General features: G+C 38.1%; 3 protein-coding genes and 1 non-coding gene across 5 annotated transcripts in view; all 4 read left to right on the top strand.

Moving 5' to 3' along the window:
- Nucleotides 1–2390, top strand: part of LOC139732923 (sigma non-opioid intracellular receptor 1-like) — a 4179-nt gene extending 1789 nt beyond the window's left edge. The window contains exons 2-4 of the mRNA XM_071643760.1: nucleotides 1–159; nucleotides 1253–1345; nucleotides 2173–2390. The exon at nucleotides 1–159 is cut by the window's left edge and continues 42 nt beyond it. Of these exons, the coding sequence (XP_071499861.1) occupies nucleotides 1–159; nucleotides 1253–1345; nucleotides 2173–2390 (470 nt within the window). The remainder of the gene's footprint in view (nucleotides 160–1252; nucleotides 1346–2172) is intronic.
- Nucleotides 2391–16134: 13744 nt separating this feature from the next.
- On the top strand, nucleotides 16135–16275 carry LOC139732928 (U4 spliceosomal RNA). The gene has a single exon (XR_011711052.1). It is a non-coding gene; the product is annotated as a U4 spliceosomal RNA (small nuclear RNA).
- A 2040-nt stretch (nucleotides 16276–18315) lies between these two features.
- On the top strand, nucleotides 18316–63040 carry LOC139732907 (vesicle-associated membrane protein 3-like). 2 transcript variants are annotated; one of them, XM_071643744.1, is made up of 6 exons: nucleotides 18316–18398; nucleotides 51573–51645; nucleotides 52488–52566; nucleotides 53823–53954; nucleotides 56650–56671; nucleotides 60966–63040. In XM_071643744.1, coding segments are annotated over exons 1-5 (306 nt in total). In that variant the 5' UTR covers nucleotides 18316–18396; the 3' UTR covers nucleotides 56670–56671; nucleotides 60966–63040. The 2 variants fall into 2 exon arrangements, with proteins under 2 accessions (XP_071499845.1, XP_071499844.1); XM_071643743.1 differs by lacking the exon at nucleotides 56650–56671.
- A 6205-nt stretch (nucleotides 63041–69245) lies between these two features.
- Nucleotides 69246–72089, top strand: part of LOC139732902 (transmembrane protein 222-like) — a 6647-nt gene continuing 3803 nt past the window's right edge. Inside the window, exons 1-2 of the mRNA XM_071643739.1 lie at nucleotides 69246–69459; nucleotides 70944–71028. Of these exons, the coding sequence (XP_071499840.1) occupies nucleotides 69275–69459; nucleotides 70944–71028 (270 nt within the window). The 5' untranslated portion in view covers nucleotides 69246–69274. The remainder of the gene's footprint in view (nucleotides 69460–70943; nucleotides 71029–72089) is intronic.

Below are 72089 nucleotides of genomic sequence, written 5' to 3'. Positions count from 1 at the left end.
TGAGGTCCAGGTATCCAGGTCACATTCTCCCCAAGGAACGGGAGGAGTGGATCTTTGTCAATGCCGGTGGCTGGATGGGGGCGATGTGCTTACTTCACGCCTCACTCACAGAGTACATCCTCTTCTTTGGTACAGCAGTGGACACTGGTGGACATTCTGGTAGATATCTTCTTGACGTTTTCAGAAATGATGTAGCAGGGGCGGATCCAGGAATTCTGTAAAGAGGGGGCGCCTTTACAAAATTAGAGGGAGCCATTTTTTTTCTTTTTCTTATTTTAAAAACCAAACATACAAGTTGTATTAAAAGGGGGGGGGGGTGGCACCCGTGTGCAGTGTCATACAGTACTTTTGTAAATAATCTGCCATATATTTAGTGAGGGTAATCTTTTGAACAGCAGGACTTCCTATACAATTTTGCAAGTTTTTCGCAATCAGGGAGTACGGCAATGGATGGAGAAGATGCATGCACATTGCATTCATGTTGGGATCAGAGCATGTTTTAGAATTTGCAAAGCACAACAGATTCTTGAAATTCATTAAAACTAAAACCCGCAAGATAATAATGGTGTATACAATATGTAATCAGAAGAAAAAAAAGACCTGATGAGATATGAGAGTGTGGTGTGTAAGAAAATTTAAGAGCAGACTACATGTACCACTCCATGTCAATATTAACTGCATCTGAGTAATCAAAACTTTGAACCAGGTGGTATAAATTTCAGCAAATTTATGAAGAGTATGGAATTTGACAGTTGTGCATTATCACCAAATGGTGATACTGGATGCAACAATAGTGATTATGTGAAACACTGGTTTGTAGTATACATGTAAGAGTCATGGTTTAAGTGTAGAATTTAGGAAAGTTTCAACAACTTTCCTGTGAAAGCCCACTAGATATCATGCCCAGTGCACGTCAAGTCTACCAAGCACAGCAATTTATCTTAGACAGAATGCTGAACTGCAGTTTGCATATATTGTAAGTGTTTATATTATGCTAGTTCTCTTTTTCATAGACAGGGAGACTGTGATTATACTGATATTCTAATAGAGCTGTTGTTATCACTTTAGGAGTCTTTAACTGAGAGGAACCTTTTAAGAGACTGAAAGAGGAGTAACATTTGTCATCGATTATACAATATGTATTGTCACATGTAAAACCAGGATGGCTATGAGTTACAGTAGAAAGAAGATACATTCTTTTAGATAATGAACTGACTTGTAATTGGATTTTTGTCACTTGTTATATTCATAGGTAGATACTGGGCAAATGTTTCAGACACCATCATGACAGGTTCATTCCGTCAGTGGAAGGAGGGAACCACGGAGAGCCAGATGTATGGACCAGGTGAGCTACTTACACTGGTTTCATGAAATTTGCTCCTGCAACAGTTGCTCCCATGAAATACATGTATACCCATGCTACTCGTATGAAGCCAAACACAAAACCTACCTACAAACATAGCCCTAACCCTAATCCTAATCCTCACATCAAACTAAACCCAAATCCCTGTCACAACCCTAACCCTAACCTGCTTGGAGAAAATAAGACTGGAGCAATTGTTGCTGGAGCAAATGCCATGTCACCACTTACTGTATACGCCATATATTTCGCGAAACGGGAATTCCCGACGATTTCGCGAACATGGTTAAATTCGCGATCATGGAGTCCTGTACTGTACAGAGAAATGTACATGCGTATGTAACATTTGCATCGGGATCAGAGTCAATATTTTCGTGTGTGTATGCAAATAGCACCCGACTCGCAGAATTCTCGAAAATAAAAACTTCCATAAATATTCGGCGTATACAGTACATTATACATAAGTGGGAAACAGAAAGGCACCATAAGCGAACATCTTTGTGTCTGTTGTGCTCATATCTGAGGAGATACAAAGAGTTGTGCAGTCACGAGCCTCAATCCGTATCCATTCATGTCTGTGATTTCATTGTAAGGACAAATTTCGGGAAATGCCAGGAAAGAAATGCTGTCAAATTTTATTTCCCTTTTCAGAGGCATTTAGAGTTTTTTCTGTAAATTGATTGTAGTATTAAAAATGTAAGAAGCAAATGTTTTCAATTCTTTTGAGTAATATTCCATTTCTAGTGCCATTGTTCGTGTATTCCTGTGATATTCCTCCCATACACGTACCCCTTTATTCCTTCGTGTTGCAGGAGACACTCTACTCCATGCTTGGGGTGAGGCCACATCAGTGCAGTGGACAGCTGGTACTTGGATGGTGGAATACGGGCGGGGATTCATCCCCTCCACCGTCCCCTTTGCAGTCTCGGACACCATCTTCAGCACTCAGGACTTCTACACCCTCTATCGCGTCCTCAGGATATACGGCATTGCTCTGATGCAAGAATTATCTGCTGCTTTAGTGGTTTGACGATGCCTCCTCCCCACAAGAGTTTTACCCTTGGCCCATATTCATTTGCCAGAGTTAATTGCATAGTCAACTTTGCATAAGTATTATAAAATATGCTATATTTGTACTGGAGGGAAAAAATGGATTGGAGGAGAAATAGGAATGACATAGAAGGGCAATATATGACCTCTATGATGTAATCAACACACCCTTTCTACATCTTTTGTATATGTTGTTCCTAGAATCAACTTGAACTCAGGCAAAGTTGCGACCTGTGGTGTAGCTTCAATTTATGCAGAGTTGACTATGCTTAGGGTTCTAGGAGGAAAGTCTTGGCTAAACTCTAATTGATTTTTTTTTCATATCTGATTTGAAGCATTTGTAGTTTTCACGTTAACATTACATCTTTGCTATGTGGGAGAAACATGAAACGTATTATTAACCACGTCATATTGTAATCAGGTCACTTCATGTGTGATGAGATGGAATCTGCCTTTGCTATCTGAATATCATTGCATTTCCAGTGGCGGATCCAGGGGGAGCGCACCGGGTGCCTGCCACCTTTATTGTTTGTTAAAACAAAAGAAATAAAAAGAAAATATGGGGGAGGGGTGCGTGCGCCCCCCTTTAATTTTGTAAAGACGCCTCCTCTTCACGGAATTCCTGGATCCGCCCCTCATTTCAGTACCATGTGTAATACAAACTGCCAGTTGTGTACATAAAAGGTGTTCAGTGTGATATGAACAACAGATAGAACTGTATCCAACGACTGTGAGGTGGGACACAAGCCCCAATCAACAAATTGAGGTCTGCTTGGGAAACTGGGGGCACAGTTTTGAATATGAGATCATGCACTGCACCTCTTTGAACTTCAAGAATGATATTCTGAAATCCTAAGTTTCTTCCGAAGTCTGTTCCTAACTTTTTTCCTAATTTTAGGAAGAAACATATGAAGATATGCAAATGAGGATGAGATATGCAAATTACTGACTCAGGAAGAAGTTGGTATTCTAGAATGTACTTTAAGAAAAGAATTTTAGGAATATATTTAGGAAAGCTCCACCCTTGTCCTAAGCACATTGTTACGATACAGCAAGCTACAAACATTGTGATTGGCGCATGTCATTCACTGCGGGCAACATGTACATCGTACTTTAATGCGCAAAATGGGCATGAGAAAGGGGAAATGCCACACACATGGTATTTAACCCTATGTCATAAGAAATGCGATTGTCATACATAGCTTGGTTCCTTATGATATGGCATTTCGTATTGGCCTTTGTGAAAGGAGGTGGGCGGGGATAAGGATGGCCTAATTTGTCTTGCATCGAGAAGTTCCTAGGAAGAAATTTCAATTTCAGAAAACCAATTCTGTCTGTCCTAGGCACTTCCTAATTTTCTGGCTTAGGAAGAAACGTCAGAAAATTTTCAGAATATCGCCCCAAATCTGTTCCTGGAATGCACCCATAATGATATGCTTTTCTGGTAGAAAGGTGCAAAATTTTCCCTACCTCTTCAGTAGCCCTGGTTCCAGTTGATGGTATTGAAAATTGGTGCTGCTAGAAAATTAATCAGTGCCTTTAATGTGCATCTTGCTGTGAGATCAGGCTTTGAAATTCTTCACGTCACATTCAAGAGCAGCTGCAAAACTCTCAGTATTCATTATATTCTCAATACCTCTGCAATATCAAAATTGAATGAAATGTGTCACTTTTTTGTTTTTGTGGGTTTTTTATTTCAATATCATGAATACAATTGTATTTTTATTGATGAAACATGTGCGGCAGTAAAACAGACTGAATGTGTGTTTTGTGTTATAATGGAAAGATACGATTTGATCAGATAGACTAGATATTTAGTCTTGATTACCTCATTTGGTGTTTTAGCTAGGAAATTGATTTGGAAGTTGTATGGGGGCTGTGATTTTCATGTGAGATATATGACATGACAGAAATTTTGTGACTGATATTTCTCCATAGTTTTGTGCAAAGTCTTTACCTGTTGAAAGCTACTATAGACTATATCATTGCATGTCAAATTGTCCTAGAGGTCTGGGGATATCCTAGGGATATAGCAAGAACTATTTTTTTTTTAATAACAAGAGTTATAATAGGCAGTCTCAATTTGTATGCATGTGTTTTTATATTTGATTGGAACACATGTAACATGCCTGCAGTGAATAAGCTTTGAGTTACTACAAATGCTATTTACAGAAAACTGCTTAGAAGTATTGTACATGTAGATAACCAAATAGACTAAAATGATTGTATAGCATGGTGCATTAACGTAAACAGTAACCATTAGAAATGGCCACTAACAAAACATTTGTACATACACTTCAAAATGCCGTGATATTGTGGCTTGGCCTGTGTGACATGTATTGGGTTAACATCAGTCATTTAATCTACCCCAGTATTTTGTGGTTGAGGATCACGTTGTGTATGGTTTTCTGTTAGCTGGTTACCATTTCACTGCTTGTATTTCTTGTCATTTTCGGATCATTTCTATTTCTGGAGATTAATGATGCCACATGACTTCATGTGATATCCAACATCCAAGTTGTCAGGGTCCGAGTCGGTCGATGGCGATGGTGGTTGAGTTGTTATGCCTCTTCTTGAGATTTTGTTTGGGGAATTAGGTCTGTGGTGAGACTGTGGGGTGTGTTGCTGACCAACAGGCAGAGATTCTTTTAAAAAGTCTCACGAAAGTTAGATAGTTCAGGGGAAGACGCCTAGTTTTCACTTTACCCTTTTCTGGTACTACAGCATCTCATACAGTTGTATGCTCTCATCTCATCTTTCTGGGTTTGGACAACACAGAACGCATCTTCCCAATACCCATATATTTTTCAAGGGCCACTTGGTGGAGCTAAATTTGCCACCAGAAGTCTGTTGCGTGGGGACAGTATTGAGCTGTGAACTTTGTGATCATAGAGCTGTTTGTTCCACTTTGTTTGCATCTGTCTCCTGTTCTCACCATTTTGCAATGTACTCCTAGTTGTTTTTAGGGGCATTTTTGTTGTTCGTTGTTCTCCAACCCAAAGACAAGGTCAACAGGGAGGCAGGGTGTTCGTCTATACAGAAGCAAAAAGGGTTACTATCCTGTGGCAGAATGTTGACTGCAGTTGTAAGCATGGACAACTTATTTTACATGTTATTTCCAGTGGGACTTCCCTGTCTCTGTTGTTATCCGCAGCATCAAAAAAAAAAAAAAAATATATATATATATATATATATTATGTTCATTCTTTCGATATTTCAATTTCCGTTGGGATGGCATGGTGTCATTTGTGAATGGGCAATTGCACTACGCTGGCAGAACTGCGCAAAGAATATGTATTCGGATTCCTGTCCCTGTTCACAATGGATTTTTTTTTTTTTTTTTTTAGAAGTCTGAATTAAAGGACATAATCATTGCATAATGTGTCAGACATGGTTTTCCCCGCTCTCGTTGGTCATTGGATAGGCCTGGGCAAGTCTGGTAAAACAATAAACAATTATCAAAAATACTCGTAGTATCCTAGGTGCTTCTCTCAAGATAAAGGAAATCTGGTGACACAAGTTTGAATGGTTGTACCATGGTAATTGAGTTCAGTGGTGCCTGCCTGTTCCAGGTCGGCTTCTTGTCTTTTGGGGCAAGTACACATGCAGGTGGTATACTTTTCTACATCTCGCTGCACGTACATGTATGGCCAAGAGAATCGGTCTCTGAAGAGCCGCAGAGCTCAGCCTCCTGGTTCCCTATTTCATCATGCAGTTAACATAGTACCAGGCTGTGATAGACCCTTGGTAGCCGTAGAAGCATTCAGTGTCAAGTTTTCAGAGCTTTCCAGGGTAGAACTGTGGAGATGTATCCATAGGAATATCACATTGATGATGCCCTTCACAAGCTCCCTCCCTGCCAGCGTGAGCCTTCACTTGTCCAGCATATAACTACCTCATGAGACTTGTATAGGTGATTCTGTCCCTCTGCCCTGATTCCCTAATTTGGCCCAAGATCTTGAAGTCCCTCTTCGTTAGAGTAGTCAGGACAGATAGTGGGACTTTGTCTTACCTTTACTTCATCACCTGAGGAGATGCTTCTAGTGTCTGGGCAATTCCAAGGAACTGCACCTTAACTACCTGGGTCCCGTTGCATAAATCTTTTTTAGCAACCTTAAAAAATTCAGGTTAGTATTTGCCCAACCTGAATTTTTTAAGGTTGCTAACCTAAGAAGGTAAAATCTGTTGCATAAAAACTCTGGTTGGGAGCTTCCAACCGGAAAAAAATCCGGTTGGAGTTTTATGCAACGGGCTCCAGTAGGTGGAGCCCTTGGTTATGGTTGCTAGGGTCTGATGCCATTTTAAGGTGTTGGTAGCTTATGCGTGATTTGGGCTGCTCTGTGGCTACAGAATCAAGTCCATGATAATGCTATGTCGCATCGTAAATAGGGTCTTTAACCTGTTTATCAAAGGCTAGTCCCGAGAATACTCAAGCAGGTGTCTATGGGAAATGCATGTTGTAGCAAGATCAGCCTGCCCTCAGTGGGTTAAAGCGATCTGTTTGCCCCATGTGACATCCTGGCAGTGTCGCCAAATGTTACACCCATCCCTGAGTGGCTTGGATTTTCTAAGAAACTATAGACTGAAGAACAGATCAGGAGAGATGGTACATGTATGCAGATTGTGTGGCGAAGTCTTGTATGACATTGCCGTCACTCTGCCTACAAGTCTTTCCTTCCAAGACTCTTCCACTTTCGTGTTAGTGGTGAGAGAATAACTTTAACCCTTGTTAGCTATCCTTCTGAAGTGGTGTGTGCATCCCCCCCCCCACCCCCACCTCCACACACACAAAGTAATATGCACTGTATTATATATACACTGTATTTATTACTCAGTTTAAAAAGGGGGTGGGGAGTAAGGAGCGTAATTTCCGTAGGGTCTCCCATTTGTAGCCCTGTTCCTGTTTCCTATTAATACAGGTAGCTCTTGACTACATGCATACCTGCTTCATTTCCTGTAGGCGTATGCAACATTCAATATAAACTGAAATTGTAATTATCAGTATTATACTGGTACAGCTGTAGTTTACTGTTAGTACACAAATTTGATTATATGTGTCAACTGTAAAGTACTTTTAACGTACAGTAATTATTTTCATAAGAATTCGTAGATGAGCTTGTGGCCAGTTGTCAAACTATTCGTTTTCTATGGTATACCAATGTGCAATTTCCCCTTCACCGTAATGCATTCTTTTAGTTCCACATGTGTTACTAGTGTGTATATATTCAGCTGGAAACTATATCTTGGAGTTATGAACAACCAGACACTTTTATTCATGTAACCTGTAACAGCATTTTACACATTGAGGAAAGAATTGTTTGTTCCCTTCATTTTGAAAAAAAAAAAAAAAAAAGTTAAAAGGCGATTTGAAGTTGAAGAAATTTGTGAGGGAGCATAAACCCACCTATTTCAGGTATTTTCCTCAAAAATGGTGATGGATTGGCTATCACTCTATTATATGTGGAGTATTTAAAAAACAACAACAAAGTGTTCAGGGTCATTTGGCCTACTGTAAAAGCTCAGGGACTGTTTAGTCAGTACACACTTGATTTAGTAAGGGCTGTCTGCTGGTAGTGAAGGTAAGAATACAAACCCCATGATGCGTGATTTTTGTCTTTCTTTTAGAAAAAATGATTTTTTTACTGGAAAAACTACCACTATGTCATAACCAGCATACATTAATACACTGACAGTGTACAGCTGTAATATCATGTTGTATTTTGTATGAGTGGAATATGTCACATTGAATTCTGCAAAGAGGAAGATGCTAATTTCTGAAGACACTTATTTTATCCATACAGAGAGATTATGATTGCATCAGTGGTGTAGGAAAACCCCGCTACAGTATGTCCAACACCAAAAAGTAAAAGATAAAAATAGATAAATAAGATACAAAATGAATAGATATATAAATACATAAATAAATAAGATAAAAAATGAATAAATATATAAATACATAAATATATAAATAAATAAATTACTTAATTATTTAATAGATAGGAAAATAAATGGATAATTAAGAATTAAATTGGATTTCCACATTTATAACTTTCAATATGATTAAACTGTCTGATAGAACATCAGGGTCTAGAAAAAGTAAGACTTCTTCCTTACAGTTTGCAGAAAACCTCATTCAATTAGGTTAAGTGGTGACAGAGAAATTTAGATTGCTGTCAAGCACAACATTGGTTTGTTTCTTCCAAGTTAAACACTTGGATGCTCTTGGAGCTGCATATTATGTGTGAACACAATGGACAGAACTTGGAGGGAAGGGATTCTTGACATGCTCTACAAAGATCCTCATTTCTCCTTGACCACAGAAATAAATGGGCTGGGGTTTTCTGTAGGATGTGGATAATAACTTAAAATTTCATATTCTGAAATTGTATTTGGATTGACTCACGACTGTATTTTCAAAGTTATTATATGCAGAGGGTCCCATTGTAATTTTTTGGGGGGATGTACGGTATAGCAATTTTTCCTTGGTATAACTGATATGTGTACCTCGTTTTATACGTACGAAAAAATAGAGGCCACCTAGATACAGTGCTGTATAATTAGGACTAGCAAATTTGCCTCATTAAAAGCGGTACTCATTGTAAGTGTGCTTGTTATAACAGATTTCTTTATCACTGTTGTGCACCCTTTTAAGGGAGAGTGTGTGTGTGCACATGGCACTTTCAGACTCTAATTATGCATTTAATGTATTTATATGTCTTTAGGGAAATGCAGTGCAATTTTCTATGTGATGTACCAGGATGCTGTGTTTCATACTAACAGGAACCAAGTGATTATAGAAAAAATAAAATTGAAGAAATTATTCTCTTTTAATGTTGCAGTGCGTGTACTTCTTCAGACTTTGGAATGGGATGAGATGTGTGAAATGTTGAAGAAAAATACAGCTGTGTGTGCTCAGTGGCATTAGTCTCAACCATTTATTTGATGTGACAAACCAAATTGAAATTTCTCGTCAACAATTGAGCAAGGACAACTCTTTTAATTGAAAGTCACATGCTGCATTTTACTACACGTACCCTACAATGATTATGTAAATGGAATTCCCACATGATGACACATTTACGGTGTTTGATTTCATTTTCATGTCCAAAAGGAAAACTTGGTGGAGATTTGTGTGTTGATCAGTGGAAGATTTGTTATGTATGAATATATACATAAGAATTAAAAAGATATTACAAATGTATCATATTGTATGTGTATATAATATTTTAATATATACATGATTATGCACATATATGTGTGAATACATCATACATAAATTATGTACAATGTAATATAATGTAAATATATAATATAGTATGATATATATATATATATACACTCTCTTTTGTCATATCAAAATTTTATTACAGCTGAACTAGTTAGCTTCAATAAAAGATTATGTAGATATATATATCATATAATTTATGAAATATGTATATATGCAGGGCTCCACACTAACTTTTTTGTTTGGTGGCCCAATGGGGCCACCAAAATCCTCAATTTCAAATTTGTGGTGGCCCCAGAGAAACAATTGGTGGTCCAAAAGAAAAACCCAATAAAAAAACATTAAAAGTTCTGTTTTTTTAATGAGTCAGATATTTAAGTTTTATCATAGTAAGACTTGGAAGTTGGACATATCTACTCATGAATAAACCTCAACAAACTCGCAACACTTACTCTCAGGCACTCATTCAGTCCTTTTCATCCATGCTTTAAACAAATTTGACTGCTAAAAAGTTACAAATTTATTGACATACAAGTACTTTTCAAAAATATTTGGTGGCCAGAGGCGGGCCACCAAATTTGCCCTTTTTTGAAATTTGGTGGCCCGACTTTCATTTTTGGTGGTCCCGGGCCACCGGGCCACCGTTAGTGTCGAGCCCTGATATATGACTGTATGTAACCAGCTCATATGATGAGACCTTTACTGTACATGTACATGTTATTTGATTTCATGTCCAAAAAAGAAAAATGGGTGGAGATTTGTGTGTTAATCAGTGGAAGACTTGTTATGTATGAATATACATAAAAATCAAAAAGATAATACATTTGTATATATATGTATACATATATATATATATATATATATATATATATATCATATGATTATCTACATCTAATTTGATATAATGTTATATTATATAGTATAATAATTATGAAATGATTTATAAGTGAATTATAATCGTCATACAGATGACTCCAGTCAGTGTCCATTATTACAAAGTCATCTTCGGGATTGGACCGGCAGTTTTCTTATATTATATCAAAATTATGTTACCGCTGGACTAGTGAGCTTCAGTAAAAGATCATGTAGATATTATATCATATAAATTTATGAAATATATATAAGTATATAATATATAACTATATGAACCAGTTTTGGGAGACATGGTTAAAATTACTTTACAAAGAAGATGCACGACGTTAGGGAGACAATTTGTGTCTGCCTAAGGCTGATTCACTTAAAACATATTCCATGTACAGTCAACCTCGCGTAAGTCGACATAATCGGGACTGAGCAAAACACGTCGACTTACGCGAATGTCGACTTACGCGTAAGTCGACATTTTGTCGACTTATAAATGAAAACTAATTTGCCCTGTACAGAGTAAGATTTTTTTCACGATGCGGATCGCTACCCAAATCTTACTCCTTTTGCCGCCAAAACATGCCTACTGACATCAGCAACAATAATGTTTTAGTTCATGCATAAATCTCGCGCGGGTTAGTAACGACAACGCACAATTCCCAAATCTCTAGAGAGATTTTGAGAGAACGGGATCGGAAACCTAGGCCCGTTTCTAGACACTTTACGTTTTAAACTTAATTTGAAATATCAAACGCAAATTCCCCCAAATTGCATTAAACTTTGCGAATTAAATTCAAGTGCGTTGCTCCGAAGATGTGCGTGTGATTTCGCATGATTCTGTCGAGATAATTTTTCAGTGCCAACTGAGTTGAACTATGTGTCGCCATATTTGCTCTGTTTAAATTTGTATTGCCATACTCTGAAATGAATTGTTCTCGCGCTCCGATTCGCAACATTACCGCTCTGTACGGCGCGGGCCCGTCTGAAATAAAAAGAAGAAAAGTTTGTTTGAAAACGACATCTTTCGGACTACTATAACCTTCGTAAAAACAAACCTCTTTCCTAGGTCGGACTAATTTAAGTTTGGACTGAGATTTAAACCTTCGGCATAGCGAACTTTAACAATAATTCGTTGTCATTTTTTCATTGACATTTTGTGAAGCAGCATGCGTTTCGGCAGTTTGAAACGTGTGAATTTTGCGATGTCTTTCCCCTGCAAGTGCAGACTAAGTTCGGTTACGGCGAAAGTTCCGTTACGAAATAAAAAATAATGCGAGCCTTTTCTACCATAACGCACTTCCGAAAATGTTTATGCGCTTAAACGCAGTTTCTGGTTTCGGACAAAACCTGCAAGTCTTTTCTGCAACGCTCTTGCTTTTTAAATACAGCGTTGCTTGTGATTTGACGGACTTGCGTTTGATTTTTAGAGTTGCGTTTAAACGCAATCGAGTTTAAATTTCATACAATTTTCAAGTTTTGTATGATTATCAAACGCAAGTCTTTTCAGCGTTCCGTGTGATTTGATGGACTTGCATGTGATTTTCAGAATTGCGTTTGATTTTTAATTTTGCTTACGAAATGAAAAATAATGCAAGTCTTTTAAACAATAACACACGTCCGCAGATGTTTAGAGATGCGTTTAAACGCAGTTTCTTATAGTTTCGTACAAAAACCGCAAGTCTTTTCTGCAACGCTCTTGCGTTTGAATACAGGGTTATGTGTGATTTGATGGACTTGCATTTGATTTTTAGAGTTGCGTTTAAACGTAATTGAGTTTTAAAAATTTCCCTCAATTTTCTAGTTTCGTATGATTATCAAACGCAAGTCTTTTCAGCGTTCCGTGTGATTTGATGGACTTGCATTTGATTTCTCACATTGCTTACGAAATAAAAAAAATGCAAGTCTTTTAAACAATAATACAACTCCGTAGATGTTTAGAGATGCGTTTAAACGCAGTTTCTTATAGTTCCGTACAAAAACCGCAAGTCTTCTCTGCACCGCTCTTGCGTTTAGATACAGCGTTACGTGTGATTTGATGGACTTGCATTTGTTTTTTAGAGTTGCGTTTAAACGCAAGTGAGTTTCAGGTTCGTGTATTATTTTCTAGTTTCATATGATTATCAGACGCAAGTCTTTTCAGCAACGCACTTGCGCTTAAATGCAAAAGTTGCGTGTGATTTGGTACACCTGCATTTGATTTTTTTTTTTTAGTTGCATTATTAATTTTCTAGAAAGGGCCCAGGTTTTAATACCGCTTCGGAATAATTAATGTCAGAATATTCGGATTTACAAAAACATTTCATGTTCGGATAATGAATACCTACTGGGACATAGTTAAGTGTACAAAAATTTTGCGTTTTGAGAAAACCGAGAGGGAGAAAAGGGGTAAAGTGAACTGCCTTGGGTACTAAATACTCCAGTGTAAATGAGTGTATGCCCTTTCTATTCTGGCATACAAGACAATGGACGCTGGCGCGATCGCTACCGCGCCGTACACTAGCGAATTACCGAGTAGAAATGCGGCGAATCGGAGCGGGAAAACAATTCTTTTTCAGAGAATGGCGATAAGACTTTGAGCGAAAAATTATGTCGACTTAGACGAGGGAATTAACACGGGTCGTATTTTAGCTCAGTTGGCACTGAAAAATCAGGTCGACTTACGCGAGTTGTCGACTTATAAATGTCGACTAAGACGAGGAAATTTTCAAGGTATAACAAAGGCAAAAATCGGGACTTTTTTATTGTGTCGACTTAAGCGAGTTGTCGACTTATGCGATGTCGACTTAGGCGAGGTCTACTGTATAACATGCATAATGCATGCAGATACAATGTATTTTAAGATCAATTAAGATAGATCACCACATTCATAATCATGTAACAGGAAAATTATTGAAAAAATGAAACCATCTAGATTTGTCTACTTTCAGTTAAAAAAATAAACAGCGCGTATTACAGAAGATTTTAGTTTGTTTCAGTTGTGATAGGGGTTGGTGGGACTGGGACATTTTTATGTCACATTATACGATCCAAAATGACAGTTAATTTCTTGAGGGAAAGAAAACCCCCAATATGTCGTCATGCAGCATTGAGTGAATTCGGAAGTATATTGTGGGGGCGTTGTGGCATAGTGGATAAGACTCCCGACTTCCGATCGGAGGACCCGAGTTCGAATCCCGCCCAGTGCTTACGTCCTTGGACAAGATGTTTTACCCACCGATATCCCTCTCGACCCAGGTGTATAAATGGGTACCCGGCAACGCTAGGGTAATGATAATAGCAGGGCCCTCTGGTAGAGCAGTGGCAACACTGAAGAGGCTACATACCCTGGGTAAATAAGACATATTATTATTGTATTGTGGGAGAACATATCTCTGAAGTTTGAAGAGAATGGGACAACCCGTTCAAAGCTATGTATTCTATCACAACTATACCTGAAATAAAGCTATGTGGTCCTCCATTATTTACACATACACTTCATGAAAATACATGATGCAAAATAATTTATGTAACAGGATTAATCAAATGATGGTCATGTGTCATGACGCAATCAAAATGTCAGTAGGCCTGCCATAACCGAATCGTTAATCGTTATATTACGAAGGTTCGTTAATCAGAAAATGAAAAGAAGATGCTGACTAACGAACCTTAAGTCGGGGTTACGAATCTCATTTCGTTTTCGGATTGACCAGCCTACGGGATAACAAACCTTTCCTCATTTCGAAATAACAGACCTCTCGGAATAACTGACCTTATTTCATTTTAGGAATTACGAACTTTCGGAACGAAACCGTAGATTTCATTTTCGAATGAACGATCCTTTAGGATAACGAACCTTCGGAATAACAAATTGAAACCATTAGACAGTGGTAAAATCTTCGGGCAATATTCTTGAAGAGAATGCGTACGTAGTCAAATAAAGGGCATCAGACAACCTATTGGGCTCTTTACTGCGTGATGATAGTATACATGTATACTTTATCTCAGCAATAGCAAATTGAAAATTGAAATATTTTCGTTCGTTCTTTCACTTCGTTTGTTTCTTTGATTGTTTACTCTTGTTTCTTGACTTGTATAATTTCGGGGGGGGGGGGCAGGGCGAAGAAGAGACTGTGCAGATAATGATTCGTAACCATCAAAGAGCAGGTGGAATATTTTGTGATGAATGAGCCAATAAACATAATTAAAGTAAATTAAAGCGAGACAAGACATGTACCATGTGTGCTATTGAAACTGTGGTGGTGAGACAGAAGAGTTAAAGGTCTTCCTTTGGGAGCAGTGATTTTAAAGATGTTCAAGATGTCACATTATGCCAATCTGTTTTAGGTTAGTTGTATAACAAAACATCCTAACATATTTCTTATAAAAAAAGAATTGCAATAAAGCCTAAAACATAAGGAGATATCTTTATTTTTCTCATTAAACCATGACTGTATAGACGGTTTAGACACAATCTTATCATATCTATTGTTCACATATTTAACATTTAACAATATCTAACATTGATTGTACTGACTAACTATATTTACACTAATTGTTTCTATCCCTCACTCACATTTATTTTGAACCACAAAAGCTGGTTTTTGTTTTGTCTGCGAATTGTAAATTGTGCCTTTAAGATCTTATACGACACAAGTTGAGCATCAAAAGATGATCAACTGCAAGGCATGGAGTATACTCTACCGTATGCCCCCCCCCCCCCCCCCAAAAAAAAAAAGATACAACGGGACCCTCCGAGATAATATCTTCAAAAATAGTGAATCAATCCAAATACAAATTCAATCCACATCTTACAGAAAACCCAATTCGATTTGCTTCAGTGGTCAAAGAGAAATGAGGAATTTTGAAGAGGATGTCAAGAATCTCTCCCCTCCAAGTTCTGTCTATAATTGTATTCACACACAAAAGCATCGAAGTGCTAAACTTGGAAGAATCAGACTCATAACATGCTTTCCAATTGACAGTCCACATTTCTCTGCGACCGATAAACCAAATTGAATGGGGTTTTCTGCAAAATAGAGCTAAGACGTTATATTTTAAGACCCTGAAGTAGCATTTAGACAGTTTAATCATTTGGGGTGCATCAACGCAAAAGTTTGATTGTATTTTTTTTTTTCGGGGGGGGGGGGGGACATACTGTACTGCAGGGAAGAGTCTCTTAGTTGAAACAGGGTATACCCTGCAGGACTCGCTTTATGTAGAGTGATGAAGAGACTCTCAAGGTACCATGCAGGTATAGAGTCTAAAGGGAATAAATAGACTGCGAGCTGGTAAGAGCACCTTCATAAAGTGAATTGCAATGGAAAACGCAGCGCCCTCATACGGTGCTCTCGAGATATGAATTATCATGAAAATAAATATTCATTGCCAAGTTCATCGATTCTTGATTTCGTTTGTATCATGATAATCGGAAGAACGGTCCCGACCAGCTTTTGACATTTCCTGTAGTTTTCTCGATGATGACATAGAAAAAAACCCCGCAATATTTTAAGAATATGTATAGTAATAATAATAAATATAAGAAAAAACAAATGCTTGTGGAAATGATGTAAAAATTATGCTTGCTGACATAAGATCTAACCAATGCCATATGCTTATAATGGAACATATATAAATATGAACATCCACACAAATGATCATCTTTGCGCAGAGGCAGTATCGTAGCCGATGAGGTTAATCCGAGGCGCGATTATTGCTAGTTGAAAACTTATCCCAATACCCCGCTCAGTCCGCGTGAAATACCAACGACTGCAGCAATTTTTCCAGATCTCCAAGGAGGTCGACATAATTAAACAAAGAAAGATTCAATCTGAGCACCTGAGGCATGCATGCATTCGATTTTAGCTCTTCCTGAATGGCTTATAGTTCCTGTTGTGTGTGTTTGTGTGTGTGTGTGTTTGTGTGTGTGTGTAATAATAATAATAATAATAATAATTATAATAATAATAATATTGAAAATAATAATAATAATGATAATAATATTGATAATAATAATAATGATAATAATAATAATAAAATAATAATAATATTGATAATAATAATAATGATACTAATAATATTGATAATGATAATAATAACAATCATCATCATCATAATCATTAAAATGAAAACATTGAAAGGGCTTAACATTTTCTGGTGCCACTTCGAGGTTAATCAAATGGAAAAAAAAAGTTTTCACACTTTTGAATTTGTATGCCATTTCCCAACTAAAATCTGCTGACAAGCTTCATTCCTCTTTCAACATCGGCTGCTGACAAGCAAAGATGAACGACGAAAAAAAAATCCAATAATGTTTTCTGGGGAAAAAATTGGGGCATATTTTACAGTGGTAAGACCCTAATCTGGAAAAAAAAGGGGGGCACCCCAGGTGCTGTAGACCTGTGCGTGTGTGTGTGTGTGTGTGTGTGTATTACGTGTGTAAGGTGTGTGTAAGGTGTGTGTAAGGCTGTGTGGAACGTGTGTGAGAGTGCTACAATAATTTGTGCATGTGTCAAAAACGGAGAGACATGTTACTCCTGTAACAAACTTTTCCAGATCCTGAAGTTCTCACATTTCTGATATATTACATTATACTGAAAGTCACGAATCTCCGTCATGTGATGTTTCTACCAAATTATCTCAATCAACATTTAACTCTCAGCCTCTTATTAAGAAGGCAACCACTACAGTATACAGAATCTCAGGGGCGGAATACGGAATTCCGTAAAGGGGAGGCACCTTTACAAAATTAAAGGGAGGGCGCGCCCCCCCCCCATTTTTTTCTTTTCATTTTATTTTGTTTTAACAAAAAAAAATAAGAAATGAAAGAGGGCACGCCCCTCTGGATCCGACACTAAATCTGGCAAAGATCAAACATGAAAACATTCTCATTACAGGCCTATAACTACTCGCTGTCTATACGTCGTATATAACAGCAAGTATATTTTTTCCCCAAACGGGACTTCCAGACAATTTCGCGAGTGCTTAAATTTGCAACCCACGATGTACAGGACTGAGCGGAAAATTGATATTCATGCGTGCACGTCACATTCATTTTGGCGATCAAATTTGATAAAATTTGTATTTTTATTCAAAATTAGCCTGTTTTAAAATTCGTGAATTGTTTGGCCCAACTAGCAAAAATTAATGACCGTATCATTGAATACCCTGCGAAAATAAAAACCTCGTGAAATAATTATACTTTATAATATAATAGCAAAGTGAATAGGTCTACTGTTATCTGTAAGCCAACAAATTGTCATAATCAAGAGGAAATCCCCCTTAAAAATCATTTTGTGCGAATAGAAGCAGAAAAAAAAAAACACTAGACGCGGAACCCATTACAATTAGTACAGTTTCAGCAAATTCTGATCACTGAGCATGTTCTGATTTTTTAAAGGTTACATAATCCATAAAAGCAGTAACTCTCTGGTGTATGTTGTTTTCGTTAACGTATAATCAATGACATCACGTTATAATTTTTTTTCAATATCGATGACAAGTCCCAATTTAAAATATTCAATTAGGGCTTATCAAAATCATGAAACAAACGAACACAAAACAGGTCCGTGCAACGTACGTTGTTTCAGAAAGGCAGAGATGATCGCTGCTATTTTAAGACAAATCATCACTGAATTATTTTTGTCATTTTGTAATACTAAAAAAAGGAAAAACAAAACATACTCGGTCTGAATTCGTGCCTTGTAAATCATCATCAGGCGAGCGTGTTCATTAGTCATCTATGGTAGTCTCGTTAACGAACCCTCTCGTACTGCAGCTCGCAGCAGTGCTGTCATTCAAGTCAAAGGTCACACTCGGGCAAACCCGGATGAGTGACGTCATTCTCGACACTCGCCATCTTTTGAGCCTGCTCTGTACATATTTCGTTTGTGTATAATAACACTCGTAAAAACACAGCAAAATGTAAGTATCTCAGACTTTTTACTGATAGATTCTTGTATGTGAACGTGAACTGCAAATGTGTTAGTCATTTTAGCATTCAACGATGCGAACAGGAATGCCGAAAAGGACAAAAACATGTCCGATCTTCTCAGTATTGAGTGATTGACGGGCACCAAAGAATTCGAGAATCGCATGTCATTGAATGACGGCGCTGTGCATGCATTGCATGTCCATACATCCCGCTACTAACTGAGGCGAGGGGTCCGGTATCATAAGCTGCATTGCATGCATGCGATAAGGCTGTGTCAGAAGTCTGTGGTGTGTGTGCCGGCTGGTGCTGGATCGGATTTGCTCAAATCAAAATGAATTGAGTGTTATCCGTCTGGATGAGAAATGCACAATTGCAATAATGTCATGATGCGTGACACTTGTGCACAGCGATCTCGCGACGTACCGACGTATAAATTTACTATATAGACCCCCTACCCTAGTAAAATTTATGAGATGTGTTCTGCATGACAGGAGTCGAGAGTGTTTAGTTAGTCACTTTAATTTAGATATTTTGCTATTTAGATTTTATTCGACTCTTCTGACCCCATTCCGGGGTATGAGAGTACAACACATAAATACAAGATATGGTTATAACAATATCAAAGAATACATGTAGGGTGTCTGATCGCGCACCGAGTTGTGTCGCCCGAAATCTCTCCCCATAGGTTTAGCGTGGCGCTGCGTGTATTATGAATGGCGAGCGCGCGCATCAAAAAGTGGTCACGGTTTTCCGCTAAAAAATCACCTTTCCAGCAATTTCTTAGGTTGATCCCAATCAACAATCTCGACAAGTTAGGTATCATCTGAAAGGGCAGAGTTTGCTCCATACTACCCTCAGTCAGCATTTCAAAATTCGAAGTATTTCTGGGGAAAATCGGCAAAAGAAACATAAACTTAGCTGTTATTCCGAGACGGATTCGTTATTTGCAATGCTGACTGAGTGTTAAGAGGTTTCGGCTATCCGGAATCCATTGGTACGGTTAGTTTTTTGCTAGCTCCACGGGATCATATTATAAAAGTGTGCTGAATGTACCCATATCACTCACTCCCTAGCTCAGCGAACGGAGGAGGCGTGGCTTGCATATTCATCACTTCAGCGCGACAACGCGTAAAGCGGACTGATGCATATGCATTTTACGCGAAACAAGCCACAATGACGCTTCCAGCGCGAAGATTAGGCCCGCACGTGCTTCGCGTAATGCATACAGAGCCGGCCCGCCCGATACGTGTGACGTACTTGACATGCATAACATAGCACACGTAGCACTCAAAAGCGTAAGGTAACGGAGGTTAAATAGTCGCGAAATAAAACATTGAAAAATGAAAGAAAATAATAAATTCATTAATTATTAAAGCATTTCACATTATCATGAATACTTGCTCATTCCTCATGACTGCAATTAGCCGATCAACAGTAAATTAGCTTGCCAAGAATTACGTTTTCAAAGTCTTGTTTTCTCAAGTCTTCGTTTCCGCCTGGGATCCCATATTTTTTTTAAATCAAATGTCAAATTTTGATATTTGTCAAAATAATATTTTTACAAAGTAGATAATTTCATGCATATCTTAGATTTGTCATTTTGCTCTCCCTTATCGGCATACGCGTGACTTTGCGCACACAAGGGTTGATTTTATTTTGTTTTAGGCTATTTTTGAAAGCATTTATAATACGCTAATGCGAACGTTTTTCAACCGCAACTAATGACTAATTGAAAGAAAAAAAATCAGGGTATTTGTTTTGATTAACGTTTGTAATCTGTGTAATCTTATTCCTTCAAGAGAGAATCTGTCCACAATTGCTTCTTGCGCAAATGTGTCGCTCAATCGCATGAACAGCTCAATGCAGACAAATTTCCGTTGCATTTGCTTTCTTAGTGTGTCGGGAAATCGGAAACCTGATAAAATAGATTAAAAAAAAACTTACCTCTCCACTTCTGTTACATCGAAGTCAAGTTTCACGGTTCCAAACGATGGTTACTATCTGTTCGAAATATACATTTTACTGCTCCCAGCGGAAGAATGACTGTCGCATATTCTAGAAAGTCGGAGGCACTACGTTTTCATGACACACGTGGACGGAGTTGCGATATTATGTAGCACTGATCAAAACATAAACAAATAATGACAAAACACAATAAATCCCTACAAACACACACACACACACACACACACACACACACAAACTCACGCCAACTGATACGCATAAATACGCATAATACCAAATACGCATAAAGGAACGATTATTCTCCGTTTAGATCCGTTCATAATCATCTGCTTCGAACACGTCGCGACGTAAAACAAGAGACAACAAATCAAACTAAAGACGCAATAATTATTTCTTTCATAACTATCTGTTCCGTTTTTTGTTTTTTGGTTTTGTTTTTTGCTTTTATTCTGATTAATTTCCAGTCATAATGATATTTGATATTCTCATTTTTAGACACTAATCGTTTGTCCGGCGATAACGGTAGTCGATAACAGCGTTCCGTTTCCGTAAATGTTGATTCCAAATCTCACAAATTATACCCAAGAGCAAACGAAAATTGAACGTCATACTCGATCAGCAACAATGCGATGATGGACATATTACTGTTCTCACATTATTTCTTTCCCAAAATGTATCACTGTACAATATTTTGAAACAAGAGTACACCAATTAATGTGTGTGATAGGGCCTATACGAGGATGTGAATATTTCATTATCTGTTTCTCGTCAAAATTATGAAGAATTGATCGTTTTGCCTGTATTTCTATTGAAGTTTTATAACTCAACGAGTGACATACAAATACAGGGATGAGATAACAAAGAAGCCTTAGCATTTTGAATTGTACATCCATTCAACATTTAATACGGAGACAAGTTATTCATAGCGTGAAACTTCACAGCGTGGATGTAATTGGTTGAGTGCTTGAAGCAAATGCAAATCCACAAAAATATAAATGTATAAGCTTAGTTACATGACTGGCTGATTATTCACGTGTATTTCACTAAACATGAAACACTCGTTAAAAATGTTGATCATGGAATAAAAAAAAAATGTCCGTTTTATAAAAAGGTCTGCGTGTTCCGTTCTGCAGAGATGTGATGAAAACCAAGAGCCTGGAACCTTGATGAAATCAAAAGCATACCTGGAAGAAAAAACAAGACAATGAAGGAGTGAGGAAAGCTACAAATAGGCGATGAAGTTTGGATGAAAAAAGATGGAAAAACAAAATAAGATAAAAACATATCTTGTAATGAATGAAAGGGGGAATACATGTATGAAAAAGCATTACCACTATACCAGAGCAGTACAGTTTTCACGGGAAAAATAATAGACCACTAGAATCAATAAAATATACTTTTAAACGGAAAGAGGAAAATGTAGAGAAGTGTTCAAAATGACCACAAAAAAAAAAAAAGCTGCGCAAAGTTCGTGCTTGCGCTTCCAAATTTCAACGCAATAATAGCTAAAATCCTGAGTCGTATACTCGTACTGCTGTACAGGTACACGTGTGCGCGTCGAAACGTACACAGAGCAATGTAGAAGCCGGCCACGTGTATGAAAGTGGAATCAAAACGCATATCGGTAAGGTAGACACCGCCGACTCTGAATTCTTGATTTTACAATTTAGGTCAAACTATACTTCAATATCGATCATACTCACTTTACACACCCTTTCCGATCTGATCAGCGCTGATTTCAGGCTCTTCGTAAGTGTTTAATGCCGGCAGTATGCGTTCGACCGGGCGCGATCTGCAGGCCCATCCCTAGGCGGCCCCGGCCCCGGTGATGCAGGCCAGGCCGATGGATGGTTACATGGCGAGATAGCTCATACAGCTTCCGTGTTTATGTCCAGTATACAGTACACACTGCAGAGCGTAACGTGCGCCGTACGTTAGAGTGGGCGGGACTTAACGAGTGCGTATCCAAGCCGGGAATCGCTATGGAAGGTTGCGTATTAATGGCCTCTGTGCGCTCATCAATTGATCGCACGCGAGCCGGGCTGTGCGGGCAAATCTTACGTGCTCGCACTCGCGCTGTGAACCACTTTTTTCACGCGATTCTGGCCAAAATAGTCTAATCTGGCATCAACTTTCGAAGCTTATATCTCGTGATTAAAACATCTGTGAGCCTTGATATTTGGCACATTTCGTATTTAGACATATCTCTTATCAAATATGTAAGCAAAATCTCTTAAAGACATCTCAAAGCAATATTGTAAATTACCTTCAGACACCCTAATACATGTTTGTGATATATTAATAGTGGCTTCCCTCTGTCTTTTTTTGTCAAGAATCAAAATGGCAATCCACAGGCACAGCCAACACAGGGCCAGGGTGTGGGGACCATAAACAGTTTTGACCTCAACATGACTCTATTGATGTTTTGGGTGTTCGTTACTGCGACAGCCCCAACGTGCAGCATTGGGGCTGTGCCGTTTTTGCATTCAGATCGAGGAGTTGTATAAAACGGTGCCGTTTCGGCACTATATTTCCTTAATTTTTCAACAAAGTGCATTGGCAGCATGCGTAATGCGTACTAATGAATCTAGCAGCAAGTCTCTCCACTGTTGCACTAGGGCAGGCCGCTAGTTATTACTCCTAAAAAATGTAGAAAATTTTGCAGTTTCTAGATAAATGGGTGAGAAAAACCAAGTCGAAAAGGTAATGTATATTTCATTTTTTATTGTCACTGTGTTTATGATAGAAATTTAGCGATGCTTTATTTGTGAAGTCGCCGTGAATGTGGCAATGGAGTTATTCGTGATTTTTGCTCCCGCTCAGCTGTGAGGTAGCTGCCAGGACCGCACCGCAAGGCGCGGTCTCCAGGGCTACTAGGGTGTTCGCACCTGTTTGTCAAACGATCTCCAAACATGCACAAACTCACCCTTGTTGTTCAGTAACCTAGGCTAAAATACATGCATCTACATGTAGGCAAGCATCTGGGTCTCCAAAGTCGAATAGAAATTAACTTTTAACGCTTTTACTTTAGTACTGTTGAGTGTTGTGGAATCACACATCCACAATGAAAACTCACTGTCCATGATGACTGTAACGTAATGCTAGCTGTACTTCATTGTGGCACTGGCCTGGTAAATGACCTCTGGAAATAACCGTAAAACCTGTAAGGCTGTATCTGTATCAGCTGTATCTGTAGCAAACGACCGAGCATGAGCACCAACTGATCCGATGCAGAGTGGTCCATGAGGGGTTTTAGCATGTCGCTGCGACATGCTAAAATTCTTGTGCAACATCCTAAAAAGCCAGCAACATGCTACAATTTGTATGCAACATCCTCAAGAATTTGCAACAAGCTCAAAGTAAAAGTATGTGTATTCAAAAATGTGCAAAACATGTGCATAACATCAGAAACATCAAACTATCAGGTACTTTAGATATTTGTGTGCAAAACATGAGAGAGAACATTGAATGTAAGCAGCACAAAGAGAGATAAGCAGCAAAATATTGCGTACTACGTACTCATCGTGTGCGCTCCGCGCATATTCAATTTCTGCAATATTCTCAGATTCTGAGCTTGCAACATGCTAAAATTTCAAGTTGTGGACCACCCTGGATCGGTTTGGAAAAACTGGCCCCTTTTACTGTATGTTGATACGCTATATATTTCGCGGGGGTTTTATTTTCGCGAATTTCGCGAGTCGGGAGCTATTCGCGAAATTAACAACACGCGAAAATATTACCTTCCAAAATGAATCCCTTGCCTTGATTATACGAACATTTCAGTACTAGTATACCATGTCATGGCTTACCGAACAGACCATACAGTGTACTGGCTATGCTTGTTTACGTACATATAGCACGCACACGTCCACGTCTACTTACGAACACTGTACTAGAGAGCCAATCCATTATCGCAAGGGGACCACTCGTCAGAAGTCTAACGCAATGGACTTAACCACTTCAAAAATGTTGAATTCTAAATTACTAGTTCGCAGAGTTTGGCAAGTCTTTTTTATGCAGTGTATAACTAGTATCATTCTTATTTGCTAGTAAGTTGAAAATTCACACTTTCTTTGCCACTTCATATTTTCTCTGGTTCCCCCAATCGCGAATTTAACCACTCGCGAAAATGTGTGACAGCGGCAATTCGCGAAAATTTATGTACGCGAAAATTATAGCGTATACAGTATATGGGATGGGACTCCCATAAGGGGTGTATGGGAAGCTCCATAACGGGTGTATGGAACGCTATTATTCCCCGTTATTCCCCACAGGGGCGCTCCTACTAGAGTACCTACAGCACACAAGTGTTGGAAAATTGTTGGAAAATCTTGATCCCTTGATACTGCAGCACAGTACAAATATGCTCAGCGCATGCACATATTAAAGTTCGATCATTTGGTCTGCTGTGATCTGAAAGTAGCCACACAGTGACTTTTTCTATGGTGTCGATGAAAAAAAAATTTCTCTTTTCCTTGGCCAAGTCGTGCGTCTCCCTTGCTTTCTTTTATACCAATGCAAGTTTCTCTTCTTTCTTTCCATTATCTTTTATTGTACTCTCTATTTTGTAAACCTTTTATTTCATTTTTTCCAGTTTTTTTTCACAATCTTCTTTCATTCATTTGAACATGTATCTATCTTTTCATTTCTGAAGCCCAACAAGCACTGTAAAGTGGACCTGTGCACTATACAAGTAGCCACTATCATTATTATTATTATCATCATCATGCATACACACACACACGCACACACACACACACAATGCGAACAACCCCAATCCTCAATCGTTCCCGCGACTCGATGAGAGACAAGCTGACAAGCTGAGAGACAAGCTGAGAGAAAGCGAAAATAATAATTATCATCTTTTCAAAGATACCATAGAAAAACTTGCTCTGATCGCTATGAGATAGCTACACGTACATTTTCAGATCGAACGCGGCGCTCGCTGCCGTGAATGTGTGTACACTGTACTGCGTTGTCTGCTCCTCTGCAACGCAGTCATCGCAGAGCGAATTGGCTGCGATCGACAAAATTTGACAAGTGTAAAAGTGTCAAAACAGTGAAAGTTCCTTGTCTACTGGCTTTGAATCTCACTCAGATGCAAATATTTGAGGCTGTTGGACATTCAGAGTGAGTTTGTGCATGTTTGGAGAGCATTTTACAAACAGGTGCGAAAGTACACTAGCGCTCACTCCAGAATTACAATGTGTATACTGTACGAGCTGAAATTTTCGCGTACAGATATTTTCGCGAATTGCTACTTTGGAGGACATTTTCGCATGTTGTTAATTTTGCGGTTGCGAGGGTCTAACTGAACAAGTTACGTATTCGTGTGTTGTTATTTTCGCGGTTCAAAGGCAATTCGCGAAATTTGCGAAAATACAATTGTAAAATCACCACAAAACTTTCAGCTCATACAGTATTTCTCACTTGTTTCAGCCTCTATGATGTTGATACGTTGCAGCAACTGTAGGCGAGTGTAACGTCATTTACCATTAAATCGCCATTTTTTAAAAAAGGTTATTTATTCAAACTTAAACACTAGATATTTCATCCTTTGATGATCTCGTCATGTGAAAATTAAAATTCTCACCTTTCTCTTTCATGCAGTTTGTGATGAAAACAACGCATAAATTTATGGGGTAAAACTAACCTCTTGGCGCTCCTTCACACAGTCATGCTGTCGGAGCGCCCTGAGTCAAAAGACTGTTATCTCGGTACGGTGAAAAAGAAACACAAATATTTATGCCTCTATAAGTTACATATTTCACCACAAAAAGGCTTACTTTTATAACCCCCTGTATACGTTTCTTACCTATTACAATTTTAATATACAGTATGTTAACTTGTTTGTTTCCACACTGATCGCATGTGATCTTGAAAAGACATTTTTCTGCAGGTTTTTCTCCATACCTCCTGTTCATTCTTTGATTTTCAATGCAACCTTTGCGTGGCACTTTGCGCATTGGCAATATGGATGCATGAGAGTCGTGATGATTTTAACCTTTGAACAAGGCCCTTTCGCTGCGCACTATGTAGTGGCGAGCAAAAGAGTTCGAGGTGACACTGGGCATATTGGCGCTGCATTGGAAAGATGATCGAAAGTGACGAGTGTGATCCAACATAGGATGTTTAAAATTCCATTTTCGATAAGGAAAAACTTGGTATAAAACATATATCAAAGATTCTATATTCTGCAAAAACCCCAAATCGACAAAAATAATGGTCAAAATCTTTGTACCCGGCCAAGGAGGGAATTTGCTCTTGTGACTTTTGCCTGAAACCATTGTCGCGGGTCACAATGGGAAGATACAGCTGTAATACATTGTTGTACAAAGTACAATGTAGCTCATGCGCTATGCTGTGTGGTGTGACCAAATTGGTGACTCAGTGCGAGTGTTGTGATATGATGAGCTACATGTTGTTTGTGTGAATGATGGATTTACTGACAGAATTATTTTGTGTTTCATTGCTTTACTGTATTTCACAGCCCTTTTAGCTTTTGTGAATTCCATAACCCACAAAAATTTCTTCACAATTTCATATCTGCATATTTTGAAGAGGTTAACAGGCTTTGTCAGTGATGTGTGTGTGTGTGTGTGTGTGTGTGTGTGTGTTTGTGTTGTGTTTCTTTTTGTGAATTGTGGGCATCACACCAAAATGCGCATCAAGATAGTACCGATCATGTATTTTATACAATGTAAAAAGGTCTCTTACGTGTAGATGGGAAATTGCTTTTGATGTATAAATATTACTGTCTGAAAAGGGTACATTAGTGTAATATTTGTTTTTTATTCTCTCACTGTGGTTTTATTCGGTGATTGCTCTTATAAGGTACTTGCAGAATTGAATTAAGTCCCATTTAATGAAATGTAATACTTGCCAAATACAATGTACAGTATGTTGTGCCATCCTGAGCGGGGTAAAAATTAAATGTACAAGGGAAATATCCGTTGGGCACACATAACCATACACATTGCACATACCGGTGATACTCACGTACAAATGTATGCATGTACAACATGTACAGTGATGGAGATGTACATTGTACAACTTTTACATTGTATCCTTGTCTTTGATAGTACTGTGCTATCATTCCAGCTTGATTGCTCTCCAAATGTAAATAAGGAGTTTGATTAACCCCACCTTGAATGATAAAAGGCTGTGCACCGCACTTTAATTCTGTCATTAAGAGTAGTTATCATATGACTTGGCAAGGTGTACAATGTGCCACTGGTGTTTGTTTTGTGTTGTCTGCTAATTATCAAACCAGCACAGCTTACTATTAAAGGCCCTTGAAGTTCGCAGAAATTTTTGATAATGAGAGCATAGTCCGAGAGCCAGGCTATGAAAAATTTAGATTGAGCGATGAGTATTGCCGTGGATTTTTATTTGTTTGGCTTTTAAAAGAATACCTTGATATTTTTTTTTTTCCAATGTAGACACTTTATACATTGAGCATATCATGAAATATCCTTCATTATACACATGGTCAGTGATGATTCCTGTTCTTAACCACACCTACAGTTACCGTGTACTGTACACATCTTACTGTAGCTTTAAGTTTTTCTAGCAAATTTGAAAAGTGAAGCCATCTGTGTAGTACAAGTTTTCATAGTACTACCTCCATTACCTAAAGACCATGCACAAGTATACAATGGACTTGAAATGCAAGGCAGCATGAGTACTAACAAGCAGAAAGCTGTGGCTGTTTATTGTTCAGGAATACAATGTCTCTCTGTGTGTGTACAGTCGTATGGAATCAGTACCCCCACTGACTGTAATCGAATTTGGAGTTAGGCGCACCTGGTAAACTAGGGACGGCGAGCGACGCGGTGCGACGCTTCTGCAAATTTCTTTCAATTTCCGACGTCAAAGGACACCCAGCGACGGTTAGCGACGGCGTACAGTCACTAGTTTAGACTGCGTGTCGGCGGGCGCCGCCGAGCGTCGCAAAGCGTCGGCTAACTCCCAAGTATACTTGTAAAAGACGAGCCCTCACAAGTGGACCGTTGCATGTACGAAAAGGAGCTTACCTGGTGGCCGTCTCGCTGCGTCCGCGAAATAAGCTCCTTCCCTCTACCCTACCGATGCGTCCCGATGCGTCTCGAGGCGTCCCTCGTTGAATGGCGACTATTGTTTCGTAATGAATAGAAAACTAAAGTGCTACTACTAGTGCTAAGCGGAGAAGCCATCGGCAATCCAGGATTTGGGGCCACGCACTGTTTTGACATGAAAATTACACTTACTGATACATGTGCAAAATAATTAATGTATTTTAGGTTACAGAAATGAATTGTGACATGATTCAACTCCTCAGCAATGCAACTGCGAACCAAATTCGGCAATTAGTATTAAGGAGGAAATGCCATAAATATACTATTGCTTGATGCTTTAAAAAATCGCGAGTTTACCGTTTAATTCGCGCTACTCGCTCGCTACTCATACGAATCTCCGATACGCGTGCGTGTACGTAGTGCAGCGTCCGAGTATACTTGGGCACACAATCTGCGCCCTGGGCTTGAGATGAAATTTTATGAAGCACAGCTGTGACTTGTGAGAGCTAAAACATCAAATGCAAGTCCCCGCACCGTACGTAAATTTTCATTTAAACGCAAGGAAGTTCATTGCTAAAAGGAAGCGTGATTCCGTATAGGCAAATATCGAACGCAACCTTCGCTAATCAAATGGAATAGAAAGTGCTACATATTACTAGCAGACGAAGCGGAGAAGCCATCAGCAATAGAACAGGGTTTGGGGCTACGCACTGTTTTGACCTGAAAATTACACTTACTGATTTTCTAGGTTACAGAAATGAATTCTGACATGATTCAGCTCCTCAGCAGTGCAGTTTCGAACCAAATTCGGCATTAAGTATGAAGGTAGAATTGCTGCCCGATGCTTACAAAAATCGCGAATTTACTGTTTCGCGCTACTCGTTCGCTACAACTCCCGATATCGTTCCGAAAATCCCCGATACGCATTAAGTATTGTGTTATAATATAGCGTGTGGTATAGTGCACATAATCTAAGCACTGAGCTTGGGAAATTTCAGTAGTTGTGAGAGGTAAAGCATCAACACATGCAAGTTCCCGCCCGAGAGCGACAAGCAAGTTCATTGCTAAGCGGACGCTCGATTTCGTAGGGAAAATATCGAACGCAACCTTGACTAATCCAATGCCAATTTGCGTTTGTTTCTAATTCAACGCACAGTTTCAGGCAAAACTGTATTACTTATTTGCAGTTGCAAGTCAAATCTCTCACAGGGCCAGCGAGCCCTGGTCCCAACAACTTTTGTTATTAGGGAGTTTTCGATTGGGTGAACGAGAAGGACGTGCCGCCGAGCGCAACCGTACGTCAAGGCGTCACGTCTGTACGTTGACCCGCTGCTAAAACACGTTTCGATTTCGGGCGCCGGCGTCATACGTCTCGTGGCGTGTGCAGGAGGCAACCAGGCCCTGTGCCTTGCGTGCATATAAGCGGAATTTGTGACTCGTTTCTGTACTTGTAATATTTATTTTGTCTTTGACTAGATGCGTATCCTGGGAGGAATTATGTTGATTTTAAAACATGATGCATGGTAAGACTACTAGGCAAATGCACTGCTGCACTAGCTAGGCCAAAAGCACCAAAATCTGTTTGCGAACAGCATTACGTGTAAATGCATGTGTGGGACTACGGTAGGCAGTTGCAAAGTGCGAAACAGTGAAAACGGGCAAATAAAGTAGGCACCAGAGGCTGTAGTTTGTATGTCAGCGCTGCTGCTGTGACATATCAAGATCATAAGCTTTCATGCACTTAGAATATAAATATTCTCTCGAAAGAAAAAGGAAAACAGGTGAACTGAGCACGGATTTCCCGAGAGTCATCGTGCTCTTTCGCACGATACCCGAGAGGAGTGTGACGTCATAGCAAGGGTGGGTTGAGCGCGGCGCAACCGATTTGGGTGGACGGTGATAACCGGGGTTAACGCGTTCGAAATTTGTGCGATGAGCCGAGGGTCGACACTCGCGCATGCGCAGTACGAAAAAACTACGTCATAACAGGGTGACGCCTGGCTCAACGTGCAAATCGAAAAGTCCCTACTGTCAAGGCACGACGGACATCCACTCGTTGGTATTCCAGAATGCGTTCGGAATACACTTTGTACCTTTTATCTCAGTGGCATGCACTCGAGAATGCGCCCATTCTATACCCATTCCGGCCGTCGCCTGGGAATGCTCAGCTTAACAGGGCCTAGAAATAAGCCGGGCATTCCGGAATGAAACTGAGAATGCATCAACAATAAGGGTGACTTTGTCTAATCTCTCTATTGTCTGTTAAAACCTAACGGTAACACTACCAACAGGATTAATTTACCAGGGTTCACAACCTTTGTCTTCTAGCATGCATTCCATCAGCCCCACGCTTTCACCAATGAGGTGCATTTTGTATACGTACATGACGCTACTAGCTCACCGTTTTGCTTCCTTCGCTAGCTCTCAACGATCGAACATGTGGCTGGATCTCTAGCTGGCCTGGTATTGCGAAGGAACCAAGGTAGTCTTTATACAGGCATGCTAGATTTCGAATTTTCTATCAAAGGACATTTAATTCAGTTTTCGCCGAGAAGGAATAAATCAATCCTTTTGCATGGCTACGTGAACATTTATGATATCAGGGAGGTGAGGTCTGTTCGCTATATGCTTTTTTTCTAGGCGAAAAGAAAGACAAAACAGTATCATATGACGTTTACAGGAACTCAAAAGGGGCTTTTACTCAAGACTAGTGCTAGAGACATGTCCCTGGCTCACTCCCACTCCCAGGCCAGACTGTCTAATTGATATCTACACGTGGTTTACAACAAGGGTGGGGTGTGAAGGAATGCATACGCGCATTCCTTTGCTGGCAGGCAACACTAACTTATTGATTGATCCACTCTGCTTTCATGGAAATTTCCACAAGCTTTGCCTGGCTGGGGCATAGGTATCATTCCCATTTATTCAGCTAGCACATGTTCCTTTGTTTGTTTGTTTTAGTTTTAGTTTAGTTTAGTTTTTGTTTTTGTATTGTACCGAACTTCTTCTTTGTCGGGTGGGCTGGGGAGAGGAAAGATCAAAGTGAGCTGAGAGGGAATGAGACAGGGAGAGGGGAATCAAAAGGAGGAATCGTCTGCTGAGCATGTTGTCTCCTATACTTTTGCACAGTTCCATAAATTGTCCTCAAATGCCGATCATGTGAAATTAACCGGATTTGGATCAAACAGAATTGAACTGATATGAATAATAATATGAAAATCAGTGCTGATGCTACAATACAAACGCATTCTACGTCACTACGAATGATTACAAGTTACTGATCTTATACTGCAGGACCTATAATGTATTACAAAGCGTTTTTAAAGCGACAGGGCTGTTATGAAATTACAGACCAGCGTGGCTAACGAGCTACCCTCACAACCATGAAGCAAACGGGCAAATTACAGATAGGAAAATTATTCGACATGTATTCTAGCATGTTCCGGAGCTGCATGTTATTGCTATTTACTTTCGAACGTAAAAGCAAACATGTGACATTTATTTTATCGTCGTACGGAGTTGAATATTATCGTTATTAATTTCCGAAAGTTAAAGGAAATATTCCACATTTATTTTAGCATCTTCCGGGGCCGAATGTTATTGCTATTTGCTTTCGAACATAAAAGCAAACATCCGGCATTTATTTTACCATCGTCCGGAGTGGAATATCATTATTATTCATTTCCCAACGTCAAAGCAAACGTGCGATATTTATTTCAGCATCTTCCACAGCCGAATGATACCCTTATTCATTTCCCAACGCAAAACCAAATACTCGACATTAATTTTAGCACCGTACGGAGCTGAATCTTACTGTGATTCATTTCCAAAAAGTATAAGAAAACATCCGACATTTATTTTAGTATCATTCAAAGTCAAATATTACCGTTATTTATATCCCAAAATTAAAAACAAATATCCGACATCTATTTTAGCATCTTTCGGCGGTAAATGTTATTGCTACAGATTCGAACATAAAAGCAAACATCAGATATTTATTTCATCGTCGTACGGAGTTGAATTTTATTGTTATTCATTTCCGAACGTCAAAGGGATCATTCGACATTTATTTTAGCATCTTCCGGAGCTGACTGTTATTGCTATTTACTTTCGAACGTAAAAGCAAACATGCGACATTTATTTCAGCATCTACCAGAGCCGAATGTTATCTTTATTCATTTCCGAACGCAAAATCAGATATCTGACATAAATTTTAGCACCTTAGGAAGCTAAATCTTACTGTAGTCATTTCCAGAAGTATAAGCAAACACCCGATATTAATTTTAGTATCATAAAGTCGAATATTACCGTTATTCATTTCTCGAAAATAAAAACAAAATATCCGACATTTATTTTAGCATCTTATGGAGTCGATTGTTAGCGCTGTTCATTTCCAAAAGTATAAAGGCAAACATCCGACTTTTCTTGGTGGCCCGATCGGTCCACCAAAATCTTCATACAGTTTGTATATGAAATTCTGGTGCCCGACGTGCGTTTTTTGATGGCCCCGGGCCACCGCTAGTATCGAGACCTGACGGTATACCTGGTAGGTACCTCCTAGCAACAGGGTTGGCGTCTCAATCTGGCAAGAAAAAATACGAATGTATCGAACTGCGGTACGAAACGCAATTTTAGGCGACGAGTATTATATCGTAAAAAAAACAAATTAACCAACATACCAATACAGAAAATCGAATAAAAACAAAATCTCTGTGTTAGAAATCAGTTTCCAGAGACACTTTCACTCATTTTTTTTTTCACACTGAAACACAACGTGTATAATGGCGCGACTTTTCTTTCTCACAACGCAACAGGGCGGCGTGTAGTTCTTTTGAAGGTCAAAGACAATAGTAGAGGTGCACGAGGCCGCTATCATTCTTCGTGAATGAATGGTTTCAGTATAACGCGTCTGCATTCTCGGACGCATTCCGGACGCCTTGAATAGAGGATTTTATAATCCCCATTCTCGGAATACGACGGAATGCCTCTATTCACAAGGCTGAGGGGAGTAACAATAGGGCATTCTCAGTGCAGGCAGAATGCGTGGACCGGGAATGAAGTAGAGAATGCCTGCATGCCGGACGCATTCTGGATTACCAGCGACTGGATGTCCGTCGCCACAGCATACACACATCACATTTTATTTTGCTTTCTGCTTAACTGCGTCATCATGCGTCCCGAGGAGTCCCTCTCTGATATGGCGACTGCTGTTTTTTAATGAATAGAAAGCGCTAAACTGTACTGGCAAACAAAGAAGAGAAGATTAATCATTATCTTACAATGTCTTAATGAAGCGTAAAGTTACTCTAAATACTACGGATTTGGAAGTAAAACGTGATTCGTTTTCTTCTCTTAAATGCGTTCTTTGAGACCTTCAGCAAATTGTGATAGTCCCTTACGTGCTACTAAGTAGGTTATAGCTCGTTATTCCGAAGGTTCGTTATTCCCGAATTTCATTTTCGGATTAACGAATCTCCGGAATAACGCCACAAATGTTCGGATTAACGAACGTCTAGATATAGGGAATTTGCGTATTTCGGATCAACGAACCTTCGGAATAACGAACCTTCAGAATAGCGAACCTTCTGAATTTTGAATTGATTTGATTTGATTCATTTCATTCTCATTTTCATTTTTTTCTTTCATTCCACAAAACATAACACAAAGTAAATCTCAAATTCAATCATAAGCATAATTATATACATTACAAAGTATAACAATCAATGGTAATCAACAAACTTGCAAAGATATGCACACATACTGGAATTACAAAGTTATGTTTGAAGGATAAAAAAATGAGAACTGAGGGGTCCACTAAAAAGCATTGCTTGTAGATTGTGGACCACTCTAAAATATCTTCAAAAATACTTGTTGTAAGTACAAGTACATGTACATAATACAGAAATAAGACAAAATGAAACAAAGAACAGAGACACAACAACATGGCATGACTAAACTGAGGGGGATACGATTGAAAGGAATACCCTAAGCAAAAAACACACACACACACACACACACACACACACATTTAAGGGAAGAAGGGAAAGAAAGAAATAAAGAGAGTGCCTGCACGCTGGACAGAGAAACGGAAAAGGGGATTGTGGAAGTATTTCGGACAGCTGGTGACTGCACGCAGCTGTGGAAAAGTTAAGGATATAAAATGCCGAATTTCTTTATACACTTGTACTTTATAATGCCATTCTTTACTTTATAATGAATAACGAACAGCACCCACTAAGTACAGTTGTATTTAGTGGCAAGTATAGATACGAGGCCGATTGTAGTCATCATCATGAAGCATACTAACGTAGTATTTAATCTTCCAGCGCGCGTTGGTGCGTTGTTTGTAATTCTTGATAAAACCATTGTTTTCAAAGAGAGAACATCATCTTGCTGATATAGATCTGCTCTACAAAGCTGTCACATTCATGACAGCAGTTTTAAATTCTGTATTAAACCTATGTCATTAAACTTTTCGTCTAAATTTCGTCTTTATATACACACTGATTAAATACGAAAAGGTTTAAAATGTTCATCAAAGAAGGGGGTCTGGACATTCACATGTTGGCATCAGTGACTGTTCATTCATCACGATTTATTTTTCTCTGTCCATTCACGAATCAACAGTATCATCATTCATCTAGTATTAAGACAAAAAAGTAATGTATATAGATAGGGAACATAACTGCATCACCAATAAAATGTTATTATCGATGTGTATCACAACATACCTTGGTACCAGCGCTCACACTCGTGTTCATTCGTTTGTTTAGGTTTTCATAAAATTCATTCTTTCCTATCTTGGTGGTACCTTATAAGCAGCCGTTGGGTTTGCAATTCCCTCGTCGATTGAACGTCGACGGACTCTTCGATAATTTTCAGCGTCGATTACTAACTTACCTTAACACCCACAGACACGCACGACAGCTTTCAAAGTCCCTTGGCTGTAAACTTGGAGAGGTGCTCACATGGACTGTTATCTCGGTGTCGTAACATGCCGAAACACAAATTCCCTATGCCTAGAGGTTCGTCAATCCGAAAATGAAAAAGGGTCTGTTAATCGGAACATTTTGTGGCGTTATTTCGAAGTTTCGTTATTTCGAAGGTTCGTTCATTCGAAAATTAAATAAGGTTCGACCGCATACAATCCGTTCGTGTTTTTCCCCTTATTTTTTTTTCCTTTGCTGGTAATGAACATTTAGTTTTAACTTAACGAAGGTGAGGTGTATGTATTTTTCCCATCATTCATTGGAAGAGAAGAAGAGTGAAAGAGGGAGAAATGAAATCAGACGGAGGACACGTAGCTCAACAAGCTGTCTTTTACACCAGCATCAGTAATATCATTACCATCGCTTGGCCCTTTTCGTATCAAAATTAGGAACACGACCACCATCATCACTCGAGATAACACTTAAGCAAACTAATCACAAAGTACCAACAACCTCTCAGACAACAACACAAACACTACAAAATATCACACAGCACACCGAAGAGGCTGGGATCGAACTTCCTTCGAAATATGCAGTACTACAGCAAATTGGAGAAATCGCCGTTACGAAAATACATGTGCAGTAACCGAGACGGGTGCTGTTCGTTATTCCGAAGGTTCGCTATTCCGAAGGTTCGTTATTCCGAAGGGTCGTTAATCAGACGCAGACACGCAAATTCCCTATACCTAGAGGTTCGTTAATCCGAAAATGAAAAAGGTTCGTTAATCCGAAAGTTTGTGGCGTTATTCCGAAGGTTCGTTACTCCGAAGATTGGTTAATCCGAATCTGAAATTCGGAACAATGAACCTTCGGAATAACAAATCTTAGGAATAAAGAGCCTTCGGAATAACGAACCTTCGGAATAACGAGCTGTAACCAGAGAGACACCTGAAAGAATTTTTACATACCGGTACTTCGAAACAAAGGGAACGAATAAAGTGACATTAAACAAAAGAAATCGTACCAAACGAGGTATGAGAAACAGAGGAAATAAAACAATGAGTAAAGGCCCTCGCCGAAGTTTGCAGCAGCGAACACCACGCGAAAATTATACAAAGTCAACACGTGGCAACTCGCTATGACAAGATCTTGAGACAGACATATTTTGTTCTTTGTAATCTTTATCAGTACACAATAAACAATACAAAACAGAAAATGAATTCGTTGGGACCGGAGAAATTAGTTTGTTATATCGGGTATTATTTTGTTACATCAGGATCTCCTATGCCTAATCGAGTTTCCACGGGACACTGGAAACAAAGTTCGAACGCTTTTTCACATGCACAAAATACATGCAAGAACAATTATCGCAGGAGCAAATGTGTTATCATCCAGTTCATTCCCAAAAATCTTCTTTTTTTTCAATCACAAAATAATTGTCCCGAAACGAGAGAGTGCCACAGAACTTCTTTAGAGTTCTGCGGAGAGTGCCCGTCACCTTCTTCTGAGGGAATTGCTAGTAAGCCTGACCAGACGCAGTGCAATTCTATGCAGCGACAAGGGCTGGGTAGTTAGTGAATGAGTTGCCTCCTAATCCGTCTTTTGTTCGCACGAGGCGTGGCGTGGACATTCTGTTTTGAAATCGGCAAGCCGTAATTGTCTCTGATCAAAGTTACTCTGTACACTGTACTTGAAAGTCTGTGGTGTAGGGGGTCACTGAGACACCTTCCTTGCAAGACACAGTGCGATGCGTAAAAAAAAGACAGATTAGTGCTTGTTCATTAATTTTCTACGCCACCACGCCAATGTGCTGAATACGCATTGTATCACGTTATGTGCACCATCTTGTTGATGAACCCTATGAATTTGTTTATCAAATCGTTGCTGACCGTAAAAGAGAGGTGGAAAATATAAGTCACGAACTGCCAGCCGCATGACAGAAATGTACCAAGCAAGCAAACAAGCAAGCACCAGTGAATGCCGTTTACAAACGCAAAAACTTGAACTGTTAATAGCAAAATCGACTGAAATCGTGTTTAGACTAAGTAAGAAGCTAAAGGGCCTACTCGTACATTAATATTGCAGAGATCAGTTACTGAGGATGATTTAACAGAAAGAAAACTCGCCTTTTAAAATGCAAGGTAAAACTCGCTCCACATCACAATAGGGCAACGAGTAAGTTCAGATGTACATGTTTCTTGATTTACAGATCAGCAGTTGCGATCTTAACAAATTTAATTTGTAGAGGGAGGCAAAGTGAAGAAACTCGCATCTGAACCTTCACCCCTCTGAATAATATCTTTCTTTCAATGCAAAATGTTTTGGGTATATCCAGTTATTGTTTACTATAAAACATAGTCATGTGTTATTTACAGGCTTTTTCATGTTATTTATTGGATTCTATACATCTTAACTATTCCAGTTTCTTTCCCCCTGACTGATATCACAAAGTCTGCCATAACGATGTTCGCTAAACAGTTTACGTTCCATACGAAGAAATTATGTCTTTTAAACGAGGAAAAAACAAAAACAAAACAAAAAACAAAAACGAACGAATGTTGATAGCCAAATAACTTCACAGTTCGTAGGTGAAGTTCCTTCAAATTTTCCAAAGTAATACGTAGTTTTGAGCGTGAAATTGTCAGGATTTTGCTGTCTAACCCGGTAGTGGCTGCATCACATACTCGTAGTGAATTTGTGTGGGCATACGAGGCCTTTCGTATATTTCTGTGAGTAACCAATCCCTTCCTGTACAATTTGTAGTTCAGTAAACATTTAAAATACTCAATTAAGTACACAATAATAAACTGTTCGATATTTCTACTAACGGTCAAAAGAAAGGCTATAATTAGAATCATGATCTTTGCGATGACAACTCATGAGCTAGTTCTTCGATCGATATTTCCAGGCTATTTACACGCGGTTTATTCCAGTGCGCGCATTCTTTCGTCTGGCACCTTGGGTCTGGCACCTGGTTTTGTGGAAATTTTCCACAAGGAGGGGAGAGGGGTGGGGTGTCAAGTTTCTCGTAAATGCCAGAGAGTGCCTACACAATCTCTTTGCTTCAGTTACTGTTGTGTTTTTCCCCTTTGCTGGTAATGAACTTCTAGATTTAACTTTACGAAGGTTGCTAGCACGTGGTTCTTTTTGTTGTGAGGTGTATGTATTTTTTTTTTTTTTTTTTGCACAAAAACTTCAAAAATTCATAACTTTTGCACCATTCATGGGCCGGAAGGGAAAGAAGTATGTTCTGCAAGCTGTCTTACACTCGCATTAGTATAACTTATCATCACCATCACTCAGATCACTCAGCCTTTTTCTATAAACATTCAGAAACATGACCAACATCATCATCAATCAAAGATTATTCCTCCCGTCTATATTTCTTTTCTGAATTATCCTCCACTACTCGCTTTAATGATTAACAAAAAATCGTAACTGTTCGTTACTTTGAAAGTTTGCAATTTCCGAAGTCTCGTTATTCGAAAAAAAAATAAAAGCAACAACAAAACTGTGTTGCTGTTTTGAAGATTCGTCAATTCAAAAACGAAGGAAGGTTTGGTTTTCTAAATGCTGTTAATCCGAAAACAAAACAAATTTTTGACCACATTATTCGTTTTCAGATTAACGAACCGTATTTCCCATTTTCAGATTAACGAACCTTCGGAATGTCACAAAATGTTCGGATTAACAAACCCTACTACACTTTCAGATTACTATAGTAACAAACATGGAATTTGCGTTTTTCGGATACGGAAGAACGAACCATCGGAATATAAGTATATACACCTATCCGGTATCATCATACCTGACTCTTTTTGGAATAATAACCACCACGCAAAGAAATTAACAATGTCAAACTGAGAAACTGATTTCTTGCCTCAAAATTTTCCCTGATGCCGTCTATATATTTCTTTTCTGAATTACCCTTCCCCCTTTCCAGAATACACACATCATGCAAAAAAAAAATGAACGATATCAAACTGAGAATTTCACTTACTTGTATTTCTTGCCTCAAGATTTTCACTCCCTTCTATATTTATTTTCTGAATCACCCCCCCCCCATCCCCTAATCGACTGAAAAAAAAAAATAAACGTAGTTACAGTCATTCCGAAGGCTCGTAAATCCCAAATTGACGAACAAGGGGGGGGGGGGGGGGGGGGGGGAATCGTTTTTTGAAGAATCGTCGACTCGAAAACGAAACGGGGGTCGATATTAAATCGTTGTTAAACTCAAAAGATAAATGAGTAAATAAACAAATAGATAGATAAATAAATAAATACATAATAAATAAATAAATAAAATTTCGTGCCGGATTAAGAGTGTTCAGACTAAGGCACCTTCGGAATAATCCCACACACTGTTAGTTACTTAAAAGTTGATGCCTATTTAGGTGGTCAAATCTTACGTTTGAAATGAGAAAGTGGGAGCATTTGCAGACATTTTAAAAACATCCGACATTAACGTTTTAGCACAATAAAGAGCCGAAAGTTATCGTTATTCATTTCCGATTGTAAGAGCAATCATGCAACATTTACTAGTATTTTAGCACCTTACGGAGCCGAATGTTACCGTTAATCATTTTCAAATGTAAAAGCAAACTACCGACATTCATTTTAGCATCTTAGGGAGCTGAATGTTATCCTTATTCATTTCCGAACGTGAAAGCAAACATCCGCTATCTATTTCAGCATCTAACTGAGCCGATTGATACAGTTAGTCATTTCCAAAATTAATGTAAAAGCAACAATCTCTTACTGTTTTAGCATCGTACGGAGCAGAATATTACTGATATTCATTTCCAAATTTAAAAGCAAACATCCGACATTTATTTATCATACGGAGCCGAATGTTATATGCTGCTGTCCACTTCCGAAAGTGAAATGAATCATCTGACAATATTATTTTAGCATCGTACGGAGCCGAAAAGTAGGGCCTACTGTTGTTCATTTTTAACGTCAAGGCAGATATCAGACATTTACTTTCCCATCAAACGCAGCTGAATGTTACTGTTATTCATTTCGAGATGTAAAAGCAAATATCCAACATTTATTTTAGCATCGTATGGAGCAGAATGTTACTTCTATTCACTTCCGAACGTAAAAGCAATCATCTGACATTTATTTCAGCATCTTCCGGAGCCGAATGTCATTGCTATTTACTTTCGAAAGTATAAGCAAACATCCGACATTCATTTGATCATAGTACGGAATTGAATATTATTGTTATTCATTTCCGAACGTCAAAGGGATCATTCGACATTTATTTTAGCATCTTCCGGAGCTGAATGTTATTGATATTTGTTTTCGAACATTAAAGCAAACATCCGGCATTTATTTCACCATCACACGGCGTTGAATATTATTGGTATTCATTTCCAAACGTCAAAGGGATCATTCAACATTTACTTTAGCATCTTCCAGAGCTGAATGTTATCGCTAATTTACTTTCGAACGTTAAATTAAACATCCAGCATTTATAGCATCTTCCGGAGCTGAATGTTATTGCTATTTACTTTCAAACATAAAAGTAAACATCAGACAGTTATTTTATCATCGTATACGGAGTTGAATATAATTGTTATTCATTTCCGAACGTCAAAGCAAACATCAAACATCAATTTTAATGAATCAATGTTACTGTTATTCATTTCGAAATTTAAAAAGCAGACATCCGACAATTATTTTAGCATCGTATGGAGCAGAATATTACTGCTATTCGCTTCCGAACGTAAAAGCAATCATTTGATAGTCATTTTAGCATCTTCTGGAGCCAAATGTTGCTATTTACTTTCGAAAGTAAAAGCAAACATGCGGCGTTTATTTATTATCATCGTACGGAGTTGAATATTATTGTTAATCATTTCCGAAAGTCAAAGCAAACATTCGACATTTATTTCAGCATCTTCCGGAGCAAAATGTTATCCTTATGCATTTCCGATCGCAAAATCAAATATCTGACATCAATTTTAGCACCGTATGGAGCTGAATCTTACCGTTATTCATTTCCAAAAGTATAAACAAACATCCGACATTTATTTTAGTATCATACGAAATTACCATTATTCATTTCCAAAATTAAAATGAAACACCTGACATTAATTTTAGCATCTTGCGGAGCCGATTGTTGCCGCTGTTCATTTCCAAAAGTAAAGGCAAACATTCTGACTTTTTCCTACGGGAGAAATAGGACGACTTCGTAATACACTGTATTTAGTTCTTGAGTCACTTGACAGATAAAAAAAGATCTCACCTCATGCATGCAAAATTTTACATGTATGGAGCTGCCTAATTAAGGCATACATTCGCGTTTAAGTGTAGACCTACATGTGTTTTCATAAACCCTCTTCGATCGCTACTTTCAAAGTGTTCCCCGTTCAGTGAGATCACACCCCATAATTAGGTGATACGCTATCAGCGTATCACCTATTGTGATTGTCAAAATCTCTCTTTATTTTTTTTTATTCTTCTTTCTTTCTGGACAATTTTGTGTCGTCAATATCTCAACAATGACATTACGGAATGACATGAAATTTTCAGTCAACATGTCTCATAACAATATCTAGCCACAATAAGGTTTTCATGACAGTAACATATCTATGACGTCATCTAGGCGCCATTTTGTGATTTTCGGACCTTGTCACATGATCGATCATAACTTCATAACTAGATGTCATTTCTGCATCATTTTCGGTGGACATAAAGTTCAGGTCACGCTCTATCTTACTTTTTAACGCTAGTTACCCAGGTCTTCATTACGCGCGCCTACGCGCGCGTCAAAATTTTAAAAGGCTCAAAACGACTTCCCAATGGGAAATCTCGAAGTTTCAGACAATTTTAAGCGTTTCAAACATTTTCTCGCGTGCGCGTCCGTCCGCGCAATTTCACGCGCAGAGGGCGTAACCAACATGAAAATGCAATTTTTTTGACTGATTTGGATTCCTGATACTTTGAGTAACAATATCCACTGATTTCCGATCGATGTTGACCTATAACAAAGGAATGCACTGGCGTCAAAGTTGAAATTCCGCGCGCGCGTCTTTCTGCAAATATAGTGAAAAAACATGTCTTTGTTTATTTCGCCATAGCTCTTTAAATCGTCCGTTGACCCGATATTTCTATTGCATATTACAAAAGCATATGAATTGTAAATAACATTCCTAGTATCAATATTGCCAGGAAAACGCGATGAAGTGATCATATCGTCATTTTGAATAAAAAAAGTGGAATTGATTTTTTTGAGGTACTGTTTCTGACATTCATTTGCTCGTATCTCTGTTGTTTAAGCTCAATATTATCCCAAATTCACATATGTTGTCCTTTAAACATTTGCCTTTCAAGTCCATGTCATGGTTTTGAAATTTGATGACGTCATCATACTTTAAATTGTGATTAAAAGTAAAGATGCAAAATCGGACAAGTTTACGTGTTATGTCTATGGGAGGTGATTTTTTTTAAAAGCATGCATTGACTTAACAACGTTTAAGCACCTTTATCTCAGCTGATTTTGCTTCATTTCCTCTGAAACTTTAGTATGTTGTAGCTGAGACAATAAGCTGCAGTAATCATGCATTTTATTCTTTGAAATCTCCTCATCAGATTGACAATTTTGCAGTTTAAAACTGAAAATGAAAATGGAATGTGGACAAAACGATTCCTCATGTATCTTTCATATACATAAGTTTACGTTCCCCATATTTTCTCGTCGAGACGTATGGCCGAGTGGTTAAAGGCGCCGTCTCAGAGACGTGAGGTTGCGGGTTCGAACCCCACAAGATCACGAAACAATTTTTTTTTATTTTACTTTTTTTTCTTCAATTTGTATTATATATTCGTCCATGTAGAAATCACGTTCGTATATAAACGCACCTATACACACACACAGACACACACACACGCCATATCCCTCTTTTTTGTGTGTTGGAGACCACATTGCTTCGACTGCAGCAACATTTTGCAGGTTGACTTTGTCAAACCGATCATAGTATATAATGACGACGACTGAGGTGTTGTACTTTGAACAATTGTCTTTCAAGACGATGTCATTGTTTTGTAATTTGATGACGTCATTACACTGAAAATTGTGATTAAAGGCAAGGTATCAAAACCAGCCGATTATAGGTTTTATGTCTGCGGGACGTATTTTTCCCAAGTTGCCAGAAATGGCATAGCGACCTCAGTCGTTACATGGCCGCTTTTCCGTCTAGCAATGCAATAGATGTTCACACGGCCACGTTAGTTGAGTGGGCATTGACTTTCCCCCTGTTATATCTATACATTGTTTTTTTTTTTTTTGTCTTACCATTTCCGTGGATGACCCGTGGCCGAGTGGTTACAGAAACGGTTTCGCATGCACGCTCAATATAACTTCAAGGTGCCTATATCACATTCTTTTCTTTGTCGATCACAGATGACTGTCATCTGATGACCACAAGCGTATCACCTAACTCGTCCTCAATGTGACGAGTTTTCATGTCTCGTTACGTTTTGAACTCGTGGGTTGTTACAACGCCGTCATTACCGACCGCGAATTTAAACACACGCGAAAAAGTCGGCACCGATGGAAACCGCGAAAGTTTCTGTACGCGAAAGAAACCACTTTTACAGTAGCCAAACGAAACGCAAATCAACTCATAACCAATGTTGAGACAAAGGAAAGCGTCGGGACACGTCGCTCATCGTCGGGCTATCACGAACATCATTTGTAATCTGGAGAGGCGCGTCTGGACACGTCGCTCGCTATTCAATTTGAGCACTGGCCGTGACCATTCAGAAATCTCGCTACATCTCAAGCGCCATGTCCCGAAACGTCGGCGCTATTAAAACGAACACTTGCGTGAGCGGAGGTCACGCAACATAGAAAAAATCAACAGCTTCTTTCGAGGGTGTCGGCAAGTGTCAGCAAGCGTCGGCAAGCGTCGCGGTATCATCAAAATGATGGCGCGTACTGCTTTGACCGACGCTTAGCGACGGAGTGAAAACATACTGCGACGCACTTCATTGTTCTCGCAATATGTCCCCGTCGCTGAGTGTCGCTCTCCGTCGCTCGCAGTCCCTACTTTACCAGGTGCGCCTTATGTCTTGTCATTGAGGTGTACACGTAGTCACCAATATTCTACAGTATAGCATCAATCCATGCTGTCATATCACACACATGTCTTTCACTGTGATGATGACTTTTACCATGATGCACAAAGAAAGACTGTCTCCCTCTTGTGTCTCGGCCAGTACAATGCCGTGAACACCATCAAGAGATAGTAACAAGCCAAAAATAACAACAACAAATCCCTGCTTGTTCTTGATCCTTGGCATGTACAAACATTATATACCTCGTACTGCATGTACTGTAACCTGTAGACAACGTTGGGGGGGAAAACAGAACAAACACTGACTACACGTGCATTTTTAAAAACCCTTTTGACATACATTCTACATACGTACAATATTTACATACAAATGTATTTTACCATAGATTGGGACAAAGCAAACAAATGATTGTACAGTGTAGATGTGTAGAACCATAGCTACAACTACTTTTGGTTATCATTTTCTCATGTATTACATTATTTTCTTTAAGATCATAAAGTAAAATTTCCATACATGTACAATCTATTGTATGTTGAGACCCTGAATTATACAAGGTATGAATGCTGGGTACACTTTTACCAGTATACATGTACTGTAGGCCTGCTCCTTTTTGTTATTTTGTGGTTCAGTACCACAAGTATGATTCTTTTGAGTATTCTTGATTCAATTATGCAAGTATAGATTTATCCTAGGAAACAAAAAAAAAAAAAAATGCACACATTTCAAATCAAATATTGAATCACTTTGATTTGGTTAAAAACTGTGTGTATTGTAATATTTGTACTTGCATACTTACATTTGTACATGTACAGGCTGTAGGTGATATTGCAAAATGGAAAGAAGCAAAGTCTTGCATTTACAGTATTTCCCCACTTTTGTACGCACACATGCACAATCCAAATGTTTTTTGGTTACAAGACCCATGTAATGATTTGCATTGCATTTGTTAGCTCACAAGACCAGGAGCCATAGTGGTACAAAACATTTTGTACATTTTGCCTTTTTAATAAGCAAGAAGGTTTTTCTATTTTGGTTCAGCATAAAGTATTTTTAGCACAAAATGTTATCCAGCCCTCCATTTGAGGAATCATTAAACTGAGGACAGATGTGTTGGGATCAGCATGAAGTCTCATATGACATACACACGTACAGTTGTAGTACAGGCTCAGCATTTAAAGGTAAAACATTGTTCCCATATGTGACCGTGCATCGCAAAACCAACAAAAATTCGTGCTCGCACTGATTTTGTGTAAGGACTCAAATTAGGTGAAACAGGTCAACCTGGTCAATCTTGCGTTTTTCATACATTTCTAAAAGAGCAATTCTTCTTCCATCTTATGCCAAAGTTAGAGATTGTAAAATGCAGGGGAAGTAGTGATTTTAGCCGTTTTCTAGAACATCTTTTTTGTGGAATAGTGTGATTTTGATATACTGTACACGTATAATATGGTGTATTTTAAATTAATAGTGTCCCCTTTCATTCTGTAAAAAACCCTTTCCACACTCTTCACTTTCAACTGTGATGACTTTTGAAAAGATGATGCTACTGCTTTGGAAGTTGTTGATGTTAGTCATGGATAGAATGTGTTGATAGAGCATGATTAATTTCAGCTAAATCTGATAATCCCTTCATTGTTGTTGATATGGTGCTTTTCACTCTGTTTTTGTTTCATTCATTGCACAGCTACATGTACAGTGTAGCTGCACTTGGTAAGAGTAAGCACTTAAAATAGACCCCATACTTCAGAGCCTCTTTTCTCAGAACACACTTCTCCAGAATGTGTGCTTACTTTCTAAATTTTAGATAGGGTAGAAGAGTCCATTTGAATTGAGTTAGACATCATTTCAAAGCTTGAAGTCTGCTCTTTCAGTATCTGCCCTTAACTAAAAATTCATTTCTGGCAACTTTTTGTTGGTTTTGTGATGCAGGGTCACATACAGTATGACTGTAGAAACTGGCAATTTTCTGTCTGAAAATAAATTACATCAGCCAGACAAATTTCTTGGTAGAGCTTTTCAATCTATAATTTGCAAGGACATAATAATTGAAATTGATGGAAGATGAAGATTGAGCCCTTTTGAGAACACAACAGTGATTTTAATTTTAACACATACAGGTGTATGGTGTATGTACAAGTGTATTAATACAAGATTTTATCTTACCCTTGCTTTTCCTATACTGTTGGCAATCAACATACAAACTGTACACGGTATGCATATATTTTGTTACATGATGGCACTGTAGATTTATGTCATGTGATCACATTTCAGTGACACATATTTTCCCCGTCTTCCTCTTATTTGGGGATTGTAGTTTTATGTAGAGCATTCGAAGTTTTTTTATGCATTCAGTTTATGCAACACTTTATGAGAAGGAGAGGACCAATCAGGCGACCACAAGTCAGCACTTTATTGTTATGTTTTCAATTCCTGACTGTAAGGCACATACATTTGGAGGTAATTTTGTCTTCCATTTTAACAAACATGTGCAAGTCCTAAAAGGGAGACATTGTGGTCGTTTAAAGAAAATGACTGGAACGTAAAAAAGAAAAAAAAAATCCTCTGAATACCTTTCCACTGCCACCCCCAGTTTTGAGCAAACATTTGATGGGAATGCATGTACACTGTATGTATACAGTAGATGTTAGGTATCTCAATGCATTGAAGTTTCCTTGAATAGAAATGAGTCAAAATAAAGAATATAAAAAAAACCTTACACACATAACAGCCTGCATTCAGTATTAAACCAGACTATCTCCCCATCAAGAATCTGCAATTACATGTGCATGTGTACAAACAAAATACTTTTTGAGGACAACTTTAGATAGATCGGTAGACATATTTCCCAACTATTCAACATTATTACAATTAGTATGAATTACAAGTCTGTTTCCCAGCAAATTTTCTTGATTTTTCAATGCTTTTGAAATATTTGTTCCAAATTTTTGTTCATAATGAGAAATGAAAACTGTCTTGAGGTGGCCTCAAAATTTGAAGCAGGTTGGGCCAAGAAAAATACAATGTAATTATTGTTTTACTTTGCCTTTGTGGTTCAAAGAGAAAGAGGCATTTGTTTTATAACCATTGCGTACCTACTTTACCTGACATGTTTAATAGAGCTCTTTCAAAATGAATCTTTAAATTGCTCAAAAAAGATGGCAGCATTGAACCCTGATCATAAAAGGCAAACATGCACCAGTGGAGTTTTTTTTTTTTGTGCATGAATAGAAAATTGACAGCTGTTTGACAGCCAGTTGGGACTCCTTTCTCTTCCAATTTCCCTCACCCTCAACATGGCCATGCACCTCACTATACACTTGAACACAATAGTACAATGAAGCCTTTCAGGGACAGGAGGAGCGCCCTCACACCTCACAAAGGGCAGAGTGGGACAAAGGAGATTAGGATTACGCAACCTTTTATTCACTGATGGTCACTTTCAAGACATCTGTGCTGATATTCGTAGAAAGGAGGCCAGCTGATTTGTGAACAAAGCCAAATACCATGTTTACATTGTAAACCCTACAGGAGAAAATGTGCCACTCTATGCAGATGGGCATTCAGTGTACACATGATGTGTATAGCATATTATGCAGTTTATCAATATAGCCTGTTTGGGAAGTCCGTTAATTGCCTATTTCGTCATGGGTATTTTACCTTTCTTTCTTTGGTGATATTGAAGCCCCAGTTATGATCCTCACAGGCTCAGCTACAATGTAATTGTTGTGCTAGGAAAATTTACAGTAATCACAACTGGAATAAATTTACATACACTGTACATGTATTATCTTGATTGATACATTGCACTTGACATCCAAATGATGCGCATCTGGCAAAATAAGTGTGTTCAGTTTACTGTGAAAAATATCAAGTGTGTATGTTAGCTTGACATCCAAATGATGCGCATCTGGCAAAATAAGTGTGTTCAGTTTACTGTGCAAAATATCAAGTGTGTATGTTAGCTTGACATCCAAATGATGCGCATCTGGCAAAATAAGTGTGTTCAGTTTACTGTGAAAAATATCAAGTGTGTATGTTACAAGCTTGTAATGCATGTATGCAAAATACATGGCTGTTCAAGGTATTGTCTACCCCCTGTATGCATGTTACATTTTTACAGCAGACATACACTGTACATACATAATGTACTGCCTCTGTTTCCCTTCCCCATCCCCTTCCAACCCCCCCCCCCCCCAAAAAAAAAAGAGATCTTTTTTTAATATTAAAACCAAAGTGGAGAGGCGTCACTAAAATTTAAAGGAACAGACAAGTACTAGATCAAATTGAAACCGACTATAAAACCTTTTTTGTACTTCCATGCATATCAAAGTACTTCAGACCTAATAGGATTTTTTTCTTTCATTTTTGTGTGTGTTTGGTACGTACTTAAAACATTGTAGCAAAGTAGGCCTATAGCAGTCGAATTTTGTCTGTTTCAGTTTGATATCAAGATCGGTGTACATGAACTTAGAAACCAGTGTAGTGGATTGGGATTAACATCAATTGATACATGAAATACATGTAAGCAGCGTCCTGTGCCGCAAGGCTGAACCATTGAATGGTGTCTTTGTGTTTTGGGGTACAGAATACTCTCCGTACATTGGCTTTTATTCTAGTTCACTGTGCATGAATGGATACGGTCTGTGAACTATGTACATAGCAGGCAGTGTTGGAGACTTGAAAGAGGGGCAGGTGCATGAGTACTATGTGATACAATAGCCGGGTTCACACATACAAATTAGCGGGATGACGATCGCGATGCTCATCCTGAGTTTTTTTGCGAGCGTCCACACGTACCAAATTAGCGGGATAGCGATCGCGATCGGTATCCCGCTAATTTGGCGAGCGTCCACACGTACCAAATTATCCCGCTAATTGCCGATAGAGATAACAGCAAAGCCTGCAAACTGGGTCACACAGCGCCCTTCTCTATCACTGCCTGCGCGCACTTACCTTTGTCCATTGTCTTTCACGCGTCAGTGGTGTGGTTCGCGCGCTGTTGTTGTTGTGCTCCACAGAGGTGAAGGACCTCTTCGCAGAGGCCTCGCTGTTGTGACGTGCGCATTGCATGATGGGATATAAAAACTCGAGATTCTAATCCCGACCGTTCACACGTACCAGCGCGCGGCCAATTATCCCGCTAATTGAGGAACCAGCGCAAGATTTCTTGGGATTAGCATCGCGATGCTTATCCCGCTAATTTTCGGGTTTTTTCTGTCCACACGTGCAAAAAACTCGGGATGACGATCGCGATGCAAATCTCGAGATTTGTATCCCGCTAATTGGTGTACGTGTGAACCCGGCTATTGTTAGTTGATAACAGGAAGAAAGTTGTGGTGTTGTACATGCAATGTTCTTGAAACACTGTACACATTTTTGTATGTTCATAGCAATGCATTGGGATGTTGAGGACGGACTGATTTTGCTGCAACACGCATTTCCCGTAGACACTTGCCCGAGTATACTCGGGACTCATCCTCAAGAGGTTAAGAATGATAGCTACACATGTGTACATTGTGCTGGTGTAAAAAACGTAGTCATGCTGTACAACCTGCCATGGCTCTACAGGATCAAGTCATGAGTGTGTCCCGTGCATCAATAGCAATTTCACAGTGTTTCATGATTGAGCTGGTCATTTCTGTTTTGTCCCATCAAGTCGTGTTCAAGTTGTATCAGGTTGTGGCCTGGTCAAAAGAGCAAAAGACCAATCGAGTGTAACTCTTAATATTACAATAAAACAGGTCCAATGATTCCAAGGAGTCTGCACAGGAAAAAGACTAGCCTATTTCAGGGCTGCCAACTCTCACGCATTGAGCGTGAGACTCACGCAATTCAACCAATTTTGACTGTCTCACTCTGATAAACGAAATCTCACGCTAAACCCCCAAAATGGAATGTATATGACTACAAAAATAAATATATCTCTAAATTCTCTGATATTCGGAATATCGATATGCCCAAGCCCAAAATTTAGAGATTTTCCCGCGCGGGTGTAAAGCTTATAAACCAATAATAATCGTTTTCGGTTCGCACGCAAAGACGAGCTATTGGATTACGATTGGTTTCTACCTATACCATGTGAGCGTAGCTTGTACTTTTGGCAAATTACAGTACATGTATGGCTATGACGTGTGCTTTACATCACTTTACATACACTGACTGTGTACGTAGTACGTACGTACGGCCGCGCAGCAGGCCGCCAGGCGCTAGCCAGGAGGTCGCTCCGCTCCCTCGCAGTGTCTCACGCCCAACTCTCACTCAAGATTGGCAGCCCTGCTATCTTCACAGTGTGGAAATCAGTGAAAGGGCTGCAAATATACTTGTACGTAGTGGTATTGATTTCAATACCACCAGTCATTACACTTAGCCTTTGGTGTAATGGTCTGTGTGTGTGTGTGTGTGTGTGTGTGTGTGTGTGTGTTTCAAACATGTACAAATTGTATGTGTGTCAACAAGTCTTGTATGTTTGAGTAGGCCTACACTATAATATCAATGCAGTATACAATAGTCCAGGTCAAATGCTCATGGCCAGATGGAACAAAATTTTACCTGTACCACTGTATCCCTTGTCAGAATGGTAGGGTTTAATCTTCACTTGGAACAGGAAAATAACATAAACATTATAGGTTTCACCTACTGGCAGAGGTAACAATTAAATTGCAATTCATTGAACACTTGCTCTCATGTAGGAGATATGTTTTGTTGTTTTTGTTGTTGTTTTTTTGTTTCTTTTTTTTTGAGGGGGGGTGTGTGTTCTGTTGATGATCTTTCATGTATAGTGCAGTGCTATACAGTGTAACTTCACTCTTTGAAACTCTTCCAGAAATTAATCATCTTGACAAGCATTGGTGTTTTTTTTTGTTTTTTTTCGTACTTTCTCTGGACATTTCTTTTAAACATTAATTCACAAGATGAAAACCGTGTTGTTGTGCGATAACAGCAGCAAGCAGTGTACAAAGTGGAAATGTTTTGAATTTGATAAGTCCATTTTGACTTTGTAAACAGCTTTGGCATTAAATATATAAAGATTTGATTGTAACCTGCAATATGTAGAGAGCATTCAAAGAAGTTTTGCTCTTTATGCTAACTGAACAAAACTTTTGCAATCTCTTTGACCTCAATGCAGGGCTGCACCACCACAACCACCCCAGCCACAGAGCAACAAGAGGTTACAACAAACCCAGGCACAAGTGGATGAGGTACAAAGGACGCACGCAAACTGGGCACTTGGGGGGGGGGGGGGGGGTCTTTCTAGGGCACCGATTCCTGGTACCCTTCACACAGCAGCCTAAGGAGCCTGCAATACCAGGGCCCCATTTCATAAAAGATGTTAGGATAGCAACTCTTGCTGGAATGGCAACTTCCAGTAGCAACAGCCAATCAGGAAGCTGGATTCTTGTCATTTCCATAGCAATTGCCATTCCAGCAAGAGTTGCTATTGTATCAACTGTTTATGAAATGGGACCCTGAGCTGTATAGACCTGTACTGTCCAACTACATGTATACAAATTATAATACATGTTATACAATATGAAGAGTAGGGTTTGTTTGTTTGTTTGTTTGTTTGTTTGTTTGGGTTTTTTTTTTTTTGGGGGGGGTACTTTATTTTACATGAAGACTTCGTGGAGACCAAAATTCACATTAGCACTTAAGATTTAACATTGTGAATATGGAAGAGCCCATCATTATTATCCATGACAGTGTAAATTTGCAATGCATTTGTGATAACTGAAATATGCAGTCTGCTTTATGAGCAGACCTCATATTATTCAATGTCATGTTTCCTTTTAGCAGACAATCACACAAAGTCTGGATTTCATCGTGATATCCTCTTCAAAGTTTAGAGGACTTCAAATTTTGCTGCATGTATATGTACAAATTGTTTCAAGGTTTTTAGACCTAAACAAAGACTTGATTTTTGATACCAGATTTGATTTAGGATTAAATGATAACACTAACATTTATGTGTATTTGTTTGTGTGTGTGTGTGTGTGTGTGTGTGTGTGTGTGTGTGTGTGTGTGTTTTGTTTTCATATTGCAGGTGGTAGATATTATGAGAGTGAATGTGGACAAGGTCCTTGAGAGAGATCAGAAGCTATCAGACCTGGATGACCGTGCCGGTAAGTGATAAATATTCAAGCCTTTGGGGGAAAGTTGTCATTTTAAAGGCGACTCCTGTTATGATAAAGTTCTTGGTTCAGGCACCTTTCTTTCATTATATATTGAAATTTTGTTATAGCTGAACAAATCGTGTATATCAGGATAAAAACTGTAGATAATAATTTCTACTTTATTGTAACCAAACTTAGATCGCTTGATAGGACAGGGATGGGGCAATCACATTACAGGACCATTTGTGCAGCCAAATGTAATGAGGGTACTGGTACAATGACACATGGAAAAGATATATCTGTACATTTTGTGGCTTTGCCAAATCAAGACATCAAGAATATGAACAGATATATTATTGAGGCTATTGAAATCACTCAGCAATGGAGATTTTTCTTTTCTTTTCTGATTCACCAAATCACTATTGTCAAATTTTTGAATACAGCTACTGAAAAGAGACTAAATATCTTCCTTGAGGAAAGTAAAGGAATGTTTATTGAAACCACCTTAATTCACGATACCTGTTTTTCCACTTGTATTGAATTGCTTTGCCCTTTTATGAATGTTCCAACTTGATATTTGATGCCGTGAGCTTTACACTGGTACATAGTCACTGTAGCATGAAATAGTCGTGTATCGATGTCAGAGCTGCAGGGAAGTTGGTTGAACCTGATATGACGTTTGCTATGCTATAAATAATTTCATAGAAAGTGATGGTAGTTTGCCGCAGTACCCATACAAGAGTTTTCACAGTCAGTTATGATACAATGTATTGTGAGACATAAAGAAATTAACGCACAGGTTTAAACAACCAGAATCATATAATGTTAAAGGCATTTTTGCCACTTGCAGATGACACAAAAGCCCAGCTTTAGTTCTTCAAAATAGTTCTTAAATACCAGTTTATAGAGATAGAAACAACCAATGTAATAATGCTAATCAGTATGATCAATGTTAAAGTGAATATACAAAATGTGAAATAATGAAATTGTTTCTAGAATAAACCGTCTACAATTATGGTTTATGGAGAAAAATAGTGATATTTCCTTATATTTTCAGCCTTATTGCAAACTGTTCATCTGGTAGGATGTTGATCTGACCTACTCATATATAATATGCATCAAATGTGATAACTTGAACATTTTTTAATCACTGCTCTCAATGGTAACAGTACCTTTTTTGATATGTGTGTGAGTCTGCTCTCTCTTTTTTGGTCCCTTGATTTAATCCTTGTTTCTTTTGTTTTGTCTCAAACAAAACTGTACAGATGCTCTGCAACAGGGAGCATCACAGTTTGAGACAAATGCTGGCAAACTGAAGCGGAAGTACTGGTGGAAAAACTGCAAGATGATGATCATTCTTGCAATCATCATCATCGTCATTTTAATAATCATTATCGGTACGTATTCACATTCATCGTGACTTAAGCTGTGAATGCTATTAAAACAAGAGGAACTTCTGTACCTCTTTTGTTGGGGGTGTTATTCTCCTTGAGATACTGTGGAATAGCCAGGTTAATCCCATGTCTAACAATCACACTCCAAAGAAATGTTGCCGTTTGCTGTGGACATCTTAATAACATCTTAATCATTCACTATTCAAACTTTTGGATGTGTGAGATCTTCCACTGAGTCAACACTTTATCATTGCTGAGACTTGCTAAAATGACAGTGCACCAAAAAAGTAACGGATAAATGAAAAGTTGAGATTTACCGTCATGTGTCACTTTTGAGACGAGTGCTGTAAAACGCTTCGTTAATTTCCCTGTAGGAAGGGAACATTTCCAAAATGGGATCCTGCAGTCAGTTTTGCAGTCAGTTTTAAGTCACTTTGCAGTCAGTTATAAGTCACTTTGCAGTCAGTTTTAAGTCACTTCTAATTCCTGGGTTTTCAGGCTGGAAAGAGTACTTCATGTACATGTCCCATACCCTGATTAACAGGGTTCGAAATTGGCGATGGTCCGCTGGCCATTGGCCACCCAAAATCATGTCGGACTAGCTAAAAATCACAAAATTCTGAAGTAACTAGTCTGTCTGGCTAGCCAAAATATTGCTTCAAAATTGATTCTAAGTAGTCCGCCTGGCTAGTTAAAAAAAAAGTTAAGTGCGCCCCCTGATTAATCTTTTATTTTTTAAAAAAGTATTGGGTGCAGTGTGCTTGCCTTATTACTTTTCTTTTGACCCAGGTCATGTAATAATCCAAGAATGTTTCATTTATTTATGTGATTAATATTTATGGTTACGCACACCCCTACTTTAAAGCTGTGGTATTCAGAAACTGAAGCATTCTTTCACATGAATGAAAATATCAGGGCATATAAGCACATGTGCAGACCCCTGCTTTAAAGTTTGTTCGTTCCGTTTGCAACCCTGAAAATTTAGATTCCTTTTCATAATCTGGTTCTGAGTGACATGGGGTCGATTTTTAATTTCTTTTTTTTTTTAAACACTGAGGTGCATTGCCATTAGATTTCATACACAATATTGGGAGACATTGTGACATTTTCAAAAGGGATATATGACTTGTAAAGACGACGTTAGCTGAGGTATCGTTGAAGGACAAATAAAACACATCTACCCCGACAGTTGTTAGCTAATGACATGAAGGGCAGGTTTCAAGTTTAGCCCTGTTGCCATAGATTTTCTTGCTTACCTTTATTTTTCTTTTGACCTAATTTTCTACCACAAACATGATTTTCACAGATGCACTGGGCACAGTGTATAGATTTACAATATGTGTGACATGGCATGTTTGTTTCGATGGTCATCAGCAACTGTGTGCCAAATGCTTGACAAAAAAGGAACAGTGCCATTTATTTAAGATTTTAGTTTATTTTTTTTTGGATAAATCTATGCAAACTTGTCTAGCCTCATAATTGTGGTGGGTTTAATTAAGATAATGTTTTATTCGTAGCATTGGTTGAAGCTGTGGCAAGTTTGTTGCATGGCAGTATGACTCAACTTGCATCAAAGTTTGTCAGAAAGATTTGATGTACTGTAATGCTTTGCAGCTGGGCTTTTCACTCCATACTCTTTCACTCAAAAGCGAATATGTTTGGCATGTAACGCGATGGCAGACGTAGATGTTATTGAAATCGGCAATTGTTATTGTGATAAAGATTGGGGGGAGGCAGTTGGCAAAGCAAACATGAGGCTTGTTTCTTGGAAGAGTAGATTATAATGTTGATTTTTTAATTCTTTCAGAAAACTTGAATGCTCTCATGTTCTTTTGCAGCTTGTATTTCACCTTGTTCACATTCTTTTGTTTGCTACAGGGCATAGGATTACTCCCATCCATTTGCTTATTAGAAGACTGAAGCAAAGATACTAATTGAAATCTTCAAAAAAACACTAAAAACCGAAGCCCAAATATCCTTGATTAGATGATAGATTTTGCACTCAACCTGTCGGTCTAATTCTGAACCTTTGATACTGCAAAGATGTGGGCTTATAATGTATTAGCCTCTGTGAAATTCTGAATTCCTGAGAATAAATGGCAGAAAGGTCTTAACTTTAAGTTCACTGATGCTGTAAATTGAAAGTATACACAAATACACTATACATGATTCCTGTGCCATGCATATAAAATATATCATCTCAATGCTTTACAACATGTTCTAATCATTAATTCGCAGATCATGTATTACAATATGCTACCATACATTTGTATGTACAAACTGTATTATCAACACTTTTTATCTCCCAGCCCTGGAAATACAGCCCCTTTTAAATACCAGTTAAAATCATTCAACTCAGTATCTTCTCTCACAAATCGCAATTTTTAGTGGGAGATTTGCTATTTTATCCTGTTTCCCCATTTTGGCCGTGATTTCTGTGACATATGATGCTTCTCACTGTAGAGTGTGGCTTTCATGACTCATTACAACATGTACACTGCACTTTCCCTGACCATACATAAACCAAACCAAATGTGTGACTACAGTGTATTCATCTACTTTTCTCATATTCAAACTAATATGTTTTCAAAGATATATCTGCTCATAGTTTCTCATTCATTTTTGTTTTCATGTGTCTGATATTTCACATTTCCATGTTGTTTTTTTAACCATTGCACTTTGTTGCAACAAATTACAGTGTGGACCACACAGGGGTAGAGGTCTGTATTTTAGTATAGCTGCATTATTTTCTGCCTTCAAAGGTTTTCTTTTGTGTCTTGACCAGTTGTGTACATTGTAAAAGCTGTTATGTATATATTTCAACTCTTGAGAAAGCACACTACCTCTAGATTTGTGCTTAGTTTATCAGAACTGGATTTGCTGGTCTTTGTTCTAAACATACAAATTTGAAGAAGAAGGATAAAAAAAAAGAAGAGAAAATACAGGGGGAAAAATTAATCAGAAGCTTTTACACTGTACTTAATGGCCTGCATTCATGAAGGTGGTACAATCTTATCCATGGTTTAACTCATGGACAAGATTGTATCACCTTCGTGAATTCAGGCCAATGTGTACACCTGCAAATTTGACAAAGAGCTAGAGATTCTCTGTTACCATGGCAATGTCTGTTGAGTACTGCTACTGTGGTGTGTATATTGCAGTCTGGACTTCTTAATTCCTAAGTGTATCAGTGTGTGTTTTGATTAAAATATTGTCTAGTCATGTTTTGGCATGCTGGTCGTCTCTTTGTGACTTCACACAATTTATTATTATTAAATGCTCTTGTCAGATTTCCCCTTTTAAACATGCACTGAGCTTTGATATGATGCCACCCTACATTTCCAGCAGAAATGTCTTTTGCTGTTTTAAAAAAATGTTCTGCCAAGAAAAGAAAGGATGTGAGCTGACAGTCTGGTTTCCGAGGAGATGGAGGATGAAAGAATCAAATTGATTTAAAATAATGATATACTTGTAGGGTCACTATTCATGCAATTGCAGCTGCTGTAATATGCACACCAGTGTACTCTAACAAAAATAAAACATGCTATGGCGAAAACAGAGGACCTTCAGCACAGTTTGTGTTGCATGAATGGCATACATGTGAGGTACAACTGCACTGCAACATGCCAGTGATTTGTCTGCAAACACCATTAAGTAGTATCATTCCCGATTTCCACTAACATACATAGTTTTATGTCTTGTCTGCCTTTGTATTTACTTGTAGTATATTATCTAACATTAGATGGCTTTTTATTCTCTTTGTCCTCGGGAATCAGAATGCTGATACTAGGCACATGAGACTACTAGGTCTCGTTTGCTATAAAGATCAGTAGTATTTATGCATAACGATCTGATATTAATGTTTACAATCTTTGATATTGTGATCTTAGAATCACAGCAAAATTGTAATTTTGCATTTATGTGGGGGGGGGGGGGGGCAGGGGGTTTGGAAGTGAGTCATATACAAAGTAATACAAAGTAGCGATACCTCCTACAGTTTATTTTGCTGGAATGTTGTATGTTATGTCTTGAAGCAAACATGCTGCAACCATTTTGTTTCTTCTGTTCTTCCTTTTTTGACAAGTCATCTTGGATTACATGTTAGAAGGTTACAGTCCTTCATTACGTATTGAATCCCAGTAGTTTAAATCTCTTCCTTTCACTATAAGATGCAATTCTTGTAAATGCTTGCAGAAAAGTCGGGGAGCAACAATTAGTTTTTATTGTCAGCCTGAGGCCAACCTTTGAATCGCAACGCTTTGTTCAAACCTATAAGTCTGTAGAATGAATGTGGTGCAGTTGAGCAATAGGCTTTACATGTAGCAGCAATATCCTTCTTTGTCACCGTGAAATTTGAACATTGATCATCAGCAAACCACAAGACAGATCTCTCTGAGTTCTTATAAGACTCTTGAAATGTAACTTCTCAGAATAACCAGTGCATAATACTTTATAGGCAACACAAAAACTCATGTTCTTATAAACTTGCATATTTTATGTGGGTTGTATTATTAGGTCATTTGATTCCCCCCCCCCCCCTATTTGCACCAGTGCAGAGTGTATGGGAATGTTTGCCACCATGCATTCATACCAGGATAATGGCATTGTTTCCATTATACAATGTATGATATCAAAACTTACCACATAACAGTTAGTATGGGTCTAGATTACTGTATGTACATGCTTGCTTTACTCTCCCAAGTGTCTGTATACTTTGTATATTGCACCTACATGAATGGCAGTGTGCATGGAATGTTTGTCATTATATATAATTATGATTATTAGCCTGTGCCTTGTTACAGATTTGTCAATGTATTGTGATAGAAATCTTACAGTCACTGCTAATGTAACACATTTTGTGCACTGTCATTCTGTTCTTGTTGCATATTTATGTGTACATTGTACATATATACCAATAGTGCTTTCCTTTGACCCAAGTTCATCTATAGAATACCAAAGTGTGATGTCTTAGCCATTTATCGCCATGGAAACTGGTTCTAAACAACCTCACCTGGCCTGAATATCTGTGAACACTATTGTTGCTATTAAACATGCTCGCACCTGTTTCCAACCCAAGCTACAACAAAAGACTTTGACATCATCACTTCGGTACTCTCTGTGTCTTGATGGTACAAATACCAGTCCTACCCGTGAGCGTGTTCCTATTATAGCAAGCCGCATTGCAATAAAGCTTAATATACCCTTGTGTTTGTTACAACGTAACTCGTTACACATCGTCTATTAGAATACCACAGCAGTATTTCTGTTTCGTTTTTGCCAAGCTTCTCCTGAATACTAGTAATGAGATTGAAATTGGGTCTTCTACACTCTCTGCTTTTACTTTCTTTTTCTCTCTCTCCACTTTGAAGAGTGAGGGAGGCATTTTTCCGATTACTAAATTATGGCACTATTCATTACAGGGTCTATCCTTTTGTATTTAGTTGAGTTTAGGGACCTCACACTGCATTATTTATTCCAATGGAATTTTGTTTTATCTTGTTTGGGCTTTCCAGAAATCAGAGGTTATAGTAGTAGGTTTTTAAATAGATGAATAAATTAATAAAATGGAGAGAAAGAGGAAGAAACAAACAAATAACAAAGCAGAAAAGGGAGAGGGGAGAGAAAGGGGAGAATGTCATTACCACAAAGAACAGTGCTCATGCAGCGCTGTAGCTCTGCTCTAGCCATGCAGAACAAGGGCCATGGAACAGGTGGGGGTACTAAGTAGGCTGCAGCCCCCCCCCCCCCCCCCCCCCCCCCACACACACACACACACACACATTTTGGACTCTTAAAAAAATTGAAAAGAAAAAAAAAACAGAAAAACTTAAAATATAATAACGAAAAATCACAGGAAAACCCATGTTTCTCCAAGGGGTCTGCCCAGAGATTCCTCGCCTGAAAGCATTAGTGCTATTGACCCATGACCCCCCCCCCCCCCCCCACACACACACACACAAACTAGAAACATTCTGCAGCCCCCAGAAAACACAAACACTTGTACCAATTTTATATGCAAAGTTCATCAAACCAGCAAAGTGGGGCTTCCTTACTCATACTTCCTTGAACCCGTCCCACCCAGTCCCCGCGCTAACTGTCCCTGATGCCCAGGGATTAACTCTTGTCAAATTATCCCGTATGCAGCAAAATCGAGATCCCAGTCATGAAATGTGATTCATGTCATCCATGTATTAGCACGATCCAAGCATGGCATGAGTAGATATCCATGCATTAACATTGACTTGCATAAGGTCATATGTACACATGCATAGTGTCTATGCTGCAGAGCTGTTGTAAAAAGGTTCTAATGTGCTTACCCCCTTCCTCCCTTTGGACTGGACCGAGATTCACATGTAGTCAAACGATGAATCCCGTTTACTATTAAGTGAATACAGGAAACTTTTGAAAAGACTTTCTCGATTGGAAATAAGAAGACAATATTCAAGATATCTTTACGTAGTGTGTGAAGTATCGTTTTACTGTTCACATAAAAGCTCTGTTACCTTCAGCCTCTTCTGTGTATAATGTATACAGTGATGTGTGGTAGTTGATATTAATGGCCAGATATCCCATGGCTGTGGTTTGTTGATAAATCTTTTTGCCATCATTTCCTGACTATTTATTGTTATTCTTTCACAGGAAAGAATGAAAAGAATCTACTTCATTTGAGTCTTTTTTTTCCTTTTGCTTATATATATCACTTTGTTTCAGTTACCAAATTTACAACCAATATGCTGACATCTTGTATTAGAGTATTAAAGTTCCTGTCTTTCAAATTCTTTTTGTTGAAGATTTTGTGAATTTCTTACTGATTTTGTGCTGATTGGATAGGTAGCCTTCTGACTAAGCCAATTTTAGATTACTAATGAGATAGAAGAGTGACCTGTGGGACTTTTAGAATTCAAAGCTCCAGATTATGGTATATGCAGCTGGTATGAGAAGTAGCAAAGTTTTCTCTAATGGTGTGGTGCTGTTATTAATTGCATTGTTTCCCCTTTCAATTTGTCCTTACAGTTGCCGTTGTGACAAATGTCAAGAAGTGAGATTTTCATCAAGGATCAACGTTAAAGTGGTTACTTCTGCAAGTTAAAGCAACACAAGCATCCCGTTTCCCTAGCAACACTGGAGGTTGGAGCCCCCATCAGGTCAAAGATTGATGTCATAGGTCATCCACGATTGAGCGTTTGTCAAATGTCAAAATTCTGCTACATGCCAAACCAGTCGAAAGTAATCACATTCAAGCCTCATTCGTATGTGTTCTGTAAAACACAACTTTCGTATCAATTCTCCCCTCTGCTTTCAGTAATACTGATCATAATTCGATCTGAGTTATTTTCTTGTCAGTCCCATTAAACAAAGCAAGGAAAGATATTTACCAATTGCTAATACAAGCAAGTATTTAATGCCACACTATCACTGTCCTTACTATTCATATTATTATATTGTAAGTAATTATTGATGATGTTGTCAAGAACAGTACACACAAGGAATGAAGGAACTAGCCCATAAAGTGTTGAGACTACAGCAACAAAATGTCTTCATACATGTATACCTTCAGTCTTTATGAGACAAATAATAAAGGCAGATTTTGCTTTTCTTCTTGGGGGTTAGATAATCCAAGGTTTTTCAGTGTACCCCTACAACGGCATTGTAGTTTATTAGCTGTATTATTATTCTATAGCAGGTACATCTCATTAACATTTTGTTCAGCTTCAAAGACCTTTACTGGCTCAAGATTTTAAATTTCAGCTCATACCATAATGCAAGACACATGTATGAGCACACGGTAAGTTGACTGAGGGATAGATTCCCTAGTTTGTTGAAGAGTCGATTTATGTTTGACAGAGCTATTAAAGATAAACTGTCTATTAAACATGTTTTTCATTTTTATTACAGCTCCAACATGTCCACAGAATTCTGAAACTAGAATTTAACATTTCTTCCCCCTCACCTTTATTGATTTACCTGTAAAATACTGTATGATAATTGCAATACACGCTATAAAGATATATGCGGAGGATTCTCAATTTCTTTGACGGATGGGAAGGTGATAAATGTAAACATGGAGTTTTGCACATTGATTGTAGGCTCAATGCTTTCTGGGCTACCTATATTCGTTGTAATTGGTAGATTCTAGTGAGTATATTTGTAAGAAATGACTTCATAAAATGAACAGAGATGAATTGTGATAATTATATATCAGCAAAAAAAGAAAAGAAAAGAAAATAGAAGATTTGAGAAAATAAGAAGAAATATTGCTTCATTATGCTGTGCATAGCAGTTCAACACGTTATCTAGAGAAAACACATACATGTTATTTAAATAAGAGAAGACAAATTAAAAGCATGTATGTGAAATGTATGTATATATTATCCTTTAACTCTGCAATCCAAATAACTATCTGTAAAGTGTTTTTTTGTTTAGTATATTAAATGTTAGATCTGTTTCATTATGAGACTTGTATATTGGTGTTGAAGGACAAAAACATAACAAAACAAGATTCAGCACCATCTTATCTATATTGGTGGAAATGTTTTAGCTATTTTTATTGCATATATATATATAGGTAGATAGTAATGTATGTGTTGCAGTTTAACTGAATTATACACTAAGAGCCATGAGGTATATACAATATTACCCGCTTGTATTCTATGATTTTGACTGGTTATTCAGGAATTCATGTGACTCTTGGAGAAAACGGCTAATTGTAATCAACCAAGAAGCTTAAAATTGGGAGGATGCGTGCAGTATGCGAGAATCTTTCGTGCTTTGCGAATCTGGCATCACGTTTAACGATGCTTTCATTTCACTGACGTGCAATGTAGTACAGTGTCACAAGTAACGATCATCACTCAGTCACATCATTCGGAATTTAGTCTGTATATCATTCTCTCTGAAAGGGTTTTCCCCTGAAAAGAAAAAGCAAACTTTTGAATAATGATCCAGGTGCAGCATACAGGTTCAGTGCAAAGTCTGTTTAAAGAGTATTGCTCCAGTGTTTGTAGCACACCAATGACATGGATGAAAAATGACCTCGTGGTGGGACAGAGAGCCATGAATACTACCATTCTCTGTCTATACTGCCAGGGAAGGTTTGGATATGTACCTGAAGGGTTGAGAGGAATTTAGTGGCTAGCTGTGCTTTGGTCTACCCACTCATAAAAGTCACACGGTGTGCATGCCCCCTATCAATGCTACATTAACACCATGTTCCTGGCAGCCACAGCAGTCACGTTTCAGACCACCGTGGACGAAACGAGATCGACGTGAGACAACGCGGGGAGACAGAACGAGCAAACATTTTAGGCTGCGATTGCCGTGGTTCCATGTCAGATTTTTTAAAATGTCGAAAAATTTGCCACTGCAGTCACGGTGCTGATCAGGAACTTTAGTAGGCCATATTAACACGGGGTGAACTCAAACATGACAGCGCATAATAGGCCCTAACTAAACTTGGAGGTAGTCTGTAGTGCAACGCAACGGGAAATATGTGTAGTCTGATCTGACAAGACATCGTAAGAACAGCTTCTGATAGTTACTTGTTACACTGGAGCAAAGAGTGGAACCAACAAACTAGAGTATGGAGGTGGAAAAAAAAAAGAAGAACATCCCACCGTCCCATGGCACCTGACACTACATTTCAGGCAAACGAGGCTGCCGTAGCCGCTGGGAACATGGTGTAATGCAGCATAACCTATTCAGCAGCACCACCTGAAAATGCAGTGGACATTGTGGACAAACAGGGTGTTGATGGCAATGACAGATTTACGCAGGGAATCAAATTCTGTGGCTTTCAAAAGCTTTGAGTTGCCCTCTATATCCAAAACATCTCTGCCCCATGTTAATTTCAACAAAGCACATTTATATGTATATGATTTTAAAAGGAGGAGGAGAAGAAGAAGCAGGTAAATATGGGATAAGGTTGAAAGTTTAGATTTGTCACAGAACACATAATGCAGATGTTTCCCTATAAAATCAACTCGCTTTCCACTTGCCACAAACTGTCCATTACCACATGTCAACTCTTTTTGGACCGAAAGAATGAAATATTTAAAAAATAATCTAATTTTCTACATGCTCATTCACTATGCCATTTGGAAAACAATGTCTGTGGCAAGTATACAAATTGGGCATGTTCAGTAATATAGATCTCTTTATGTCTGTTGTCCAAATTTTGTTGCAGCATGCTGATATATTTATCAGTTTGTCGATATTTTGTGATATTAAATGAGTATCAGGCAATGACTAGTCTACATTCCAGCCACAGCTTTACAGATATCTCTGAGATAAAACAGAGAGCAAGGAGTTTTCCCCAAGAGTGTGCAACCAAGGATACAAGTCATTTATGGAAAGGAGATTATAGAGAAAATAAAAATGGTAAGGTTTTGGGGTCCCTTAGTAGATTTATGAAACTTGTCGAAGTGGACAAAGTGAAATAAAGTGTATTCATCTACATCTTCTCATATTGTATGATGGTTGTATTAAGTATTAAGCGATAACCGTTTTAATATTGTTAAAAAAAAAAAACATGTTAATGTCCAATGAATTCTGGCTTTCAATTCTCGTCATATTTCGTGATGACCCCGGTGTAGCTTTAGTGTGATCTGCCTGAGTGAGTGTCAAGTCAACAGTGCCCCATGATTTCTCACATGAACATTCCAAAGAGAAGTGACATGATATCATTTGCATCCGTGGTGTAGTTGAGGTTTGTGGAATAATGAGTTCATGTTAAGATCATCTACGTTTGTACAAAACAAGAAAATAGCACATATTATATTTAACAAGATTGTATGTATGGCTTGTGAAGTGTAATTTGATTTAATTGAAGTTAACATCGATGTAGGATAGACCATGTGGCATATTCTTTGATGAATTGATTTATTCTTTTCCGATGTTATGTTGGTAAGGTATATTAGAGACCGTTTTGGAGACTAGTGTTTGTTTTTTTCTCACGTTATTTATACTTAGGTTTTGTGATAATTTTTGAAGAAGTAAGACGGTTGGTAGAGAGATGATCAGAAGGAAGGAAGGGAGGAAATTGAGGTGAAAGGTGTTTATGAGTGCTCTAAAGCAGGAATTCACGAAGAGCATAAATCCAAAATGTTGCAGCAGGTGTTATGGAGGGGAAAAAAATATAAAAAGGATGAGATGGGTTATCCACAGATGTGAAAAAAAGCTGTGTTTGTGAGACCAGTGCAGCATTAGGGATGGCCAAATAAGCCATGTGTAAGATGATGGGGTTTTGGTTTCAGTGTGACTCACTTCACATGATACCTGCAAGTCACAAAACTCGAAGCCAACTTGTTCCAGTAAGGAAAGACTGGATCCAAGGCAGCAATATTATGATTTACACTGAATTTGTACTTCTGCTGATTTTGATTTCTCTGTAGGAAGGGACCTGTGTATGAATGAGTTGGGAAGGGTGGGTTTATTCTTGATTTGCAACAAACCCATGATTCCAACTCTTTGAGGGAAAATTATGTCAATTTTTCCTATGAAAAGTGTCATATTTTCCTTTCATATTTCTGCGCTGTTGTTGATACAAAAAACATTTGGTATTCAAACAAAAATGTAGGGTTAATCTTTGTATCTAAAATGGATATTGAAAAAAAAAAGTATAATTCATGTTTAGCTTCCACATTTGCAGTGAAAACTATTTGTTTTAGAAGTTGCCATTGGTATAAGTACAGAAATACTGAATGTAAAATGTATTTGTGTTACATGTTAATAAACATGAATGTGAAGAAAAACAAAATCAAAATTGTTGATGTACAATATTTATTCACCTGGAGAATGTATGTGTCTGTGTGTGTATCTGTGTACTGTGTTGATGTATGAAACCCAAATGTACATGTGGATTGAGTGAATGCAGCAATATTGGTGGAACGCGTAAAGTTTGAAGAAAATCAGACAGTCCATTGAAAAGTTGTGAATACAGCCTGTATTTAAAGTTTCTCTGCTGCCATCCCTGGATTAGAAGACTACAAGATTTTGTGACGTCATGCATGGTAAACGATATAAAAAGAAATGTGAATATAGAAAATCCTACGTGATCTCACTTTTCTATACAGTTATAGCATGTTAAAAAAGCACTAGACTTACATCTTTCAGAAGGCAGTGGGAATGACCATAAATTTTAGTGACAATGAAATACTGTACGTGTACATTTCATTAAAAATGAAAGTTTATGGAATTCTCCTTATATGTACATGCATTTTGTTTATATTGTTTTTCATATTAAAAACAAAATGTTGTACAGTGTAGTCTTCTCATTTAACCCATTGAGTATATTCTGGATTCATCCTCAACAGGTTAACAATGGCAGAACAGAAACTTTAAAAGTCTAAAATTTTGCAATAGATTGTCTGATTTTCCTCAAACTTTCCTCAAATCCATGCATGTATTTGGTTTTCATTCCCCTGTAACCTTGGGAGTAGGAGTCTCATACAAGTGTAATAGCATGTTAACCCTTATTGAATATGCTATAAGTTCCCTTGCTGATTGGTCATCACTTGTGAAATGGTACATACCGTAACATCCCCTTTTCCACAGTGTACTCCTTCATACCATGTCGTAAATGTTGGTTCTGGCTTGAGAAAGTTGTACATGTATACAACTGTTTGCTTGCATTAAAAAAAAGAGAATTAGATTAAGAAAAAAAAAATTATATATGTATATATATATATATATATATATATATATATATATATATATATATGATATATATACGCATATCAAGCAAACAATGGCCGAAGCAGAATGATTGAAAAGAGGGCAAGGGGCTCCATGAGTTTTTCACTACCCTTAAAAGTAATTGTTTGTGGTAACAGACAATGTTGAAACATAATTGTTGATACTGGTACATGTACATGCACTTCTACATACCGTAATTCGTTCTGGGTAGGAAAAATCTGTTTGTTCAAGTTGGCTTTAGCGAAGAAAGTGAAATTTAAGTACGGTAACGGTGACAATATCATTGCAGTCAGATGAAAATTGAAAGGAAGAAAAATTACAAATTTCAAAAATACATTGTACACTGTATGCTGCTGTTTTTGTGAAATTCTGATATCATGCTAGTCACATAATATTATGCAAATCAGATTGACTGATCTCGAAAACTCCATTCCTGAGAGAAGAAAGGCAGCTATGAGGTGAAATAGGGAGAGAGGAGAATTAAGCTACCGCAATATCACTTTTTGTCGTTGTAAGACATGGGCCGGCCCTGTTTTATGAAGAGCTACATGTATAATTGATTATATACCAGTAGTTGATTTCTGTATCATAAAGTCGATTGTATGTTTTGATAAAATGGGGCCATGGTGTACTTACTATTCAGATGGATAAGAAATGCATCTCTTTTCATGATCAATCAATACTGATCAGAAGGTATACAAGGGATATTCCCTCCAATTTGTAAAGGGATTTGTACACCTGATTGTAATTTTAGAGCACATATCCAACACCTCAAACTGCATGCCATTATACTAACTGTAGGGCCTGTATCAGAGAAAGTTTGGGAAATCTGAGAGAGGAAGCCAGCTTTCAAGTTAGTCGTGTATCATTATTTTCCATAATTTTCATTCATTTCTAGCAGTGCTAATTAACCAAAGACGGGACAAGCTGAATACAGTGAGGGTAACAAGATGCTATCACAGAGGTGAAAACCAATTTCAGCAACACAGCATGCCGTGTTTAGATGGTCTCAGAAACCTTGACATTAATCTGTGGTGCATCATATCTTAATTTGTAAGTTTTTGCCTTTTCTTTTTTTTTTGAATATACATTAACATAAAGCAGTGTAAACAAAATTATAAATACATGTATAGTTGTTTTGGTCGCAGAATTAATTGTCAAAATCCTCTAAATTATGCTAAATTCACAAGCGATCCTTGATAGTTGGGGTCTCAGCGACATGAATTAGAACCTTGAAATCTGGTTTCTCTAATTGGTATTCAAATATACTGGTGTAAATATGATTCTGTGCAGATACATGTATAAGGAACCAATGTAACCGATTCCATCCAATCCTCCCAAAATATTGGACGTAAAGTTAATTCAAAGATGCCATATTTTGACAGGAATGATTTTCGGCAAAATTTGATTCCATCACAGCGTGGATGGGAACAATCATTAGTTTCAATTTGGAAATCAGTGTGTCCCAAAGTTTGGTAATTGTGAAACTATAGTTGTCATGGAACAAAATATCTTAGTTAACTATGGTACGTTGCATGCATTTATGTTTCATTATCTTCTGTGATATTGTAAGAAACCCTAAATATGCCTGTGATTGTAAAAGATAAGATAAAGGTATAGGGTCTACATTTTTCACTTTAATTTTCCCAAGTTTCTTGAATGATAGGCCTAATTAATGATATGATGAAATGATTTCTAATTCTACTTAAGAACCTTAAAGGGATAGTACAGTATTGGTGGAGATGAGAATTGGGCTTTTAACTTTTTGCGAGATACCAAGAAAACACTTAAGATATAGTACAGAGCATACCATTTTAAGAGGAATTCAAAGTTTATTAGATGAAAATCGGGTTTGGAATGACTGAAACATCCAAAAACAAAGTGAAACAAAGCGATCGTTATAAAGTGTGGGTCCTACACTTTATTAGAATTGCTCTTTTTTGGATATCTCAGCCATTTCAAAACCAATTTTTATCAAATAAATGTTGAATTCCTCATAGAATTACATGCTCTTTCATATTTCATTAGAGGTTTCTCATTATCTCACCGAAAAATGTTAGAAACCTGAAATTAGGTCTTAACCAAAACTGTACGATCCCTTTAACATAGGTTTAATGATAATTGTAGTGATGATGCTAACAAAAATGAAGAAAAAAAGTCCATAGTACTAGTGAGAACAATAATAGAAATAGTAAAAATGAAATTTTAAAAGTAGGCCTAATAATGGTGCAAAACATTTCATAATGATAAACAGAAAAAATTACATTTTGGACAGACCAGAGATCATTATTTCCATATCATATGTTTTTGTTTTCTTAAATTGTATCCATTTATTTGTTTATTTACCTAGCTACAACTTTTTAAAAGTGGATATTTTCGCTTGAGTAATTTTCGCGCTAGGAAGAGGAGGGTAAGTTTTTTTTTTTCTTTCTTTCTTTCTTTTTTACATTCCGTAAAATCAAGACATAACAACTACTGGTATACTGGAACAGCGGTAGTTTCTGGTTGTGCGAAAATGCGCGAAAATTTCAACACCGCGAAATTTCCACCATTACATATACTAGTAAACTGTGTAAACATGACGTCACTTCACTTGTAAACATGGTGGTTCTGCGGGTCTCCGCTGAGAGATGAAACACAAATATCACCGGGTTCCAATCGGAATGGAAAACGACCCTGAACTTGTCATTAATGGTAAAAACGGTCGATCAGAAAGAACGGATGATCAAAACGTCATGGCAGCAGGAGAGAGCATCGATCACAAGCGAATGAGATACCCGTTTTGTATAGTTTGGACGCCAATTCCCTTGTTAACGTAAGTCTTGAGCCCCACCTATTGTGAATTATGTTTGGGCAATTATGCACTGGGCGGATAGGTGTATAATCCCGGGACTTATTTTGTAGAATTAACAAATGCAGTGCACTCGTGAGCAGTTTGAAATGCCCAGGATCTCGGTGGAATTTAGTGGAAAAAGACACAGCTATGCCTATCAGCCTGTTTTCATGCTAGTAACATCAATGGAATGGTACTGCTAAGATAATCAACTGATCGAAGCTGTGTCTGTGAAGCAAGCCAAGAAATGCTTGTTTTTTTTTAGGCAGTGTGCTATTTCTACTTGTTAACCCGTTCATGCCGTTCCTTACGGGAACCTGGTATCCCGCGGGAACAACTGATACACTGATATATGGGAACCTGGTATACCAGGTTCCCAAGATCAAGACAAGAGTGCCTACTTTCGCTTTCGTGGCCAAAATTCATGCGTCTTTGTGTTATAAAGTCCCCAAAAATGGGTTTGATAAAAAGATTAGAGTTTATTCTATCAGCACTTGTTCTCTTTCTGTGGGAAGAATTCGTATATCACAGTATTTTTTTACATGGCTTTGTTCTGATTTAGTTTGCCCATGCTCTCCTACAAAACTCGTATGAACATGTACATTAGTCATTACGATCAGAGCTGATCACAGTAGATATCTGTGTTCACTGACCCCAGTCATCGCATTCTGGTGCCTGATTTGTGTAAAACAAAAGAGTCTGTTAGCCCATCAGCGCACGCTCTATTCATACATTGCACCAGATCGATATTTCTATTGTTCAAGGGCACATGTAGTTGACCGTGGGGGAGGGGATGCATGCACCGCTTGACTGCTTTCGCACAGGTACAGCCGGTGGATTACCAACCTGTCCGTTCTCTGTCGACGGGCAAAAAGAATCCCGTTTTGGGACATTGAAGGTATTTAGAGAATTGTGGAAGGAATGGGTTAAGTTGTCTAGTTTATTTGTCAAAATAAAAAATAATTTGTTTAAATCCCAATATCATGTTCTGGCAAATACAGGGCAACAGGGGCAAGCACTGTATAGTAGGAGGCCTACACCACAATGATACAAGACGTTTCTAGGGCATGAGTATGATGTTGTTTGTACTTTATAGTGCAGTCATTGCAAAATTAACTTGGTGAAAAATGTGTAATTGCATGTTACATTGCCATTGTTTGGGTTTTAATAGTTTTTGTAGGAGATAATCCTGGCACGGGGCGCTGTGACTCAGTACGTGTTGGGGTCACTGGTGTGGTTATGTACATGTAGGAGATAAAGTTAGTGTTAATTTCTCACTCCACAAAGGTATTCAAAGAAAGACACTTTTCAACCTTGTGTAGAGATACCAAGAAGAAGTGTCAAAATATCTAATCATTACATTTCAAGTTGGTAAATATAGTTATAGCTTCTGTGGGATCTTCTTTGCATTTCTATTGTCATTTTTTTGAAAATATTATTGTAATATGTGATTTCTCCTGTTTCAGATGGTTGTTTCCATTCGTTGGTCACATGGGAATAGCCACATCCAATGGCATTATCCGGGACTTTGCTGGCCCCTACTATGTATCAGTAAGTACACAGATGTGAAGAGACTCCACCCCTCTTAACTTTTTTTCCTACATGGTTTGAGGTTACATGTCAGATTGCATACAAGTGTTTATACAAATCATATCCATATGTACAATGCCTTCCCTTCATAACAAACACAGTTACAATTTTGTATCAATGAAATTCCTGTTACAACTGAAGTAAAGATTCAGGTTACAAAACTTTTAAACCTAGATTTTATATACTTTGTTCGTTCTGTTATAACAAAATTCAATGTAATTAAGGAAAACTGTTGGTCCTGAGGACTTTGTTATGATGAGAGTCGCCTAGGTATAAAACAGTTAATCTGCATGCTTCAATACTGTCTGAATTATAGTTGAATGTGTAATATATCAATAGTTGGTCTGCACTTATGTTGAAATCATGTCATTCTCTTCAACTGCATATTTAGCACATAAAATATAGAGTTGATATTTTCATATACCCGGGGTAACTTAATTTTATAAATAAATATTTTCAAATTTGGGATGAGCACCCGACTCACAAAATTCACAAAAAATTTGGCATATAAAAATACAGTGGCATATAAATTCACAAAATATTTGGCATATAAAAATACAGTGGCATATACAGTAAAAATACAGGACTGTATTTTCATATGAGGAAAAACATATTGAGGAAAAACAGACTCACTATTACATGGCGTACTGTAAAAGTGGAAATTTTCACGGTGATGAAATATTTGTGCATTTCGCACAACCAGAAACCAGCGCGAAAATAAAAGCACACGAATGTTTTTGCTTGCCATAAATTGTATGTTCTAGTAGCATACAACTTGTATCTTGATTCCGTGGAATCAAAAACACATGAAACTCTTCTTACCGGGCTGAGCGCGAAAATTATTCTCACAAAAATATCCACTTTTACAGTGTACAGTATGGTACACATTTCTTATGAAGCACTACATACCTATGTGTAGAACTACCTGGATGTAAGTTGATCTTATACCTGACTCATTTAATCAGGCAAATTTCAACAATTATTGTAAGATTGATTACCATTCAGCATTTCAGTGAAGTGTT

The sequence above is a fragment of the Diadema antillarum genome, unplaced genomic scaffold (genome assembly GCF_040938485.1).
Source record: "Diadema antillarum isolate AM-2024a unplaced genomic scaffold, OU_Dant_1.0 seq00000455_RagTag, whole genome shotgun sequence".
NCBI lineage: Eukaryota > Metazoa > Echinodermata > Echinoidea > Diadematoida > Diadematidae > Diadema > Diadema antillarum.
Note: the sequence above shows the minus strand (reverse complement) of the source record. Positions and strands in the feature narration are given on the sequence as shown.

Coding starts and splice junctions, on each gene's coding strand:
- LOC139732907 (XM_071643743.1), top strand. Junction 52,567..53,822: donor AGACCTGGATGACCGTGCCG/GTAAGTGATAAA, acceptor AAAACTGTACAG/ATGCTCTGCAACAGGGAGCA. Junction 53,955..60,965: donor CATTTTAATAATCATTATCG/GTACGTATTCAC, acceptor TTGTCCTTACAG/TTGCCGTTGTGACAAATGTC.